The 72,089-nt window shown below is 35.6% G+C and overlaps 1 protein-coding gene and 1 pseudogene across 1 annotated transcript; one reads left to right on the forward strand and one right to left on the reverse strand.

Moving 5' to 3' along the window:
* Positions 1-9,242: 9,242 nt before the first annotated feature.
* LOC120248715 lies at positions 9,243-14,798 on the reverse strand (annotated as a pseudogene).
* A 30,329-nt stretch (positions 14,799-45,127) lies between these two features.
* On the forward strand, positions 45,128-52,746 carry SYT4 (synaptotagmin 4). Its single transcript, XM_039257172.1, has 4 exons — positions 45,128-45,271; positions 48,221-49,035; positions 50,668-50,788; positions 52,024-52,746. The coding sequence occupies exons 1-4, from the start codon at positions 45,238-45,240 to the stop codon at positions 52,329-52,331; spliced, it is 1,278 nt and encodes a 425-aa protein (XP_039113103.1). The 5' UTR covers positions 45,128-45,237; the 3' UTR covers positions 52,332-52,746.
* The last annotated feature ends 19,343 nt before the right edge of the window (positions 52,747-72,089 follow it).

Consider the following 72,089-nt stretch of genomic DNA (forward strand, 5'->3'; position numbering starts at 1 on the left):
TTCATTCCTTTTTTCCCTAAGATTTTTTTAACACTTTTAATTTTTTTCTGCTATGTGATAACATATGATAATTTCTCACTTACTGTTTCCCATATTCTTGATAATTAATACAGTGTATGAGTATCTTTTAGGTAAGTTCAGAATGGCAAGGATAATACATGGCAATGGTGAAGAAGTGCCACAGTAACAAAAGTATGTAGAGAGTGGCAGAATATGCCAACCCAAAATATGCCATTTGGCCAGAAAGATTATTTTGAACTAAAGGTACTTGAAAAACAGCAGGTACAACAAGGATATCTATGAGTATTCCCCTTTCTTTCCCTTTTCTTCCTGATAGGAGATAAAAACTCCAGTATGAAAGATGCCTTCCTCGTACCAGGGGAAAAAATAACAGTTTTTGATGAAGAGTAATAGGTGAGAGACTTCTGCACAAACAGACATTGTTAAAATAATTCTTATCTTCTTTTAACTTCCCCATATAATTTGGTTACTTTTCCACAATTGCTTCTCTTGGTTCAACCTAATAAAAAAGACTAAGATTTTGACATGTCTTTGAATCTTTGTTTCCTTATGAGGACACTTAGGTCACATAAGCCTTATATAAATTGGTATGCTTTCCTCCTGTGAATCTGCCCACACCTGTTTAATTATCAGGTCTACTCAAGAAACCCTAAGTTTTGCCTCCCATACATGTGTGAAGCGAAAAGCATTATTCCTCCTATACACTTCCTGGAGAATACCATGTTACATACAGTAAAGCCAATGTTTTTTTTTTCCTTTTTACTTCTACTTCAACACTTTTGTTATTCTTCCTAAAATAAGTTCTTGCTGAGATGGGGCTAGTTGTAGCCTATAGTTTGTGTCTTCCAACTCCAGGAAAATGTTATGAAGCTAATCCCACTCCTAAATATTCTGTGTGTTTGTGGCAGTGGGGAAGGGTATTACTCAGTAGCTCATGGACCTGCACTATCAGCATTATTGTTGCCCACTGTAGATCTGCAGAATTTAAATCTCTTGTATGGGGCCCTGCAGTCCTTGTTTTAACAGTCTCTCCAGGTGATGCTCATGCACAGTGAAGTTAGAGACGTTCTGCTTTGATTGTACTTTGTATCATTGACTCCTTTGGGAAATATTTATTGAGCACATTTCACATCAAGGAGCTAGTCTAAGTGGATCAGATAGGAACCCTCTCCTGAGAGACTACACACCATCTAGAAGATATGACAACTAGTGTAAATAAATGTTTGAATTGGATATTGTCATAAGAGATTCAAAGTACTATGAACAATTACATAAAATAAAGATTTGTTCCAACTAGATGCTTTGAATAAAATATTATAGAGGGATGGAATGCAGCAAGACTTTGATAGATAAATGGATATGAAGCTACAGATGCTGGAAAAAGGAAAGGCAGTGGTATGGAAGACAAAAAACACAAAAGTACAAGGTGGGACCATAAACAAGAGCAGAGAATAGCAAGTGGTTGAATCTGAATGAAGCATAAAGCTTGTAAATGCTAATGGTTGGAAACAAATTTAAAGAGTATGGCTATTTCAGAGAGGGTTTTGAAAGAAAGTCTAATACATGTATATTCTAAGTTATTTTTCTATGTTTCCCGTCTAATCTCAGGAAAAAACATAATCTCAACACACAATGAAAATTCCTTAAAGGTTTAACGTCTTTGTATCTACAGATCCTGGCATGGTTCCTAACACACTTTAAAGCTTGATATAGGGGCGCCTGGGTGGCTTAGTCGGTTAGGCGTCCGACTTTCGCTTAGGTCATTATCTGGCGTTTCGTGGGTTCGAGCCCCGCGTCGGGCTCTGTGCTGACTGCCAGCTCAGAGCCTGGAGCCTGTTTCAGTCTGTGACTCCCTCTCTCTCTGACCCTCCCCTGCTCACGCTGTCTCTCTCTCTCTCTCCTAGAAATAAATAAAAACCTTAAAATAAATTAAAAAAATAAATAAAGGCTTGATATATATTGTTATGTAAATAAGCAAATCTTTATTTGGAAAGTTAAACATTTAACTGAAGACAAATAGCAATTTTAACTCTGTATACAGTTTCACGCATCTGGTTAAAAAATTAAAAGTCCCAAGGGAAATATGTCTAGATAATAGACATGCAAAATAATGGAGTTTGTCTAAGTAATCACTTTTATGATTTATAAAAGTATAGCTACAATGAAATGCTTTTTGAGGAATTAGAAAAATGTCAGCATATGCTTTACGTTTTCTCACAAGTCTAATATTTGATTCTACTCCACCTCTTACAGGCAATAGGCAACTATAACATTGACAAAATTCTAAAACTTTGGGCAAAAAGAGAAAGTTATGAGTTTTTCTAGGACAGATATCACATTTACTCAACAATACCATGTAGTGTCTTGCACATAACAAGTGAAATACTTGGGACAGCCAGATTTTAGAAGGTTTTAATGACATTACAAAATTATCATGGTTTTGACAAAGATAAAAATTTCTGGATTAAAAAGGATGCATTTGCAATGGTAGGTGGAGGTGGGGATTTTATTGCTATGCGGGGAAAATATGTTGTCAGCTGCGCTGGGAAGTCAGAGGGTCAGCAGAATGACCCATGCACATCTATAATCAGAATTTTATTGTTGCCCTGGGATTTGGAAAGCAAATAGAGATAGTTATGAAGCCTTATTTTGTGAACACAGTATGTCCCCCTTAAATGAGCCAATATAAGTGTAGTAATGTTCCCTATCTTCCCAGGAAGGGATCATGTTACACTTAGGGCTCCAAGATAGAAGCTAAAACTATAATGGGGCAGGTCTTTTTTTTTTTTTTTTCCTCTTTCTTTTACAACTGTGGCTCAGCAGTATTGCAAAGTTTGTTGCTTAATTACTCCTGTATGAGTCTCCAGGGTAGGTTTCTTTTCACAGAGCTTTCAGAAGAAATGGAAATAGAAGTAATGACTGTCTCACTCACTTTTTGGTTGTGAAAAATAAGAAATGAGCAGTCACCTCAGCCTGTAAAGTAACTAACAGGCAAATCTGTTTCATACAACAGGGCTAGAATTTTATAGTCTTGTTAAGAAAATAATAGTTTCAGGGCAAAATGAACAAGTTCTTTCATCCACTTTTTTTTCTCTTCTTCCAGAAATGATTGACAGCTCTATTAAATATCTCCTTGGCTAACCAGGAAGACAAATGGTTTGTCACAGAGATCACTTATCCCAGAAGACATTAAACCTTTGTCTACCAGCCTGGATATGCTGTCAGTGGGGGTGAGGAAGGTAACTTGTTAGGATCTGAGTCCTTTCCTCCTTTCTGTACACAGATAGAGAATCCCATTTCCTATGGTGGGGATAGCTAACTCCAGATGCTCAGATCTTTTCTTGGGGACTTTGAAGTAAGCATGAAGGGTAAAAACTGTCATTCTGAATTATTTGTAGGCTATGATTTAAAGCAATGTGTCCTTTTAATGATTTGAAAACCACTTGCAATGTAGTGCCATGTAAGAACACTTTGAACTTCCTCAAATTGAAACACTCTTTCTCCCAATAATGTTTCATATTACAATTTCAAAATATAAAACCCCATCTAAGTCACTATTATATGCTAAGGACAATCTTAATAAGTTATGTAGCTTCTTCTCTCTCTCTCTCTCTCTCTCTCTCTCTCTCATTAACTATTGCCCCTCTACCACCCCACTCCCCAACCAACTACCACCACCCAGAATATAAATTCCAAGAGATTAGGGTTGTTTTGTCTGATTTGTCAATACCTGCTTCCTCTGCTTAAAACTGAGCCCAACACTTAATAAGTGAAAATATTTTTGAATAAATTATTCCCATACAGTTAATAAGGAGCATGTGGGTTGTATCTTACTCAAAGTCATAGAGCCATTTGGAACTGAATTCCATTCTCAGCCTGGCACAGAAAAAGAAAGGTGTTCCTTTTGTGATACTCACAAAACCACCCCAGATGCTGGCAGCCCTTGTGCTAGAGACTCCCTGAGCTGGAGTGATCAGCTCCGTTTTCTTGCTTTAACAAACTGTGGAGCCAGGAGGCGAAACAACTCCTGTATGATGCTAGCCATGCTTTCTCTGCTATGTCAAAGGAGAAGTGTTTACTTTTTGGTTAGTGCTCTATGCCCACTTCAGAGGTATAAGGTGGTGAGGAGGTACCAGTTCTCTTTGGAAAACTAGTCAAAGCTCTAAACTCTCTCCAGACACACACACACACACACACACACACATTTCTACACAATTTGTTTAAGTTCACAAAAGGACCTGAAGCAAAGATTAAGAATGCTTGACTTAGGGAGAGAAGGACAAATACCATATGTTTGCACGTATAGGAGGATTAGGAGGAACTTGATGGAGGAACAAGGGGGAGAAGAAGGGAGGAAATGGTGAGGGAAAGGGAGAGAAACAAACCATGAGAGACTCTTGAATGCTGACAAAAACTGAGGACTGATGGATGTGGGGGGGAGGAGGGATGGGCATGGAGGAAGGCACTTGTGGGGATGAGCACTGAGTGTTATGTGGAAACTAATTTGACAATAAACTATTTGTAAAAAAAAAAAAACAAAAAAAGAATGCTTGACTTAGACATTACTCTTGTATAATTATCACTCTTGCCTATTGTGAGCCAGTTTGGAAATTGTACTAGAATATCTCCTTTTTCTAACAAGCACCTATACTTGATTTTTATTTATTTATTTTTACATGTTTTATATATTCATGAGAGAGAGAGAGAGAGAGAGGCAGAGCATGCGCAGGGGAGGAACAGAGTGAGAGGGACACAGAATCTGAAGCAGGCTCCAGGCTCCAAGATGTCAACACAGAGCCCAAAGCAGGGCTCCAACTCACAAGTCATGAGATCATGACCTAAGCTGAAGTCAGATGCTCAACAGACTGAGCCATCCAGCTGCCCCTATACTTGATTTTTAATGCAGAATCTGAAAATATGTTTAAAGTTTCTCACTAGCTCTGGAAGCCTAATGGATCAGTGTTCAGGTGGTCTATCACTCTCTTGTCCCTTGGTCAGCTCCTGGTACTCTACCCTCCCACAGTAAGCACTGAGAAGTATACTTTTCAAGGACAGATTTTATTCATCAGAGCACTGCTAGTTTTGAAATGTTCTTTTTTGTCTGAAACAGTGTAGCGATGATGTCAGGAATGTAACAGTTAGTTCTAAACATAGGTAACACAGGGAAATTCATTAATAACAAAATGGAAGATATGTACCTAATTTTAATATGTAAATTTAGCTTTAAAATCTCAGTAGAGATTTTTAGTATTTGAGAATAAAATCTATTCATGAATGTATTATCTCTTTGGATTGAACATTCTGCTTTTGTTCTTAGGAATCTAAATTAATAAAATAACAATCTTTTAAAAATTAGAAAACATTTATGAGCTGGACTTATGTTCTTAAGACCTGATTTACTGACCTAATAGTTGGTCAGAAGGACATCTAGCCAAGGAGGCTACTTCTGATCTAAAATGAAAATAAGGATATTTGCTACAGAACTTCATGGTTGCCATTGAGAAAATTTCCCAAGTGGTAAAGGATATCACTAAGAAAATCCTTACTAACAACCCACTGGAATTTTGTCTAATGCCTTTTTAGAACTAGTTGTTATTTACAAAGAGAATTATGGAATGATCTTCTTGCTAAGCAAACTTTTGTTTGATTCAAGATAAATGATTACTTTCATCATGGCATTTCCTGGTAGCTTCATATATCCAGGTGTAAAGACCATTTCCTGGACAATAGTTACTTCATTTGCTTATATCTTAAATGGCTGATGAATTTTTCACCTCTTATTTAAATCTCTTAAATGCAAGTTGTAACACAGCACATAAATGAAATGAGAATAAGGTCTTTAGCAAAGTATTTTCTACTAACAAGTGTAATGATCATGTATTTTTGTTTATTTGTTATCTAAATCCTGATTGCATTTCTACCCTGAATCTTGACACAGTAATTTGTATCTCAGTGCATTCCTAATTTAAGCATTAAAAATAAAGTAAATCTGTTTTTGGTTTTTGAATAAAAAACACCATAGCACCATAATTGTAATTAGCAACAAACACTGCAGTAGTTTTCTTATTATAGTGATAGATAAATACTATAACTGCATTGTTGTCTCCTAAATAAAGTATAATAAGCTCTGTCAGCACAAGATAGTTCTCTTTTAGATATGAATACATTTTGCCCCATAAAACAAAAAAATCCATTTTGCTGCTATTAATTCCTTAATTATTTATTATATGGGAAGACATTTAAATCATATTCTATGAGATAGCTTCATATTGTCCTGCATCCTTTGGGCCCAGAGAATTTTCTCCCTTCCCATCAATGCATAATAACTGGGATAACAGAAATCTAGTCTATTTGAGTATTAAAAACAAGCATAGAAGTTCATTGATTGGAAATGGCTGGTGGTTCTATGCTTGAGATGATCTAACATTATCTTTTTCTTTGTTAATGTACTAATTGTTCATTGCCTGATTTGTAGAGTAGAGTGGTAACTTGCCTACACAGAGATGAAATAATGACAAGAACAGTCTCTTCTGGCTATAGTATAATTTGTCACTAATTTAAAAGTCATATCCAAACAGGTGATTCAATCACTGGTGTGTGGAGACTTGACCTCAAGCTGTTATGCATTCCTTGATTCTGGGTTGAGACATCTTTTCTTCTACCAGGCCCTTGGGAATATCATGGGGTCATTAATTTCCAGTTTGCTTTTACAGCAAGATTTCTCATGCTCACAAAAAGGGAATTGAACTCTGTGCCCCTTAGTAATTTGGTTCTTTGTGTTTGGGATTGAGGACAGGGGAATGGATTGGAATGCATTTACATCCAATCAATATTTATTGCTAATACAATATGGTATGGTAAGGTAAAACCTGAATGCAATTAAGCCACAGGGTGTTAGAATCTTCCCAAATTCTGTTATACGAGCAACTTTAGGAAAAATGAATAAAGGTCCAATCCCACACCTTAGAGTTTCTATACAGAGATCAAATGGAAGCTCGTAGAAAACACCTGGGGTACCGTTGCCTCTTCTTCCTTCTGTATTCTTTCCATCTTCTGTAACCACACACATGTAGGCACAGCTTTCTGGACAATATGTAGCACATACATCATCCCAGATAGCACACAACTTCAGCAAGAAAAAAATATATATATGCCTGAGGGAGTACATTTTGAACTCTCCTGCAACTGAAAAGCATTAGCTTTTTCATAGCATTAGCTGACTTGAGCAGGGGAGATTTAAGTTGTATTCATTCTTCTTGTTTGCATGCCAGGAAGGCAGAGGCCACCCAGAGCCTCCCAGCCCACAGCGGTTTCAGAGAACTACTTTTCTGCTTCCGAGTGCAGAGGTGGTACCATCTGCACTGCTTGAGGTTTTCTTGTGGGCACATTCTGTCCTCTTCTACAGGCTTTTTAATTAACTGAAAGCTAGCTAAAGGGATGTTCATCTATTGAGGCTGGAGAGTAGGAAAAACAAAATCACAGAAGATGAAGAAAATGAACATTTTTTTATTATTGGAAGACTAATATTTTGCAACAGTACCTTGGATGCAGGCCCAATGTTTTGAACCAGCCACCAGGGAACAAGATCAATTGCATAAGGACAAAAACATTTATGCTGTATTAAGAAGGGGAGCAAATCATCATAGTTATGCAAAGCAGGCTGAGCATTATGCTATAGGGCTCTATCCATAAAACATGTCTTTGATAATTATCATAAAGGTAAAATGCATTCGCTAAAATAGAGTGCCTTGGAAAGTAGCATGCACCACACAGTTTAACTTTTGATTTTGCTGGAGGTGTTTTCTAAATAGCTCAATTAAAATAATTTTCTCTACTTATGAGTTAAACTCAACATAAGTACAAATCTGTGCATATAATGGCATAATTCAAACCTACATCCATATCTAAGTACCATAGGAAAAAAAATCATAATTCTTTCTTATTGTTTCTGCCAACTCCCTGCCCTGGAGTCCTCCTTCACAATATTCCCTCCCAGCTCCCGATCCCACAGACTTTCCTCTCCCTGCTTTTCTGGGATTTTTGCTGCAGTCTTATAGAAGGTTTTCTTTAAGCAGTAACAGAAGTTATTCAAAGGTCAATTTTGATGGAATTCTAACAAACTCTTACTTATTGCTATTAATACTCTGTGTACTACTCATCACATTTACTCTTTTTTTCAGACCACCACCATGAGTGACTCTGAAAAAAATCTCTGTGCCTGGTCTGATACAGCTCTGAGGCAACCAAGTTGCATTTTCCTTTTGATTTAAAAAAAAAAGAGGAAAACAATTGGACCACTGCAGTCAGATTTAGTCTGTGTAAATAATCCTCAGTGTTTATAAGAAAAGATTTCATAAAAATACATGATTTATTTGTCCAACAATTTGAATCAGTAGTCTTCACCACTGTATTCCTGGAATAAACCAGTATTGGTTGAACATATTGAATCAAATGAATTATTACTTCTTCATGGGTTTTCATCTTGAATCCCAATTTCAACTCTGGGTTTCAACCCAACCTTTCTAAAGGCTTGTTCGATATTTCTGTTTGCAGTTAGTTAGCATTGCTCTCTCACTTAGCAACACCTTCACCACTAAACCTACTTCCCTTTCTGACTACTCTTCATCCAATTTCCATCACTAATGGGTTGAATGTACCAGCAACCAACATTCACAAGTTTTGTGATTTTTTCCATCTTCCTCTGTTTGTGTCTTATTTGGGTTACTGTCAGCCAGGGTCCTTGAGAGAATGCAGTGAGCACTTATCTGCTCACCCTTGTGAGATAGGTAGTGTGAATAAAATATGAGTTTTTGTTTTTTTAAGCTTTGAACATTTTCTAGTTCTTTGTTATCACAGAATAATCTAGCCTATTCTGACTAATATAATCATATTGAAGTACTACATAAACAATTTATCTCTCAAGAATAAAAGCAATTTAATCTCTTCCTTTTAAATAACCATATTCTATAGGGTTTTCTTGTCATAGAGCACTAGCTAAAATTTGCACTATATTATTGAATGAATGAGGATATAGTGCACACTCTTGTTTTCTTCCTAATTATAAAGAAAATATCGTTTACCATGAGGTTTACCTTGAGCAATTTTGTCAATACTTTTTATCAGATGAAAACAATTTTATTTTCCATTCCTAGTCTGCTAAAAAAGAGTTTAAAAGAAAACTTTCTATTACTTTTATGTACAGAAAATTCAACAGCATCCACTTAGCCCGGTTTGGTGGCCAGCTCTTTAGCCTTTACCTTTTCCAACTTGACAATACAAGCATCAGCTTTGAACCCAGAACGCTGCCTCCCCAATAAAGATGGAATCTCATCATATCTGTCATTGTCATTGGTCCCAATAGTTTCCACCAGCTTATCCAGAACTCCTTTGTCTTCTGAGTTAACCTATCTGAAGGCAACAGTGGTGTAGGTATTCATAAACATGTGGACCAGATGCCCCAGCCTGGCTTTCCCATTGATAATGCAGTAGGGAACCCCATATTATGACACAGCAGGCAGGAAGACAATCAGTTCAATGGGATCCACATCATGTGCAATCACTACCAGCTGATCCTTCTTGTTTTCCACCAAGGTTGTGACAGTATTAATCCCAGCTCAAAGTACACGTGGCCTCTTAGTGGGGACATCCTTTGCTGGCAGATTTCTTCTCATCCCGGGCGCCAACAATATCTCCTTCTCTTGCTTTGTCTCTGGTCTGTGTTTGCCGGCCAGCTTAAGCAGTTGAGTAGCTGTTTGGTGGTCCAAAGCCTGGGTGAACTGGTTAATTGTGGGAGGCACTTTTAGACATTTATAGAGAATAGTCCTTTGCTACTGCAGCCAGATGTAGTGGGGTCATTTGACAAAGCGGGTAAGGTCCCTTTTGTGCTGGATGTCCTGTCTGTCACCAGAATTCTTGGGCCTTTTCTCAAACAGAAGAGTTACCAGCTTCTTGGCCTCCTGCTTCTTCACAACAGCAGGAACCAGGGCCACCTTCTTCCCCTGAGCCTTCTTTCCTTTTTTGCATATTGGATGGCTAGAGGAGAGAGCTAGACTTTTTTTAAATCATCAGTGGGTTGTCAGATTTTATCAAATGATTTTCCTACATCTGTTGACGTGCATATATAGTTTTTCCTCTTTTAAGTTTTTAATGTGGTGATTTTATTACTTGATTTTTCTAATATTAAACCAAACTTACATTTCTAGGTTTAATATAACTATACTATCCTTTAAACTGTATTTCTGGATTCAGTTCATCAACACTCTTTTAAAAATTTTGTCGTTTATACTCTTGATCAAGATTGGTCTATAGTTTTCCTTTCTCCTTTTTTCCTTGAGAAGTTTAGGAGTCAAGATTACAAAATAAGTTGGAAAGTATTCTCTGTTTATCTAAACTTTGGAGAAGTATATATAAGATAGAATATTCTGTACCATGTGTGTATAATTCATAAATGAATAAATATTCACATAGTGGGGTTGTACTAAACTTTTTTAATGATGAAGGAATGTTTAAACTGTTTGGTGAACAGTAATATACATAAAAGGTATAGATACCTTAGTTTGGCATTTGAGGTGCTCTACAGTCTAGCTCTAGGCTCTTTAATCCAATCTTAAGACTTAGTGGAAAATATTATTCTTGATTTCCATTAGCTATATTCTTTTTCTTATTATAAATTTATAGAACTGATATTTTAAATCCATAAGAGAGCTTGTCTGGTCTCTTGAAAACTCTTATCCTTTTTCAGATGGATTTATCTGAGCTCAAGAAAGTTGAGTTAGATCCCCAAAGTCATTATGACTAAAGTGTCACCCTCTAAGTTCTAACCTCCTTTGTGAGGCTGTCTCTTGTTTTTCCAGACACTTCCTGCAAGGATGTCTCACCATTGCAGTTATAACACAGGATACCAAAGTCAACCCCCTCACAATACATGAACTCCTCAGAAGACTTATAGTACTTATGACAGTCCATTATTTATGTGGGTAGAAAATGCATGGTATGCTATAGACACGCAATAAATACTTGTGGATTGGACGCTCTGTTGAATAAACTGTGTTCCATTACACTGTAAACTTCCTGAAGACAAATTCAGTGCACAGAAGGTGCTCAAAACATGTACATTAAGTAAAGAAATGCATGGAATAAACCATATGGTATGGAATAAACCATGAATAAACATATGAAATAAACCATAAAGTGCTAGCACCAACCCAGTGATTTTTTTTTCTACTCTAGTTTGCTACTCTGTAGACAAAGGGCATAAATTCACAAACCGTACATATTTGAAACACCTTACTTTATTTTCTGAAAGAGAACTGATTATTCAGAAGGAGTTAACACAAGAAGGGATTCCCTGAGGAGATTTTTTCTAAAAACAGCCTGTTTTGAAAGGTTGCCTCAGGGATTGTTGCGCTAAATGCTCCCAGCAAAATGCAGAATAACAGGCATCCATGTGCTCTTCATGTAATCAAAAGGACTGTGCTATTCACATGTGTGAGCGTGTATGTGGAACAAAGAAGAATTTATAAATATTTATAAAATATAATCAAAAGTGGTATGTGCTTCCAGAGTTAGAAACCATGATTTGTGCAAAAAGATTAAAAGTGTGGTATTTTCTTTAATTAAGCATTTATAAATTAATGACACAACCTAACATGTTCTATTTAAAGCTCAGATTTTAAATAACTGAGGTTTATAATGTACTTTTTATTTTTTATTTACCTGTGCATTTCCAGAGTACCTATCAGTTATTGAAAATGAAAATGTAACTGAAACACCACCCTGAAGTTGAGTCATTAATGTGTTTTTTTTTTTAAGTTTATTTGAGAGAGAGAGAGAGAAAGCACAAGCAGAGGAGGGTCAAAGACAAAGAGAGACAGAATCCCAAGTAGGTTCTGCAGTATTAGCACAGAGCCCAATGTGGGGACTGAACTCACGAACTGTAACATCATGACTGAGCTGAGATCAAGAGTCAGACACTTAACTGACTGAGCCAACCAGGCACCCTGAGTCATTAATGTTTGATAGAGGACACAAATGCAGACAAATTTCATGTATTTGGTCGTGATCCCCATTATCACCAGGTTGTGAATCAACTCATGTAAAGATTATCTAAGGTCACAAGAATAGCATTACCGAGGCCCAGTCAGAGCCTTTGGAAAGCTGGAGAGAAAATATGATGCAGAAGCATTCAAACTTTGCTTATGTTCCAAGGTGACAAGTCTGGATGGTATTCCAGAAATTACAAAGTGGCAGGAATTATATTGTTTATATTATTTTCAGTATAGTACATGATATGAAAAACAGTGTTTGGTAATGATAAGATGATGGACTCTGAAGTCAGATTATATGGGTACATACCCAGTTCCACTTCTTTTAAACTGCATGACTTTAGGAAATTTCACAGCTTCTCATTTTCTTCATCTAAAAATGAAGACAACAATTGTTATAACCTCCTTGGTTGGTTTGAAGGATTGATGAATTAATAAATGTAAAGCACTTAAGACAATGCTAAGCATGTTGAAGCAGCATAGATGCTAAGTTGACGATGACGATGACAATGATGATTATGATGATACAGTATTAAAATAGAATTAATAGTGAGGTCACTAATTGAAAGTGAGGAAAGTATGTAGAGAAGTAGAATTTCACCTTAAAGAGAATGATTTTGAATAATGACCAGGTATGTTATTATATTTACTCCTTGTCTTTTCTCTTCTGGTCAAACTGGGATCAGACATAACTCTTGTTAAACAAAGGTGTTGAGATGAAATGTGACTGGAATATAAAATCTGGAATTTAGATAACTGATATTTGGAATGGACAAGAAAATGTGACATTATGGTAGCAACTTCTCCTAAGAAGCTCTTTTTATTTTCCCCTATCAAATAGATGTAGGGATTATAATATATGCTAACAGGAGAATGACATTGAAGGGTGATGATTTGGAAAATTAACATGAAGAAATCTTTATGAAAATCTCTCTTTCTGTCAGCTTCCATCTTAATTAACTCCATTGGAATGGCTGGCAACACAGTTCTTCAAATCTTCAAATAGTCCCTAAACACTTTGTGTTAAGCATTATGGTACATATGACTGCAAGTGGTGGGGTGCTGAGAGATAGATAGTCCTAAATGTTTAAGCAACTGGATCCCTGGATCTGGCACAGTGTGAAACATGGTCCTAACTTGGAAAGCACTGGGATTAAGTAGTCCAGATGTATATTCAATAGTCCAAGGCTAGAAATTGTGAAGTTATGGACCATGTCAGTAGAGAAGGAGAAGTATTTTAGGATAGTGTTCTGGGTTTGTTGACAGCATGTAAGAATGAGAGAAGTTCATTGGGTAGATGTTGAGAGTGTTAATTTTCCTTAGGAGCACAGAAGTTGAGGGTGTTGTTTGGGTAAGATAATTAGATAAGAGACATGTTAAGTTTGTGTTGTCTGAATCTGGTTCTATTTATGATCGATTGAAAATAAATTAGAGTTTCTGAAAAGCAAGGCACGTGGGTGGTTCAGTCAGTTAAGCATTCGACTCTTGATTTTGGCTTAGGTCGTGATCTCATGGTTCATGGAATCCTTGGCCCACCCCCACCCCGGCAATTCAGACTCCTCCAAGGAGCCCATCATTTGACCATATTAAGTCAGAAAACTCCTTTTATCCCCCCTCTTTTAGTGAAGGGCACTATCATTCACCTCCAAGTCTAAACAAAGCTCTGGATCATTCTATGGTACTTTCCCTTCCACATTTTCCACATTTAAGTTTATTGCGTTCCAACAATACCATTTAAAGCTAATTCACTCGTTCCTCTTATTAACCAAGCAACTCCCTTTTAAGTTAGGCTTTCACATTTTATTAATTTGGTTGCTGTGCAGTTTCTTAGTTCTGTGTTCTACCACCTCATCTCCTTCTGTACTTGCCCTGTGACTGTTTATGTCGTTTCTTGCATTAAACATAGTATTGATTTCCCATGGGTAAAATTCAAATTCCTTGAAATTGGATATAGTGATACTTTGGGCCTTGGCTATTAAGCTTCATCTTTCACAAATTCCTAAGTATGAAACCCCTAATACATCTACCATGCTGGCTTGAATTTTAGAATAATCTGATATAACTAACCATGTATATGTATTTGATTGCTTGAAATGTCTAAATCATTGGTCATCAATTACGGCCTGTGGGCCACATCTAGGCTGACATCTGCTTTTATAAGTAAAGTTTTATTGGAATATATCCATGCCTCTTCACTTACATGTTATCTATAGATTCTCTCACACTATGGGGCAGAGTTGAATAATTGTGATAGACGTTATCTGCCCACCCCCCCCCCAAACCTATAGTGCTTACTCTTTGGCCCTGCACAGAAAAAGCTTCCCAAACTTGAGTCTAAAGTGATGTTATAAATACTTAGTAAATTTGATCCAAAATAGGATTTCAGAAGTCAAGGAATGTTCTTGCAGGGAACTATGCATCAACTTCATATAAGTACATAAGTTTAAAACAATAACAACAACAACAACTCTGTCTCTCATGTATTATAGGTAGAGCTTATATCTATTGTGTCCTCTTTATACATAAGAACTGATATTGTCATGTCATCTTCCAATTTTCCACCCCACTCTGACCACATTACTGTCTACTTTGACAAATCCCCTCATGAATGGCCAGAAATCTGAAATCAAACCCTGCAAAGCTTGTGGCAGCTATGGGAAAGGGCTTCACAGACCTCCAGTCACAGGCAACATAGTTGACTGAGGGCCGAAGGCACTGAGCTCTGATATCCATGGCTGCTTTTACACTGAGGCCATACCTCACCAAGGCTGTTGCCAGCTGATGAGTTCAGTACTGATTCTGAGGCAGACCTGTTCCTAGAAAATATGTGTTCCTCTGATGCTGGAGTTGGCCTGAGGATTTCTTGAAGGACTTGTCAAACATTCCTTCACTTGCATGGAGTCTAGGATGCTTGTACCCAATCTTCCTCTTTCCTTCACTCAGAGACAGACTTGCAACACTACCTGACAGTTCTGACAGCCTTCTGTGGCTCCCTTTCCATTTTTCTTTTGTGGGCATTTTCCTGCTAAATACTTGCATCTTAGCTCTCTCTTGGTATCTTCTGCTCAAAGGACTTAGTTTTGTTCCCCTTCTCTACAGAGAAGGTCTTGTATTTTAACTTTCCCTCCTCTTTTCCTCATTCCTCATTTCTTCCCCCCTCCCCCACTACTTCTAAAAAGAAAATCACCTTTTTTTTGTCAAGATGGTTAAAAGTCTATAGTGGAACATTCTCAGTGAAACAATATAATGGAGACATTCTAGACCTTATTACCTCCTTAAAAGCATGAGCGTCTGCAGAATCTGAGTGAGGTGAACATTATTTTCTGTGACCTACCCACACAGCTTCAGAAATAGTAGGCAAATAGGACACATGCATTTCTATTTTCATCTGGGACTTTTCTACTCTGATTAAAGAAATGGAGAGAACTAATCTGGGTTATTCTCACATGGTGCCTAGTCATTGATTTATTAAACAAATATTTATTGACTACTGGCTATATGAAAGTCAGGCACTGCTCTAGGTCTGTGAATCAGGCCCTTCATTCCCAGCCTTTGAGAAGTTAGTGCCAAATATATCAGGTTAGCTCTGCCTCTTGAGAAGAGCTTTAATGGGTCAGAGATTAGTCAAGAAATTATAAAGTACCCTTTGCCAACATCTACTAGCCTATATAGTCTACAAATTAGACTTTAATTTGTGTCTTATTTTTAAATTGCAAATATATGGGCGCCTGGGTGGTTCAGTTAGTTTAGCGTCCTACTTAAGCTCAGGTCATGATCCCACAGTTCATGGGTTGGAGCCCCGCATTGAGCTCTGTGTTGACAGCTCAGAGCCAGAAGCCTGCCCTGGATTTTGTGTCTCCTTCTCTCTCTGCCCTTCTCTTATTCATACTTTGTCTCTCTCTTTGTCTTTCAAATATAAATAAACATCAAACTTTTTAAAAATAAATTGCAAATATATCTTTGAAGAGTTAAGACTAAAATTGGATCACAACCTGGAATGTTTTGATTTGACCAAATAATTATATCAGCTAGTGATTTGGGAAATCTGCCAGTGTGAAGTTTAGCAATGTATAATAAACTCAAGAAATCATACAAGAATTAAATATACATAAAAACTATAAAAATATTTTTTTATAAAGGAAAGATGACATACATCTGAGGAATGAATTAGCAAACCAGAAGAAATAGAAAGAATAAAGAAGCAGATAGAAAAAAATATAGCTATGATATACAGAATATAGAAGTAAGTGTGATGGCTTGCAGCAAGTCCAAGAAAGGATGAAAACTAAAATTAAGAAGAAGAAACACTTGAGAAAATAATGGAAATGGATTTTTAAAATAAATTTTAAAAAGATGACAGATCTCAGATGAAAAGAAGATGTGTGTGTGTGTGTGTGTGTGTGTGTGTGTGTGTATACAGTGGAATACCAATTGGTGATGAAAAATAATGAAATCTTGCCATTGCCACATGTGGATGGAACTGGAGGGTATTATGTTAAGTGAAATAAGTCATTCAGAAAAAGAGAGATATCATATGTTTTTATTCATATGTGGAATTTGAGAAACTTAACAGAAGACCATAGGGAAAGGGAAGGAAAAATAAGTTACAGAGAGGAAGGCAAACAATATAGAGACCGTTAAATACAGAGAACAAACTGAAGATTGATGGGGGTGGGGGATTGGGGGAAAGGACAAATGGAAGATGGGCATTGAGACGTGTGCTTGTTGGGATGAGCACTTATATGTAAGTGATGAATCATGGGAATCTACTCTCAAAGACAAGACTATACTGTATACACTGCATGTTAGCTAACTTGACAATAAATTATTAAAATTTTTAAAAATGAACATAATGTTAAGATTATAGACTTTTCAAAAGACCTATAAAAATTTAGATATAACTCCATTAATTTTGTTAGACATCATGATCTTATTTTCCTCTTTATTTAATGAGAAAGGATACAAAACTAAAAATTAATCATGTCAGCAACCTGTATGTTTTATGTCTTCTTAATTAAAAGTAGAATATTAAACATTTTATAAGATGAAATAAAAAGTAAGAAAAGTTTACCAATGTCAAGAGGATGTAGAACTACATGATTCATTATACACTGTTGGTAAGAATGAAAATTTTTGCAACCATTTGGACAATGGTTTGTATATACCTTTTACATTTGACCATTTTTACATCCACTGAGCCAACGATTTCATGTCTAAGTAAATATCTAATAGAAAAATGCCTACATGTACAACAGGAGATGTGTACAAGATTGTTCTCAGAATCGCTGTTCACAGTGGCAATAGCATGGACACAACATAAGCACCTTTCAGTGGGAGAGTAGAAGAATAAGCAATGGTATATTCACTCCATTGAATAGTATATCGATTAGTTTCCCATTGCTGATATAAGAAATTACCAGCAACTTTGACTTAAAACATAAATGTTTTATCTTACTGTTCTGGAGATCAGAAGTCTGAAATAGTCTTACTGAGCCAAAATCAAGGTGTCAGCAGGGTTGTTTCTTTCTGAGGAAAAATCCATTTTCTTCTCTTTTCTTTTCCAGCTTCTAGAGTTTTCCTACATTCCTGGACTCTTTGGCCCCTTCCCTCTTAAAGCCATCAATACCTGGTAGTGTCCCTCTCACATGATGTAATTCTGATATGCTTTCTCTAGCCTTTTTCTTCCACTCATAAGAATACTTGTGATTACATTGGGTCCATCCTAATGATCCAGAATAATCTCTACATCTCAAGGCCCTTAACAATGCTATTTTCACCTACAATCATAATTCTCCTCTGCCATGTAATTTAACATATTCCCAGGTTCTGGGTTTGGGACATCAACATCTTTGGTTGCCACTATTCTACCTACCACAGTATATAACCATCAAAACAAATAAAGTACAGTGATATAATATCATAAGATTAACCCAGAAATATAATATTAAGTGGAAACAATCACTCTCAAAAGATTATATATAACAATATGTCCTTTTAATAAAGTAAATGATTAGTTTTAAAATGTATATGTTGAAAAGCATTGCTAAAAGAGATGGACTGGAATGAGACAAGTGAAATTTTAGGATATCTACTACGATGCCTCAGGTATAGCTTAGTTTGTCTTACTCCACCAGGTAATTTTTAACAGTGTGTTTTAATTCTTATTATTTGTGATAGGAAACATTTTATATAACCTACAGAAAATTTAAATCAATAATGCTGCTCTTTAGGTAAAAAAAGAACATATATATATATATATATTCAATTTTACATATACAACTCTATATATGCAATTATAATGAAAGAAATGGAAAAGCAGATTTGTGAATTTGAAAGCACTGCTCTGGGTTTCCAGAGTCAGGCCATCAGCATCATCTTACTGAGTCTTCATATCACACATTGGTATTTTTCTCATTTGCATGTTTACTACAGTAAAATTAATCTTATTTAGGCCTGACTGAAGTTATAGATTAGATTATGATTGACTTTACTTTTTAATTTAGTGTTTTTCCTTTGAATGAGCATACACAGAGGAGTATCTCCAGCTGTGGTTGTGAGAGGCAGGGATATATGGAACTATGTGCTAACTCTCTTTTCAGAACATCATGATGCTTCATCTATACTAATTAGAATTTCAGAAGCTGAGAAGGAAATCATTTATATGTAGAAGAAGCAAGATCAGTTGGTCACAGAGTAGATGTATTAACTCAATTTATTGGTTACTTAAGAGACCTGGACACCCCAAATTGTTTTATAATTCCCTGTACACATATCATATGTTATGCTTTTCAGTGTTCTCTCTGATCCATTATCTTATTAGGGCTCTCCTGTGATCCTGTAGGATGAGTTGAAAAAGCATAATTAGTGCCATTCTACAGATGGACATGCCAAAATATGGCAAGAGTAAATAGCTCATCTGAGTTTAAATCTCATCACCATCTGATAATAGAGTTCATACCAGAATTCCAGTCTTCAAGAGTCTAGCTATATTAATTGTTATTTGTTTCAACAAATACTAAAATGCACAATAACTAATATAAGATAGAAGTTTCTCATTCAGGTAAAGTCCAAAGAAGGTGCTCCTAATCAGTAGGCAATTTCTTCAAAGTGTGAATAAAGGACACGGGCTTCGCCAGTAGCTTCCAAAGTCACTGTCCCTATCTGCATCAAGCTAGTATAAGAGGAAAAAATATGGAAGATTTATACAGGCCAGGCCCCAAAGTGGCATGCTTTACTTCTACTCATAATACATTGGTAAAACTGCATTTAATATCAAGAAAAGCTAGGAAATGTTGTTTCCTGGAAGAAGAAACTGTTCATAAGTATGGTGAACCCATAATTTCTTTCTGACATACTAACCAAGCACTCTTCTTTTCTTTCCGTTTTTTATGTTTATTTATTTATTTTGAGAGAGGGAGAGAAAGAGAAGGAGAGCAAGAGAGAGCACATGCATGCTAGCTAGAGAGAGGGCAGAGAGAGGGAGAAAGAGGGTCGCAAGGAGGCTCTGTGCTATCAATGCAGAGCCTCATGCAAGGCTCAATTTTATGAACCTTGAGATCATGACCTGAGCTGAAATTTAGAGTTGCACGCTTAACTTACTAAGCCATCCAGGTGCCCCCAAGCATCCTTTTCATTGTATCAAAATTACTGCAAAGGTTAATGTACACCAATTTCCCCACCTCCCATCAACAAGTCACAAAACACTGAAGAATGATGTTATTCCCTGTCTGAATCAGTAACAGATTAAGCTAACTAATATGTTCAATGGATGTTATGAATGTGTTTGTTGACACAGTTCCAAAAAGAGTTCTCTAATAAGGAGATACAGGGTTTTCATAGCTAAAGTTGCAATAGACACTTGAATTAAGACATAGATAGCAAATTGACCTATTTCTACCTATAACACCTCTGACAAAAATTGGTGTAGAATTTTTTTCCACACTAAACAATTATGCAACTCTCTGGACACCAACTGGGTGACCTACAATTTAATTCAATTCTGATACTAACTACCCAGAATAAGAGATACATACAGCAAGGTATAGAGGAAGAGGTATAATCCTCCATGCCCTTTCTAGGCTTGTTACTTTCCAGAACCTAGATATGTTCACCACTCCAGAAGCCATCTGAACCCTTTGTTCAGGGTTCTGATAGAGGTTCCATTACATAGACATGATAGACTAAATCATTGGTCATTTTAAGAGATATAGTTGTGCAAATTCTAATGCATATGGGGCCACAGTTTTAATAATTTATCTAATTTAAGCATATTTTTCTATACACTCTTAACACCTTTTTCCTAAAATTTTTAAATGTTTATTCATTTTTGAAAGATAGAAAGAAACAGAGTGTGAGCAGGGGAGGGGCAGAGAGAAAGGGAGTCAGAAGCAGGCTCCAGGCTCTAAACTGTCAGCACAGCCCAATGGGCTTGAACCCACAAACCATAAGATCATGACCTAATCCAAAGCTGGATGCTTAACTGACTGAGCCACCCAGGTACCCCACGCTCTTAACACTTTTAACTAGATTCCATTATGACCTATTTGTTTTGTAATATTTCTTTACTTTCCACTATAATGTAAAAACATTACATTTAAACTCTTTTACTAAGATTCTTTTTAAAAAAATATACCAGAAATTTCTCTGGATTTTGCTGTTATCATTTAGTGAAAGCCGTAGATCTAATTTTGTGCAGACTATAGTTTGCTTTTGATTCATATCACATACCTCTGGTGACCCTCTGGTGGGTCAATAATAATGGTCAGGAATTGTAAATATTTAGTCGGCCTTTTCAGGAACTCAGTTTGACCTCAGCCTTCAAATGTAGGGGTTCTGAAATTCTTCACCAGAAATGATATTTTTTAAATTATCATTCCTTTTATTTCCAGTTTTATTGAGAAATAATTGACATACATAACTATATGAGTTTCGTGCATAGAGCATGATGGTTTGATTTACATATATTGTGGAATGATTGCCACAAATAGGTTCAGCTGACATCTATCTTCTCACATCGATACAATAAAAAAGAAAAAAAAGAAAATATTTTCTCTTTGTGATGGGAATTCTTAAGATTTACCCTTTTCTTAATTAAAAAAATTAACATTCATTTTTGAAAGACAGAGTGTGAGTCAGGGAGGGGCAGAGAGAGAGACACACACAGAATCTGAAGCAGGCTCTGGGCTCTGAGCTGTCAGCACAGAACCCAACAGAGAGCTCGAACCCATGAACCACAAGACCAAGACCATGAGTCAGACACTTAACTGACTGAGCCACCCAGGTGCCCCAATATTTACTCTTTTAACATTTTTCTATATATTATAAAGCAGTGCTAGCTGTAGTCATCACGTTGTACATCACATCCTTAGTACTTATTTATTCTTCTAACTGCAAGTTTGTACCTTTGAATATCTTCCTCCAGTCACCACTTCTCCCAACTCCACATCTGGTAACTACAAGTCTGGTCTCTTTTTCTGAGTTTTTTTGTTTGTGTGTTTGGTTTTGGATTCTACATATAATGAGATCATATGCGATCATCTTTCTCTGTCTGACTTATTTCACTTAGCAGAATGCCTTCAAGTTTCATCCATGTTGTCACAAATGGTAGGATTTTCTCATTTTTATGGCTGAGTAATATCACATTGTGTTTGAATATACAATACTATACTATACTATAAGAATGTTATGGTATATATTGCATGTGCGTGTGTGTGTGTGTGTGTGTGTGTGTGTGTGTGTGAAGTATGTATCACAACTTCTCTATCCATTCATCTGTAGATGGACACAGGTTGTTTCCCTGCTTTGGCTATTATAAATAACGTTTCTATATGAACCAGTGATTTTATTTCCTTTGAGTATATTCTCAGAAAGGGAGTTGCTGGACCATATGGTAGTTCTATTTTTAATTTTTTAAGTATCCTCCATACTGTTTTCCATAGTGACTATACTAATTTACAATCTCACCAACTATACACAAGGGCTCCCTTTTCTCTACATGTATGTCAGCATATGTTATGTCTTGCCTTTTAGTTGATAGCTATTCTAACAGGCATGGGTAACATCTTCTTGTGATATTAATCTATTGGTAGAATCTTTGAGCTCTTGAGGATGGGAATGGGATGTGCCTCTGGCTGTAATCCACAATGCAGGGGAGGACTGATTGTACCTTCTTGGGTTCTCTTTCCCCACTAGAAGAACTGAAGGCTCAGGAAATACCTCTCTGTGTGGTGCTGTACTAACTGGAGAAGGGGCAGTGTGGTGGTGCAGTAGGGTGTTTCAGCCTTACCCTTGTGTTCTAGAACTCTCTCTGTGAGGTCTTTTCATTGGATAGTTGTAAGTTGGATAGTTGTAACAACCTGCGTTGCCATCTTGGTGACATCGCTTACCAAAATCCACTTACAGTACTCCCAAAAGTGTACCATTCAGGAAAGAGAAAAGGTTGCTGTGTACACTTGTGGTGCCAGCCACCCCCAATTCCATAAGGCAGGCCAACAGTCTAGAAACTCACACAAGTTTTTACATTACAGTCTTGAGATAGAACTCTTCTCTCAATAATTTCTAACTTTAATTGCTCATATGAATTACCATACTTCTAATTGGATAAACCACCCTTTTCCTTCCCAACAACCTGCTTATGAACCTCCCTCCCTGAGGCAATTAGATTTTCACAGGGATCTTCTTGAGTCAGGGAGGAAAAGGGCAGGAATTGAATGAGAAACTTGATACAATCTCAAAATAATATGTCCTGGACATTGAAACAAATCCTCCAAATCCCCATTCCTATTACAGTAGGAATTTGTGCAAATTATTTTGGTAAGAGGGGGTTCCGCCATGAAATGCAAAGGTTACAAAAAAAGACTTGTTTTTACAATATAAGAATGCATCCATTTTTTGGCATCTTTTTGGAAAAATATAATTAGAATTTCTTCCTAGCAGCAAGGATCTGGCTCAACTTGTTATTTTCCTATGATAAAAATTACTATCTCTTTAGATCCTCTGCCAGGATATTTTTGGGGGATACTATGTGAGTGACCTTTTGAACATATTTGCCCCATTGCAAATATGTCATTAGTCTTGACTTTTCTTAAGCCTTGTTTGAATAAATGAATATTTCATGAACAGCTGCAGCTACAATTATCTATAGTTCAGGGACGATGTATAAAGGAAATAGTACAGTGATCTGTGATGCTTTTAACCTCTTCATGGAAATTGAATTAAGTCAGTAGATTGGATGAAGAACCCATGTACCTTTCCTTGTAGAATCAGAGTCAGATCAGACTCCTGTATATGACCTCTGCCAGTTGCAGAGGTCATATACAGGAGTCTGTTCTCCAGCCGTAGTCCCTGGGAACACAGCAGACAGCAGCCATGTACCCAACCCACTTGTTATTCTTTACTGCCTCTAAGAGTGTTTGTCTCAGCAGCCCCTGCCCATTCTCTTGCTCTTCTCTTTTTTACACAGTCATCTCTGCAGAGGCTACCTCAGTTCCTGAACCTGTCACAAGAGCAGCAAAAGCCCATGGGTCACCATCCATCTTTGGAGGTGAGTCATGCTGCTCACCTGAACAGGATCCAGCCTGGCTTCTAAGATGCCACATTCCCATCACCTTTGTGGACTAGCCAAGTATTTTTAGAGGATTTTTAATTATTGAGACTTTTCTTCAAGTGAAATCTTTCATGGAGGTCTACTATCCTATGTCAAATAGATGAAAGGTACCTACTATACAGAATAGATAAAGTAGATAATGACTAAGTTGGGGGGGGGGCAGATTTTCCTTGCTTAACTATGCCTTTACCCTTAAGGGGCCCCTGGGACATTAGTATAGGTCCCCATGACTTTGTGGCCTAAATCTGCCAGAATAGGCCAGAAGAAACCTAATTGGGCCTTGATTTCCTCTCACTTTCTGGAAATTCTCAAGCACTCTTCCTGCTGTGCCAGGCCTCCTATCAGACTAGTGTATTATACTGATCCCTTAATAACTTGGGTGGGGCTTTTGGAACTCCTGCATGCTCTTCTTCCCCTGAGACCAGGGCCCCATTGTGAATGGACAAATTGCTGAAACTGTAATACAGCTTGAAACCTCCTGCTTCCATACTCTACTCCACTTAATTAGACCTTGCAGGTGACTCTTGTTTGCTTTTATTGATTTGCTCCTCCAGTTTGGACTCCACCTAAGGATTTGTCAGCTTCAGATGGCTAAAAGTAGCCAATGAATGTATGTGAAGACAGAGAGATCCAAATTAAGTATAGTCAGAGATTTAAGATCTCCATCTGGGATTCCTCCCAAGTCTTTATCCTCTATGCCACTTGTACTTTGACCTGAGTGTAGTGCTTTTTACATCTGGTCCACAAGTTCTTCCAGCAGTTCCTTAGCCTCCCTTCCCATGAAAGACTATTAAACATTTTGTCACTTTGTCCCTGACTGATGAAATATGTGTTTCTGTCATGGCACCTCCTCCTGGCTGTATTCTCTTCAGGGAGATGGAATAGCAAGTCTGATTTTACTCAGTAGCCTGTTATAGTGGAGACCTTGTAGTGAACCATTAAACCTTGGTCTGAGGAGTCCTAGATGAGGCTACCTAATGCTAGAGGTGCTACCCAGGAGATTGGGCTGCTTTATGTTGAGCATGGCTTCCCTGAGGGCTGACAGGATTAAGATCTTCATACACATATAGCTCAGTTCTTCCCAGTGTGGATTGCAGGTTACTCATGTTGGGTTAAACAGTAAGAGACAGAAAGAAAAAGCAGTCAGATCTGGGGCTCTGGTGGCACAGTCCTCTATGAGATCTAAGTAGTTGGGCTGAAATATCAAATGGTATAAAGGTAAGATGACAATGGTGGATCCCTTTAAGAACAGTCATGGTAGTGTCCTCTACCCTTATTTTAGATACTTTCTCAAATTTCATTAGATAGAAGTCTGTCTACATAAGCCATATAGCCACATACACAGGCTCACATATATGTGTATACATATACACCTGTTCTTGTCTGAGTAAAACACACGCCTAATTAGTTAATTTAGTATTTGCTAAGGTTTTGTGTTGAGCATTGCTTTTTGTTCTGAATATTTGACCTTAAGTTTCACCCACTTTAATATAACTCTCATTATTATTCATGAGATACACACAGAATGAGGAATTCTTACTGAAATTTTTCACTGAGGTCTGATTATAACAATCAAACCCAGTTGGCCATTCCCATAGTTTTGATAATTTTTTCTGAGGTCAGAGAACAATGGCTATTTATACCAGGGGATCTAAAGGACAGAAATTCCAGTAGTTGGCGTATAGAAAGAAAACCAATTTTCTCATGTAAGGGAACACAATCAGTGATGCATTACTTTAAAACCAAGAGTGAAAGGGGTACAGCCATAGAACCATTTCTACCACCAGATGGTGTTTGTCTGCTTCTGTGTACTAATTGCTATCAATAATTAAACACAGGTCTCTGATTCATATGCACAGAGGCAGTGATTCTTAAATTAAACATTTTAGAATCATTATAGTACATTTTATAGGTTCAGCTAAACACAGCACTCTTGCTGATTATGATTAAACATGCTGATACTAAATTACATATTGATCCATAAATATCAATGCACATGGAGAAGCAATGAGAATAATGCTTGTTACAAGAAGGAGCACTTTAATTTTAGATGATAATGGGGACAGCTTTTAATGGGACATCATGCAGAGGTTTGGGTTCTTCCAGTTGACTTTCATCATGTAGGAAATATATTTTATTTTTCCTTTTGTAATATTAAACATTAATTATAGACTATACCTAATTTTCTGAAGTACATATCCAGCAAAAGTAGATTCAAATATCTTAAAAAATGAAGAGAAGAAATAATTTGTGGGTTTTTTCCCAGCATTTTCTTAGAACTTTAAACAGAGTAACCTAACTTAAAATTATTTCAACTTCCTTGAATGTTTATCAATAAAATAGACAGATGAACTCTATTGAATTTATTAAACACAGAAACTGAAAAAGTAATTTTGAAAGGAGATAACATTGTTTGGTTAAAAAAAAGAAAAAGAGTGTGGTTCAAACTGGATAGTACACTGCGTGTGGCCTTGTACCAAAACTCTTTATGACCCTGGGTGTTTGTGTCTTCACCAAGATTTTACATAAGAGGGTACAAAGATCTCTGAAGTCTCCTTCAGCTCTAAAATTATATGAATCTATTATCTTATTAAAATCCACAGCTATTTGAGAGGAAGCTGCATTAATGCAAATGGGAACTGAAGTTGCTCATAAAAGCCAGAAGTTTCACTTGATGATTCACTCATTTCCAGTCATTTCTTCTGCAGATCTATTGACTAATGCAGATACTTTACACATTTTGCATCATCATCCTCAATCAAAGCCATCAGATGATGCACATGTATAAAGAACTATCTCTCAATTATGAGTCATGTGTTCAACTCACTTGAGGAGACAATAAATAATAAAAAAATTTATATTAGAAGTGGAAGGACACTGTTCTTTATAAAAATAGATAAATGAAGCAACATTCTTATGGCTAACTTGTTCACTGCTCTGAAAAATATTGTGTGCCAGTGCTACTCAACTGATTAGAAACTGTGGGAAATTATAGTGTATGAGGTACGTAAAGAACAGATAATCCTTTCTTAGAACCTTGGATACTCTCATAAAGTTTTTATCTTTGAGGGGTTCCAAACACTTTGCAGTAAAATTTTAATGCCATAATTGGTTTATTTTCCTTTCTTCTTCATCACTTTGGTTGGCTACCAAAGCTCCTATGCCAGGTTGGAGAGGAGACTAACAATATAGCAACAAGGCACATTGTCTCAACAAGGTCAAAAGATTAACAAAAATGTATGCAGTGTAAACAAAGTCAAATTTACCCATTTTTATCAGTTTTTTTCCAATGTGGCTTTGTGGGCTTATCAGTTCTATCAACATCTGTGGGATGCATTTTTAGGGGTGTATTTATAAAGGTAAGGTAAACTACAAAAGTGAAATCCCCTATAGTTTCCATGCTGTGCCTCAATATTTTCATCTATAAAATAGATCTACTGATATTCTTGTAAAAATGTTAAATATATTTAATAGTAAGGTTTATCAAAAAATGGAATCATATAAACTCCATGTAGTAACCCACCCTAACCATTGTATCCCCCTTTGATTCATTTAGAGGTAAATATTGTGCCCATTGTCCTCTGTAGCCTTTCAAACTCTTCCTACCAAACAGTTATAATGAAAATGCTTGGGTTTTGTTTTTGGAAATTTTCACTAATATTCATAAAATGATATTAATGATGTTGCTATTTTAGGTTGATACAATCATCACAAATAAGCATATGAGGTTTCAACATAAATGTCGGATCATTTTAGATTACTTGCCCAGGGTTTTGAAGAAGCCAAGACAATTGACAGTGTAAAATTTTTAACATATTGATCTGTATTGTATGAGTTATAAAAAGACACATTGCCTAATAAAACAAAAAAAAATAACAAAAATAGGCAAGAAAAACAATATATTGTACATGTTACAGAAGAGGTCAAGTATGGCATGGAAGTGCCATCTATGCCAAGTTTGGTGATGTAGAAAAATAAGAGAACATATTTTTATTTTTCTAATACTGTGCTTCAGAGTGAAACCTCAATAAATACTGACACAAAGCAGACTAAAGCAAACCTCACAATATCACAAGGGACCAAAAGAAAGATTGGATGATTGTAACTAAATCTACAGAGACCTGAGAAGAGAAAATGCAGCTTGTGGTACACGCGCAAACACAAAGAGCCACATTATACATGTAAGCTGCTGCCCAGGCAGATAAGGAAACATTATTTATTATCGGTTATCTGTTCTCAGGTTTTAGTTTTGACTCCAGAGTTATTGAAGATATTGCAAAAGTAACAAAGGAAAATTACTTTCATCCCTGTCTTTTTGAATAAACCCTTGTGTTCAAGATTCATCTGAGTTTTCTCAAGCCGCTCAATGACTTCAAAATGTCATGACAGAAAGAAAATGTATATCTTCTCCTCTGATCACAGAGCAAAGTCAGCTGAAAGAGAGCTGCAGAGAATTATCAAGACAGGGACAATCCTTATAGCAAAGAGTCGCCAGTGTGATTTTGTATATAGTGTCCCCACCATAGCATTCAAAATTTTTTTCATCTTTTCCTTACAAGACTCATGTTGCTTACCTCTTTAGATGGTTTTCCAAGTATAGTAGCTACTAAATTATAAATAAAACATAAGGGGAATAATTACATAAAGCCATTATGACTCAATTCTGAATTTAATCTAATCAATCAGATAAGTCCTAGCAAGGGTGGGGAAAAGCCCAGAAAGTTAAAATAAAGATGAGAAAAGTGAAGGGGAAGCCAAGTTTGGGTTTTAGGTAAATTCTTTACTCAGTATGGGTGCCATGCAATAAATTCTGAGAGCTTCAAATGCTTGGAAGATGAAGAAGAAAAAAGAGGATTGTAGAAAGTGAACAGGAAAATGATGAACACAGATTTTTTTTTCTTCATTTTTATACCAAAGACCACTCTTAAGCAATCATTGTCTTACTCTGATTACCTAGCATAGGGATATTGCTGCAAAAACAGGTTTCACAGTTAGAAATACCCTCAATACCTTTTCACTTTGCCGTTCATGTAATTGTATGTTTCTATGTACAAATGATGAAAAATTGGAAAACAAGACTTAAAAACACAGTATCACTTACATAGCTTCCAAAAGTGAAATAATTAGGCATTAATCTAACAAAACATGTACAGGAGCTGTATTCTGAACACTATGCAATGTTGATAAAAGAAATCAGAGTGACTTAAATAAATGGAGAGAGTTACCAAGATCATGGTTTGGAAGACTGAACATAGTAACCATGTTAGTTCTTCTCAAAGTTATCGATGGATCTTATACAATACCAAACCAAATCCTAGCTGGAGTTTTATAGATGTAGACAAGCCAATTCTAAAATTTATATGACAGGAGGGCTCAGTTGGTTAAGCAATCGACTCTACTCTTGATTTCTGCTCAATTCATGATCTCATGGTTTGTGAGTTTGAGCCCCGCATCGGGCTTTGCACCGACAGCATGGAGCCTGCTTGGGATTCTCTCCCTCTCTCTCTCCTCCCCTCTTCTCAAAATAAATAAACTTACAAAAAATAAATAAAATGTATATGAGAGGATAAAGGAACTAGAACAGCTAAAGCAATTTGGAAAAAAGGATAATGTTTGTAAACAAAAGTGAAGCTTAACCTATACCTCATACCTTATTAAAAATTAACTACAAGTGGATTATAAATTGAAATGAAAGCAAACTATTAAGAAAAAAATTTAAGGTAGGGGAATGTGAAAAATGGGTGAAAGGGATACAGGATTCCAGTTATGGAAAGAATAGGTCACAGGAGTAAAAGGCATTTCATAGGAAATATAGTCAATGGTGTTGTAATAGCTTGTAATAGCTTGTCTGGTGACAGATGCTACACTTGTGGTGAGCAGAACATAATTTATATAGTGATTAGACATAGTGATTAGACATAGTGATTAGACAATATGAAACTAATGTAACATTGTGTCTCTATATTAAAAAAAATAACTATATTAAAAAAACTTAAAAAAATGTTCCTGACTAGAGTTAGATCAAGAGTTCTTAGAAATGACAGCAATACTGTAATTCATTAAAGAATAAAATGATATTTTATACTTTTCAAAATTAAAAAATTTTGCTTTGTCAAAGGCACTGTCAAAGTATGCATAGGGGCACCTGGGTGGTTCAGTTAGTGTAGCCAAAGCTGGGTGGCTCAGGTCACAATCACACAATTCATGAGTTCAAACCCCAGGCTCTCTGCTGTCAGTGTGGAGCCCACTTCAGATCCTCTGTCCCATACTTCTCTCTCTCTCTGCCCATCCCCCACTCACTCTCTCTCTCTTTCTCTTTTCTCAAAAACAAATAAACATTTTTAAAAAAAGAAGTAGGGGTGCCTGGGTGGCTCAGTTGGTTGAGCATTGGACTCTTAATTTTGGCTCAGGTTATGATCTTATGGTTCCTGAGTTTAAGCCCTGTGTCAAGCTTTGTGCTGATAGCATGGAGCCTGTTTGGGATTCTCTGTCTCTCTCTCTCTCTCTTCTCCTCCCCACATTCTCTCTCTCAAAATAAAAGAATAAAAATAAAATAAACATAAAAAAAGAAGAATGCATGGACAAGTTTCAGATTCATGGAACATATATGTAAATCACACAGGAGATTTTATATATGTATATATAATATAAATTATAATAATTTATATTGTATATATTATAAATAACAAATATTTTGCCAAAATATACAAAGAAATATCAAAACTCAACAATAACAAAACTGAAAATCCAATTTTAAAAAATAATTAAGTGGGGCGCCGGGTTGGCTCAGTTGGTTAAGTGTCCAACTTCAGTTCAGGTCTTGATCTCCTGATTTGTGGGTCTGAGCCCCACCTCAGGCTCTGTGCTGACAGCTCAGAACTTGGAGCATGCTTCAGATTCTATGTCTCCTCTCTCTCTGCCTCTTCTGCTCTTTCTCTATCTCAAAAATAGATAAACATTAAAAATTCTTTAAAAAATAATTAAGTATTTGAACAGTGTTACAGTAATTAACCAAAAGAGGCCAGTTGACTGGGGAATCTCTCCTGTCTTTGTAGCCTTTGTAGCAAACGGAAACCTAAGCCAGAGTCAATACATCCAAGAAAGTGAAACTTAAGAACATCCAATCACAAACAGCCAATTTGGCTTCCCCACATTAAGCAATCACTTAAACTCTAGCCAATTAAATAATTGCTTTGCTTCTAAGTCTTCTCTATACAAAATTTGCCCTTAGCTCCTGTTGGTAGACCATTCTTAACCACTTTTTGTTTGCTTCTGCCCAATATTAAATGATGTATGCTCAAATAAACCCTTGATAATTTGAATGTATCTCAGTTTATCTTTTAACAACAGACACTCCTTCAAAAATGATGTAAGCACATGAAAAGATGCTCAATATAATTAACAACTCCAGAAATGCAAATTGAAACCAAAATGCAATATCTCTACACTCCTCACACACTTAATAGAAAGATTAAAATGAAAAATGCTAATAATACCAATTGTTGGTGAGGATATAGAGAAACCGGAATACATGTATTCCTGATAGAAATGCAAAAATGAACATTAAACTTTGGAAAATGGTTTGGCTGTTTCTTATCAAATGAAATGGACTTACCACAAGACCCATCTATCCAACTCCTGGGTGTTTACTCTAAAGAAATAAAAATATTTACACAAAATTCTGAACATGACTGTTTCTATTAGTGTTCTTCATAGTAGACAAAAACTATAAACAACCCAAATGTCTTTATTGGGTTACTGACGGACTATGGCTCATCCATAAAATTTAATACCACTTTGCAATAAAAAAGATCAAACTATTAATACATGCCAAAGCTTGGATAATTCTCAAAAGATGCTATGCTGAGTGAAAGAAGACCATCATACATATTATTTGATCATTTATGTGCAATTCTCAAAAAGGTAAAACTATAATGATGGAGAACATATTAATGGTTGCCAAACTTTGGCAACTTTGTAGGGGGATATAACAATAAGGATATAGAACAAGGAAGTTTTGTGGGGTAATGGAACTGTATCTTAATTATGGTAGTGGCTATATGAATCAATATGCATGTTAAAATTCATAGAAATGTAAACAAAAAGAAAACAGTTAATTTTGCTGTATGAGAATATAAAAAGTTTAACAATAAGCCCAGGATTAAAAACAAAAAAAAGACAGGAGACAAAAAGAGAAGACTGAGGAAACAGAGCATAATAATAAAATAACAGGAGTCAAAAAGAAGCATACTTCTGTGACTGCTAACCAGCCATTTGCTGTGGACTAGGAAATTAAATATAATTTCTCTACTCAAAAGAAAATTCTTTCTTCTTTTCCTCCCTTCTCCTCTCTTCCGTCATTCATTCCTCACTTAACTCTCTGCCTAACTTTCTTTCTCCTGTACTCTTGCTATCTTTTCTCCCATTTTTCCAACCCTTTGCTGTTTTCTCTGTGTTGTGGTTTTTTTTTTTTTTTTTTTCTTTTTCTTCCTTTCTCTATTTGCTTCTTGGCCCATGCTGCATTCTAGACATTAACAACAGTTTAACCTTACATGTTTTGATGATATTTTATGATTTTCTAGAGCTTCAGTAGGAGTCAAAAATTCTGGGAGCCATAACTAGACTTCAAGTGGGCTAAATGCATTTGATGCCAAAAGTTAATTAATAGATTATATATCAATTACAAAAAAATTGAGAGGGGGACAGGAAAATGTACAAACTAGACTAAATTAATTTTAGCAATTTCTAACTGTGTCACTGTGCTTGGTCTTCTAGAAATATAACATTTTAATAGTTATGATTTGACTTGTGATATAATGGGCAGTAGCTGGTTGCCAAGAAGACCAATCATGTGATTAGAGGATTGAAACTGTGGGGAGGGAACAATCAGCCATTGGGCAATAGCTTAGTCAATCATGACTGTGCAATGAAGCCACCATAAAAACCCAGAAGCACTGGGCTTGGAAAGCTGGGTGGGTAAACATGTGGAGTCCTCAGAGAGTATGTGGAAGCTCCTTGTCCTTTCTCTATAACTTACCCTACATATCTCTTTATTTGCCTATTTATTTGTCTATGAAGAAATGAGTCCAGGAACCCTAAAAGACTTAATCAAAATATCATTGGATACCATATTCTTTGGATATCATATTCTTTCTCCAGATTATGGATACCTTGTAGAGTGTCAAATGATTTTCTAAGTTAAAGGTTTAAATTTCTTTTCTTTTTTTCTTCCTTCCCACTTGACTCAGTACCTTTAAAAATTGATCTTGATTTTCCCAATATTGCTCAAATATGTTTTCTGCTTTCTAAGAATAGATACTTTGAAGAGAGATAAAGTAGCATAATCACATTGATTTTATAGGATTACATTGAATTACATGATTTTAGAGGCTCAGGTAGGAAGACAGATGATTTTTCACTCCTTTATTAATTTCCTGGGGCAGAGAAGCATCTTTGGTTATATTCACAGACATAAGTATTTAAAATACCTATCTCCTCAAGAGAAGTCACAAAAGGATTTTATTTCAAAGTAATGCTGTGAGCAGTAGTTATTAGTTTTTCACCTGAGAGAAGACATGCGTTTGTGAAGGGAAAAGGGATAAGCAGATGAATACTAACTTGGTAAAGAAGTAACTCTATAAGGTAAAGAAAGTTTGCATAAAGCAAGGATGTTGGTGTCAAAGCTATATTTCACCTTCATTCTTTTATTCTGGACATGTTCTTTGCTGTATCTGGACTTATATTCAGTGCAGAATGGGTTCAGTTATGACCGTATTGGAGCTGTTTCTTCTGGGGCAGTGGATTGTTTCTTAGCATTGAATAATTGGAAGGAAGTTTAAGGTCATAGAATTCTAAACCGTCCCATTCCTATGCCTCCAATCTAATGCTAGATAATGATTCCAGCACCCTGAACTTTCCCCCTCACCGAATGATATACATAATCCAACTCCTCAGATGTTTTGGGGTTTTTAGGATTGCCAGGTGAAATGTGTGCCTTTTATCTTCTTCATTTCTTTTGATAATGCCGAGACCATGGGAGGAACATTTAAAATGCATACTCATTTTATGTAGAAGTTCAAGAAGTTCACATTTCATATACATTTTCTTTGCATAGTGTTTATATGCAGAGCTGATTCCTAGTCAGTCCTCATACCATCTATTTTTATAACATCTGTACCTGGGTAAGGAAAGAGCTTCGACCTGACATGTTACTGTAAATCAATAGGGGAAATGGAGATCTTTGTGAAATAGGATTCAAACTGAGTAGATACTTGGAAAATTAAGGTTCAGAATACTCAATTTTGGGGAAAAAGATGATATTTGCATAATATATTATGCACAGTCCATCTCTAATTTATTTTTCTGCTTTACATCCAATTATCAGTGATACTTTCCTTTCTTACATGCATTTAATGTGTTTGTATCTGTCCTTGAAAATATATTTACTCTTGTAAAATATGTAGCAAACTGAAATGTAGAAATACACAGAGACATACAACATAGTACACAAAGTATTACTGAACAACTCAATGAATTTTTTTTAAAAAATCTGAAAAACTTAGTAACTACTGTTCAGATCAAGATCGGGAATATTAACACCACAGAAATCTGTACCGTGCTCCATCTCAGTTTTTACCTCCTACAGAGATATTTGCCATATGAATTCTATTAACATTGATTTGTTTTTCTTTTTTTTTTCTTCTTTTTTTGAAATTTAAAATTAGTTGGATCTTACTGTGTTTAATTTTTCTTATCTGGTTTCTTTCATTCAACATTGTAGTTAGGTTCACCTATGTTATATACAACAGCATTTTGGTTTTTTTAATTTCTGAATAGTGTTCTAGCATATAAATTTTATTTATAGATAAATATATATATTACTAAATATATATATAAATTTTTAACAAATGTAATAAATTTTTAATAAAATGTAAATTTTATTAAATCTAGTTGTTTGAATTTTTGGCTACTGAGAATAATGCTGCTAGAAACATTCTTGTACTTGGATGTAGTCATTTCAGTTTAAAAGTGGTTGGAATTGCAGGGCCATTGCTTAGGTCTATGTTCTGCTTTAGCAGATACTGTCAAACAGTTTTTCAAAATGTTTGTACCAATATAAAGACCAAAAGCAGTGCTTAAGACTTCGTGTTGACCCACATTCTTATCAACATTAGATATTGTCAAAAAATTTTTGGTTTTGTCTCCTTTGCCCCTTTTAAGCCTTTCAGTGGTTGTGTTGAACTGTCCTGTGGGTGGTTTTAATTTGCATTTTGTAAAGACTGCTGCTGCCAAGCTCCTTTCATATGATCATTAGCCACTAGGATATTATATCTTTCTTAGTAATGTGTCTCTGCGATCCTTTTGTCCATTTTAAATTGGAATATGTCTTTTAAAAATTGATATTTTTCTTCACATATTTCTGGATACAATTCCTGTGTCAGAAATAAGCATTGCAACTATATTCTCTAACAATGACTCTGTCTTGCCTTTTTTTTACTTTCTTGTGTCATTTGTGATTTGTACTTTTCTCTCCCATTTTTTGTCTTGTCAGTGTAGTCAGAAATTATCAGTAACACAATCCTATCAAATAAATTATTTTAGATTTGTTGGGCTTTTCTTTTCTTACTGCAGTGTTTTTTCTTTACGTTAACTTAATTTTCTGTCATTTTTTTTCTTCTCCACATTCTTTAGGTTGAATTTCTTTTTTATTTTCTAACATTCTGCAATAAATAGTGAGATAACTTTTCCCCATTCTTTTCTATTCTAGTATGTGCATAGAGGTCCATCTATTCTCTAAGCACATTTTAAGCTGCATAATAAATTATGCACAGTCCATTTCATAAATTTTAGCTCTGTTTTATAATGTTATCATTTTCATTCAGTTCACACTTTTTTCTTAATTTCTATTGAGATTTCTTCTGTGACCCATGGGCTCTTTCTGTGGGTTTGCTTATTTTTCAAAGTAGAGCTTTTAAAGATAGTATTTCCACCTATTTCTTGCTTTATGCCTTTATGGGTAGAGAACAAACTGAATTATTTCTGTCCTTTGAAGTATTTTGAAACTTCTTTTATGGCCACCTTACAGTCAATTTTACTAAATGTTTTATATTCACTTGAAAGAATACGAGGCATGGCATTTGATAACTAGCGCAGATTCATTAATTCATTTAGATTTTGTGTTTCTGTATTGATTTTTGTCTACTTCTATCAGATATGAGAAAGCCTTGAAAAAAGTTCCTTTGATGATGTGACTTTCTCTATTTCTCATCTAACTCTGTCTATTTAGGTATTATGTAACTTGAAGCTATATTAATGAGCACATACAAATTTAGAAATTTATCTTCCCGATATAATTACTAAGTTATCATTTTAAAATACCCTTTATTGTCTTCCCTGATGCCTTTTTATCTGACTTAAAAATCTACTTATCTAATATATGTTTATCAGAAAAATAAATATTATAGCCCTCTTTTGGAAGGTATATAGGAGGTGTATTTACTATTCTTTGATGCTTTCTGTCTTTTAAAATTTAATCTCTTGTAAGTGCCATAGAGTTGGTGCATTGGGTTTATATCTTTTTCTACAGTCTGACAATCTTTTACAACCCTTTTTAATAGCAGAATTTAGTTTATTTTAGTTAATGTAATTACTGATATCTTTGGGTTAATATCCTCTAAATTATCATTTGTATTTTATTGGACCACCTGTTTCTTTTTTCTTTCTTTTTTCTTTTAGCTTTTATTAGCTTTTTCATATTCGCTAACTTCTTAGATACACATTTTTTTCTACTCTTTGTTCAGAGTTTCCCTGGATAACAAATTATTCCTTTTATCATTTCTCAGATTTTAAAACATTGGAACTCAACTTATTTCCTCTTACCCTCTGAATTAATGTTAGCTCTACATCCAGTTATACAATTTTTTAGATAACACAGTCCATTTTTACTGTTTTAAGCAGTTAATGTTATTCATTTATACTTAGACATATATTGACCCCTTTCCATGTTCTTTGTTTTGATTGACATTTCTGTTTTGGTCGGTGATCATTTTATCTCATTTAGTTAACATTTGCTGTCAGTGAATTCTCTCAACTTCTACTTTTCTAGAAATTTCTTTCATTCACCTTGAGTTGCTGATTAAAAATTCTAGATTGACAACTATTCCCTTTTATCAGTTGAGTTATTGTCTTTAGACCTGTCATCTCTAATGAGATATCAGATGAGTCTTATTGCTGCTTTTCGGAGGTAATACATTGTATTTTCTGATTGCTTGCAAATTTTCTCTTTGTCTTTTGTTTTTGGTCATTTCACTGTAATGTATTATGTGATTTTCTTTATATTCCCTTTGCTTGGAGTCCTCAATGCTTTTTAAATATATGAGTTGATATTTTTCTTTGGGTTGGGAAATTCCATTATTGTCTCTTCAAATATTACTTCTACCTAAGTTGCCAGATTACAATTATGTTATTACCTTTATCATCTCTGAAAGTGTTTTCTGTATTTTCCACACTTTAGTGCTCTGTTCTCTAGTATGGATATTACCTATAGATTGTTCTTCTGGGTAATTAATCCTCTATACTACTTTACTTAGCCTTCTCTTCATTCTATCCATTCATTTTGTAATATCAAAAACTATATTTTTCCATTTTAGAATGTTATTCTGAGTCTTATAAATTCTAGTTCTCTAGTACGTATTTTATCATCTCTTTTATCAAAATATTAATTACCATTATCTATATCACTAATCTATGGGCCTTTGTTTAATTGTACATTTTCTCCTTGGTTTGGTTTCTCATTAGGGTTGATATTTTTTATTAAATGATGGACATTGTATATGAAAAGTTGTAGTAGCTCTACATGATATTATCTTCTTCAGCTTGGGTCTGGTCGGCTACCTTTGTGGGGAAATGCATCACATTAATCCATTTAGGAATTAAGTTAAATGGAGCCTGGGTTCTAGTTCTATAGGGATTATTCTTCTGCTGATTTATTATCCTCTCTTCTTGATGTAGTTCTTCAATGCTTCCAACTGAAACCTGTGATGATTACTAAGGATCTTTCACATTGATGAATAGTAAGGTATAATTTTTGTTTCCTCAGACCAATGAGTCAACTGAAACCATAATTTTGTTTTTCAGTGCTTTTTTGCTTAGCTTCTAAGACTCCTGCATGCAGAGTTGAAGAACTGAGCATGTGTCTTGGGTGTAAAATCACTAAGTGCAGGAGATATCTCTGTACCTCCTTCCTTTCCAGGATCCCAGCCACTTCTCTCCTCAATGTCTAGGATTTCCCTAACTCCAATTATTGTCTCTCCAGTCCTGTGAGGTTGCCAAATGAATCTGTTTTTCTGTTTTGTACCTCAGCTTTTTACCGATTTTTAGAATCAGCCAATTTTCCTGAGAGGAAAAGTGACTTGCAGAATATCAGCTCATCTCTCTGCTGTTTCACCTATATCTTGGCCCTTGAAGATTTAGTTGTTTCATCAATTCGTAAATGCTTTAAAACAAACTTTTAAAACAGATTTTATGTGGATTTTCTAATTATTCTTGGCAGGTCTACCACAAATGAATCCACTAGAACCTCAGTAAAATCTGTGTATGTTTTCTTATTTTTGAAAATGTATAGTGATATCTTTTGTGTGTATGTGTTTATTTTGCATAAATGATATTTTATGTAACTGTTTATTCAATATTTTATAAGATGTATATGTATATGTATGTGTAGTTTGTATAGTGTGTATGTGTGTATGTATATATCTTTGCGTGTGTATAAGTTAGTATAGTTTGTTGCTTTTAACTCCAGGATAATATCCACATAATTTGATTTCAACACAAATTATGTATTCATCTACATTGTGCTGGACATTCACATGTTGCCTTCAACTCCCTACTACCAGGGACCATTTTATTGTCTATAATAATATACATTTCACCTCATGGTCCTGTGTGATAATTTCTTTGTGATGTATATGTGATGAGGGAATACATATACACATATAATTCATTTCTTTAAATGGTGTTCTAGTATATATCATCTTTGAAAGTTATTTTGTGTTGATGTTTAAGTCCATATCTATAAATAAAATATTATATAAATTTTAATATCATCTCACTTTTTGAAAAATTCTTAGTAATCCTGCATTACATATTTGAGAAATTTTCCCTGCTTTCCAAGAATTTGCGTGCTTTAAAAATTACTTATTTATGGTTTAAAAAGACACTGTTAGTAAAACTGCCCCACTCTAGATAAGTGGTCTAAACCTGGAATTATGATGATCTGTAAGTTGTTGAAAGAAATGATTATAATGTCTATTAAAAAGTAATGTTTCTGGGGGCGCCTGGGTGGCTTAGTCGGTTAAGCGTCCGACTTTCGCTTAGGTCATGATCTCGCGGTTCGTGGGTTCGAGCCCCGCGTCGGGCTCTGTGCTGACTGCCAGCTCAGAAGCCTGGAGCCTGTTTCAGATTCTGTGTCTCCCTCTCTCTCTGACCCTCCCCTGCTCATGCTGTCTCTCTCTCTCCTAGAAATAAATAAAACCTTTAAAAAAAAAAAAAAAAAAGTAATGTTTCTGTTTATTTTTCTTTACCACTTATCACGGTTTTGCTTTATGTGTTTGATGATAAGTTATTTGGAGCATAAGCCTTAAAAACTGTTGCTTCTTTTGTCAGTATATACTATTATCAATATAAATTGCACATTTTCTTCCTTTTGATATTTTTTACTTTTTAACTTTAATATTTCATCTGCATATTTTTAATAAATCATGATATATCCTATTATTTTAATTTTGTAGTCATTGGTATTTTTACTGTAAGCAGTATATTGTTAACCTTTATTTTTTAATATATTATAAAACCATATATCTTGGAGTTTGTAAATCTTTTAGGCTTACTTAGGTAATTACATATTTATTGTCTTTTCAATATTGTTTATATATAATTCATATTGTTTATGATCATTTTAGCTAATTTTGTTTTTGCTGCTTCTGTGTTATAGCTATTTTATGATATCTATAAATAAGCCCAATGATTTATTAGACATTAATCCTTGTCCATATTACTGGTGTTTACTTTTATATTTTGAAAAACAACATTAAATAGTGATAAAATATTTGTTAAATCTCCATTATTTCAGTTGAAAATTTTAGTATAATTTTGCTGATCCCAGACTTCCCAAAAAACATAAAGTATCCCAATTTTTACTGTTATTGGAAGGCTAAGAGAAGTCTCGCTTAAGAATAGATTGGAAGACTGAAGATAGGGGCGCCTGGGTGGCTTAGTCGGTTGAGCGTCCGACTTTCGCTTAGGTCATGATCTCGCGGTTCGTGGGTTCGAGCCCCGCATCGGGCCCTGTGCTGACTGCCAGCTCAGAGCCTGGAGCCTGTTTCAGTCTGTGACTCCCTCTCTCTCTGACCCTCCCCTGCTCACTCTCTCTCTCTAGAAATAAATAAAAAAAAAAAAAAAAGGAAGACTGAAGATAGATATATTGTAAGGAGCTAACAAGAAATAGCTTCAAGGTAAACTGAAACAGGACAAGCTTCTAAAATGGCTGCAGGTTGGAGTGCCTGGGTTGCTCAGTTGGTTAATCTTCTGACTTTGGTAAAGGTCATGATTTCATGGTTTGTGCTCTCCACACAGAGTTGACTTCAGATCCTCTGCCTCCCTCTCTGTCTCTGCCCCTCCCCCACCTTGCCCCCCCCTCTCAAAATAAAAAAATATTAAAATAAAATGACTGTAGGTCAAATTCTTATTAGAGGAGTTAGAGATGTAATTTCAAAGACCATAACTTAAAAACAAACCTGGAATGTAAAAATAAAATGAGGTCATAAGGCATGAAAAAATTGATGTAAAGAAGATCATGTACACATGGGAACCTTGTGGATAATTTGGAGTGAGCATTGGTGGAGGTCTTTGATTTATCTTTATGGGAATTGTTGGTATATAGCCAATAATATGTCAGGTTGACTTAAAGGATTTCAGTAGAGATAGTGTTACACGAATTTAAATCAGAATGAATTCTTGAGTAACTGGAAAGTCAGAAACTTCGTAGTATAAATGAAACTTTAACTGACTCTTAAAGGAGAGAGAAGATGTGCACAAACATAGAAAATGGAAGAATGCAATCTCACTGTAACAACAATAATTAATCTACAATTGTGAAGAGAAGGGTCAGTAAGGACAGACTGAATATCTGTGCAATATTGTGCCCATTCTTTTTTTTAAGCTTTTATTTTAATTCCAGTTAGTTAATATACAGTGTTATATTAGTTCCAGATATAGATATAATGATTCAACAATTCCATACTCACTCGGTGCTCATCATGAGAGTGCACTCCTTAATCCCTATCACCTATTTAACCCATTCCCCCCACCCACCTCCCCAATGGTAACCATCAGTTTGTTCTCTGTGGAAAATAATTTGTTTTCTTGGTTTCTCTTTCTTTTTCTCTTTTTCCCTTTGCGCATTTCCTTTGTTTCCTAAATTCCATATGAGTGAAACCATAGATAATTTGCCTTTCTATGATTGATTTATTTCATTTACCATTATACTCTCTAACTCCATCCATGGCATTGCTAATGGCTATATTTCATTCTTTTCCATGGCTGAGTAATATTGAATTGTATGTATACATATATATATACATATATATACAACATATATATATATAACATATATATATATATATAAAACACATCTTCTCTATCCATTCATCAATCAATGGACACTTGGGCTGCTTCTTATCTTAGCTATCATAAATAATACTGCTATAAACATGGTGTGTGTATCCCTTTGGATTAGTAGTTTTGTATTCTTTGGGTAAATACCAGTAGTGTAATTGCTGGATCGTAGGGTAGTGCTATTTTTAACTTTTTAAGGAACTCTGTATTGTTTTCCACAGTGGCTGCACCAATTTGCATTCCCAGCAAGAGTGCAAGAGGATTCCTTTTTCTCCATATCTTCACCGACACCTGTTGTTTCTTCTGTTTTGATTTTAGCCATTCTGACAGGTATGAGGTAATGCTTCATTGTAGTTTTGATTTGCATTTCCCTGATGGTAAGCATCTTTTCATGTGTCTGTTGGCCATCTTTATGTCTTTGTAGAAATGTCTGTTCATGTCTTCTGCCCATGTTTAATTGGATTATTTGGTTTGGGGTGTTGAGTTTCATGAGTTATTTTGGATTTATTTTTGTGTATGGTGAAAGAAAGTGGTGCTGCTGACCAGTCTTGTAGGGGAAGTACTAGCCAAATGAAATATAAACATAATTATCATCTATGTTTCCCAGTTCTAGAGGAAAATCTGCCCATTTCTCCTGTAGTCTGTAAGCTCCATTAGGGCAAAGATTGTTTTTATCATCTTGACTAATATAAACCCCCTACTTACCAAAACCCTAAGAGTTAGTACATGTTGAATAATTGTGTGTTGAACAAAAGAAGAAAGGAAGATGATAAGCTTTTTTTGTGTTTTGGGTGGGCTAATGAGTTTTGCACTCATTAGCCATCACAGCCTAATTTAGGTTGTCACAGAGCAAATGCTGAATATGTTGAAGAAAATCAAATATAGAAATGGTGCATAGTGAAAGGATTTTTTCCCAACTGGGAAAGCATTTATCTTGCAGGAGTTTGAGTTGGTGTGTTTGTAATATAAATTTTTTCCATTAACATCAGAGCCAGCATTCTTAATAGAATGATATGGAACATTACAACAATTAACCATTATCAGATACTTCACTGTACTCCACCCACATACCAGTAAAATGTCTTTGTCTTACTAATCTGGGTATTACTAAAGATTACTGAAGATCACTGTAACATTTTCAAAACCTTTTGAATTTTTTCTTTTTGCCTAACAGAATATCCTAAACACATCCAACAATACTATTTTTAAGAGACCAGAGTAAATAAAAACTGTATAATTAATAAACTATATAAATAAACTTTATCAATCAAACTATGTGTTAAGGAAAAGATTATTAAATGAATAAAATGGATGGAAACAATCAGATAATGAATCATCAATAGTCTTCAACTGGATTTCTTAATACCAAACTGAACTCAAATGTTCTGTTTTTTCTCAAAGTATGTATAGATATTTGTAATCAAAATCTGAAATAAAGTAGGATAATACTGAACCATTTCAATAGTCAAAGAATTATTCTGAAGTAAACACTGCCACTTGTACAGAATGGTCTACGTTTCCCATGGCGGGAACTTGTTTGAGGATGTGTGTTTTGGGTGGCAAAAAGGTGGTTACCTAGCAACAACCCCTCCTCCCAAGTCTCTGCTGCTAGAATGGTATTGTTCACGTCAGCGAATTGATTACTTGTTTGCTGAATCAAAAGAGAACAATGTAATAATGTGGTAGGGTATGAATCTCAATCATAAAAAACTCCGGTTTTTCCTCTGTGCTGGATCAGTTTCTCACTCCTCATCTGGTGCTGATAGAAGCTGTCTAAAGAGATTGGATAATAAGTAACATGCTATTCATCAAGTGAAAATGATGGAGACCTCTGACATTTTAATTAATAACATTTATTTCAGTTTTCTTTTAAAGCAAGCAATGAAACAGTTACTATATCCAGGATAGCATTAGCTCTGGGCAAGAGGTAATTTTATCACAATGTGTCCTTAGAAATGAGACAGCCCAGGGTGGGATAGGGTTCTGTAGAAAAAGAATTTAAACAGTCTAGACAGGTTTTAGATGACAGCATCTTGCCACCTGAAGGTAAAATTAATGAGATACTAATTTATATAGAACATACAAATAAGGTACTTCTGTTTACAATAAATGAGTGTAACCATATGTTAGCAATAACTTAGCCAGCAAACACATTTTAGTGAACCTCACACTATATATTTCATTTACCTATGGTATGCATCACAAACACAAATGCCACTGTCTCTTTCATCTAATGAAAGTCTATTCCTAGGGCCAATCCCACAATCCCACAAGCATAACTGAGGAAGCAAGTAATTTGAATGAAGTGAAAAGATAAGGGCACAAAACACAGTTTCTGCCAATGGAAAAAATTAAATACAGTAAATTGGTTTGTGTGTTTTCATAGCATGACAATATAAGGTTTAAAAAAATCTGTTAGAAGAATGTTAAAATGCCAACTATGTGGGAGCAAGTAGAAAGGGAAAGAAAAGGACTTTGGTTCATAGAATTTTCCATGATGCAAAAGACTGAAGCTAATTTTTCCCAAGACAGAGTCCTGACGCTCAGAGCGACTGCTTGCCAATGTGCAGGAAACTGTCACTTGTATAGTAGCTTTCTGAGAGTCACCCAGTGCCCTTTCCTCCCCCATCCCAGTACACACTAAATGTCATTTGCTCACTGAGCTCCAGAGCAAAGAAATTATTTACGAAGCAATAATTGATAGTTGGAGTTACAGCCTGAGTTCTCTCCTTTGGAAAATTGCTAAACATTTTTAAAAGGCACACTCTTCTGATTAAAATTAATCAGAATCTGACATCATATATTTTCCAGTTCCTCAACCCCAAAAATATCATCAGTTCAGAAAAAAAATGTTTTCCTTTGAAAATTACCAATAATTATCAATATAATTCATTTTCAATTTCAGTCTGATTCTTGTAACTATTTTGCACAATCCTATTGGAAGTCAGGGCTTTTAACCAGAAATGTCATTCCAGGAGCAGTCTCATTATATGCAAAAGTCATAACAGAGAGTGAGTCTAAATACAGAAGGGATTATTCCCATCTGTTCCTAAGTACTTTAACTGGTCAAATGTCAGATATTAAAGGGAAGAGCGCTGACAGACAGATGGAGCAACAGCATCAGCAAAATGTTTGGACTATTTATTAGAAAATAAGTGATTATAGTGGGAAAACTGTTGTCTTATTTCAAACGGATCAATGTGAGGTGGATCTTTTCTAACGAAGGTAAGACATATCAAAGAAAAATTTAGAAAGCAAGAAAACATATTCTTGCATGTCACAGTGTTCATTTGATGCAGAGATTTCTCTCTTCTCACTCTTACCTGAAACCATCTCTGTAAATTGCATTATTCTGATAACTCACAGACACATTTTTACTGATTTAGATGATCAGAAGATTTTCTATTAGGAACTGACACGAATGAGTTTGGAGGCTCATTTCCATGTGCCTGTGAGCCCCCACAGAATAGCAAAGCTAATCTCCAGTAGTCCAACAGTTAAAATCATTGATGAGTATGTGTTGAATCCTCAGGAGAGATGGGAGGAAGAAAGAAGGAAAGGAAGAGGAGAGGCTTGGAGGGCGGAGGGGAGGGAGGCAGGTGCTGATTTCAACCCTGTAGCGTCAGGATTGCGTCAATTCGGGTTTCAGCCACGTCTAGAGTCTCAGAGACGAGCTTCTCAGAAGAGCCAAAACAGGAGCAGGGGTGGCAAATCACTGTGTGAGGGCGAGTGGACCCCCGCCCCCCTCTGCCTCCTCCCTGTTCCAGGCGCAGGTCCTCTGGGCTCTGCGCTGTTGTTTTCAGCACTCGGGAAAGCCGGCGCTTCAGATCCAGGCAAGTGAATCAAGCCAGGGAGTTTTCCGTTCAGCACCTCGGACAGAACACGCAGCAAAAAATGGCTCCGATCACTACCAGCGGGGAAGAATTTGGTAAGCAAGTTACTCAACTTACAACTGCGGTTGTTTCTTGAATACTCCAGGGTGGGCTGTGATGTTATTGTTGTTATTTTTATTTTTCCAGGGGATGTTGAATATAGATTTCCCAATTAGTTAATCTGAAAAGAAAATGAAAACTGTAAAGGGGCAATCGTGGCTTATCTGTTGTTTCTTCCTTCCTCCCTATCTTTCTCCTTACAATTGCCTTCTGCTAGGGAGATTTTACATCCAAGAAGTTGCTAAACATTCAGGTAGCTCTGTAAATTGCAGCACGCGCTAAGTAAAGGAAAGGGGGTCTGTTGTTTGCAGTTGGTTTCATTAATTCTGTAGGTGATTTTGATTTGTAGGTAAATCTGTATTTAACTTACCAGGAGAAGCCAATGTTTCTGTGATTACATAAGGGTTTGATCTCGGTATAAAACAACTTGTATGTTCGTGGTTTGGGATGTATATTTTATTATAGTGTGTACCATAAGGTTGTTTTTCTCTGCTATGTTTTCCTTGTATTCTTGAAATATGTTCCTAGTGAAAAACACAGAATCCTATGATGCTAGGGGGATAAAGTGGTATTTGAAATGAACCAGCTTGGCCCATGGATTTCACAGGTGAGGTAACCAAAGCCCAGAGAGATAAGGGAAGTATTGCAAGTCAAACAGTTAACTAAAAGCTTTGGAAAGTAGAATTAGGACTCCTATTTTCCAGTTCAATTTCCCTTTTCCTATACCAAATTTTTGACACTATTTCTCTCCTTCTCTCTTTCAGTAAATAAAATCAGATTTACTTCAAATTAAAAAGTAGTATTGTTAGGTACCATTATATTCCAGAGACAAGAGGTAGAGTTTTACTTACTTTACAAGTATTCAAAATATCAAGAAATTTTATAGAGGTTTTGTGAATAAGGAATGATAACTATAAGTCCATCATAATTGTTATTTAACTGAGTGAAATGACTGAGGTTTTTGCTCTCAGAAGCTTAAAATCTCATTGGTAGAGAACATACAAGGAGTAGGTGAGTCTTTCCATGATATTATACAGTGAATATTTTGCCTTGTGACTTAAGTATTAAATAGAGACAATCTGTGACATTATATTCAGAAATGAGTTTCCTTTACAGGCTTCCATTCGGGTGATTGGGTTTATATTATTATGATATTTATTCTCAATTTCTGATTGGAAAATAAGAAATTTTCTAATACTGAGACATTTTCAGAGATTGTGCTAGTGAAAAATATGTTTCAGCTTGAGCCATTGGGCTGTTTAATAAAAACAAAAAGAATCATTTTCTATTGCTTTTATTGTTCGCCTAGAATTGCCTTAGTTCATGACTTTGGTTTTGCTCACTGGCCTTGGATTAGAGAGTCCAGTAGTGAATCCCCACTTCCCCAAAGACTTAAATAGAAGAAAAAACTGAAAAGCAGATGCTAAGTTTAGCTGCTTATCTTTAGCTCTTGCTTCATTCTTTTTCTGTAGCATTCACTGCTTTTTCTACTTGGGGAATTCAAAGGCTTATTTTTCATCTCTCCATGATTCAGTTTCTTGATATAATTAAACTATAAAATTTTTATTGTTGTTTTTTAATCTTCTTATATATGTCTGCTCTTATTTGCTATTGCTGATTCTTATATTCTTTGAGCTCAGTTTTGAAATTATGAAGTAGATAGGCAGAAGATTTGGAGGGTTGGGAAGGGGGGGTAACAAAAGATTGCTCTTTCAGGGGTTATTCAAACAAGCCTTAACCCTTTCCTGACTGGGACTTTTAACTTTGTTATTCACTATTTGGGATAAAAATAGATAAGAATGACTAAATGCAGATAATATTACATTAGTTATATTCACTATGACTACATTAAATATTGACTTGATGCACCGTGTCCAGATATAGCAATACTGCTTTTACTTACTCACTGTTACTAATCATTTGTTTGAGAAATATGCTTACATATGGGACATGATATGCTTCATGCATAATCAATATTACCTAATGTCAGTAATTTAATGTGCCCTATTCAAGGAAAGAATGCCAAATTCAATTTGATTACCATTTGCCATGTGGAAATATGCTAGAAAAAAAATCAGTTATGGATAAAATTGAACTCTAAATTATCTATACTCACTCTTCTCATTACATGTTAAGAAACGATGATTCATTCATAACCATTGTTTGGTTTTTATCCTACTTAGGTGTAATTAACTTGTTCTTTGGACAATTCAGTGTTTGAGAAATTTTGGGTCTGTGTACAATGAGTTTGTAGTGTTAAAAGTTATATAATATTAATATCCTATTGTTCATCTTTTTTGTTCTTTTTTTCCTAATATATGTAACATTTATCTTACCAGTGCTCCATAATTGGGATGGAAATTATTGATAAGTTTGTGATAATAGCAGATAATGTTCCTCCATTTCTTAAAATTACTGGAACCAGTTAGCCCCTAGATGTTTGCTGCTTGAATCCAGGATATATAAAGAACTACTAAGAATACAAAATTCTCAGTATTTCAAAAATATGCATTTAAAGCTCCATAGTCAGTAAAATTGATGCTTCTGGAAAGCTTCAAAATGTCAAGAAACCATAATGAAATTAGTACTGACCTACCATGCTGTAGTTGACTCATGGTATCTGAGAAAATAAAGGTAGGTCAGGGTCATTTAGCATCCTCCATCCAAACGTAGACCCAGTTTCATCTTCTCATTTTATTTATGAAAAAAATACCAAAATGAAGAAGTTTCTGTTACACTGCATTTTTTTTTTGCATGTTACACAGTGGATGTGTTTATTCCTGAAGGTGACATAAAATGTGTACATAGCTCATACCCAGAAAAGTCAGAAAGTAATCCAATCTGTGCAGCCTACAACATTTGCCAGCTCCAGTATGCTTTTCAAGTAGGCTCATGTCTCCAACTCTGCTCCTTTAATGTATGTTATTGGTCATTTGATTTTTCAGATGAAATCCCCACAGTGGTGGGGATCTTCAGTGCATTTGGCCTGGTCTTCACAGTCTCTCTGTTTGCATGGATCTGCTGTCAGAGAAAATCATCCAAGTCTAACAAGACTCCTCCATATAAGTTTGTGCATGTACTAAAAGGAGTTGATATTTATCCTGAAAACCTAAGTAGCAAGAAGAAGTTTGGAGCAGATGACAAAAATGAAGTAAAGAATAAGCCAGCTGTGCCAAAAAATTCATTACATCTAGACCTTGAGAAGAGAGATCTCAATGGCAATTTTCCCAAAACAAACCTCAAAGCTAGTAGCCCTTCTGATCTGGAGAATATGACCCCAAAGCTCTTTTCAGAAGGGGAGAAAGAAGCTGTTTCCCCTGATAGCTTAAAGTCCAGCACTTCCCTTACTTCAGAAGAGAAACAGGAGAAGCTTGGAACCCTCTTCTTCTCCTTAGAGTACAACTTTGAGAAAAAAGCATTTGTGGTAAATATCAAGGAAGCCCGTGGCTTGCCAGCCATGGATGAGCAGTCAATGACCTCTGACCCGTATATCAAAATGACGATTCTCCCAGAGAAGAAGCATAAAGTGAAAACCAGAGTTCTGAGAAAGACCTTGGACCCAGCTTTTGATGAGACCTTTACATTCTATGGAATCCTCTATACTCAGATCCAAGAGTTGGCCTTGCACTTCACAATCTTGAGTTTCGACAGGTTTTCAAGAGATGATGTCATTGGAGAAGTCCTTATTCCTCTTGCAGGAATTGAATTATCTGATGGAAAAATGTTAATGAACAGAGAGATTATCAAGAGAAATGTTAGGGTAATTCATTTTTAGTGTTTAAAGTATTTATAAACATTATTTTATTCAGCTTCTTTGTATCTAGGGGGCTTTCATTAAAATGATAAGTTTTATACATATCATCTTTACCATGTTTAATTATTATTAATCATAATCAAATGGGGAGAAAGGGAATAGAGGAGATGAAACAAAATTGAACCCGCAACTGAAATGTTTAAAGTATTTTAATTATATCAAATAAATAGACATCCTTTATGGATATTTAAATAACATGTATACAAATATTTTTGTTAATTTCTATCTTAAGTATTTTGACTAAGACTGCCACTTAAGCTAAAATGCAGGCAAGTATTTCTTATTCATAAGCAAGTTAACAAAGATGTTTCATAATTGAATTTGAAATTGAAATTGGAATATAAAATTAAATCAGTTTATCCTGAGGATTTGGAAGTTGTAGTGACTTTTCATGGAATTGCTTTTCAAGGAAATGACATCACATCATATTGAATTATAAATGTTCAATGTGTTGTATGACAAGACCTGAGTCATTCTGCCTTTGTGGCTATACTGCTTTGGTAGTTCTGAGGCTATTATGAGATATCAAATTAATCTTAATTACCCTTTAAATATAGAACTCAATTGATTTAAACTATAGTATTGCAGAAAGATTCTGTAGAATACTATAAAGCTCACCTTTCTTTGTTTGTTTAAATTAATGAAAAGTCAGAGTTTAGAAATATTAAGTAGCTTGTTTGAGACACTCAGATGTTTAGCGGTATAAGAGAAATAAAGGTCTACTCTTACTTGGACTGCTTATTCATATAATAACCCCATGTGTATATAGATTGAAGTGTTAGGAGCTCTGACCAGCCATCATTCTTAGTTATAATCCAGCCCTGAGTTTACATTTTGTTACTATCAGTTAAAACTTGTACTTTGAGTTCTTGGTCTTTTAGCTAATGGCTTTAGCATTCAAATGAAATCTAAGTAGCACACAAAGAAGGATCTTATGATACTTTCCAAAACCAAAGTATTAAAAATTGAATAAGTTCCCTCAGAAACTTAATTCATTTCTTGGATTAAATGAGGACTTTGAGTGGGGGCTGAGGACAGAGAATTTTAATTCCATCAGCCCTGTGAGGCAGGAGAGTGGTGGCAGTCAGAATAAATTTCAATTAGTCTGAATTCAAATTCCATTAACGTCACTGTTTAAAAAAAAAAATAGAAATCAAATCAAACTTAACATGAATCCTTTTGCCCTATACAGATCCTTTCAAATGATTAGACAATTTTTATTCCTAATAATAACTTCAAAAAGTAATTATTTAGTTAAAAAGCAAAAGTTAAAAAAAATCCTCTGTAGAGGCTATACTCTAGATATCTTTAAACATTTCTGGTAATGGGTGTGGCTAACTCATCACAAATTTTAACATCTTGTAGTACCTAAAAACACCACAAGATGGCAGCCAGTTGTTTTTAGAAAGTGGTAGTAGCTTGCAGTTACTCTTGGATTCCTTAGCATACTAAAATAAAAATAAGTAGGAAAACTACATATAAATATCAATACTTTATTGCTTTAAAATGTTACTATAAGTACAAATTTCAAACCTAAAAAATAATAATAGTATTTATTCCATATCTCTCTTTGTTTAGAAGTCTTCAGGACGGGGTGAGTTACTGATCTCTCTCTGCTATCAATCCACTACAAATACTCTCACTGTGGTTGTTTTAAAAGCTCGACACCTGCCTAAATCTGATGTGTCTGGACTTTCAGGTAAGAATGCTTCTGAAAAATTCAGTCTCAGTAATACATTGGTGAAATAGCAGCTTACCTGATTTTGATCTGCCTTTTACTGATAGTTTCAAGTGATGTGATTGTTTTTCCCTGTTTCTCATTATGGAATAACAATGTGAGATAATGCTGTTAGCGAGAAAAATAAAACTACATAGTTCTATGATCTAAGCCCTTGCTAATACATGGTAGATGTGGCAATTGTTTGAAAGAAGAGTTCTTAATTTTAGTGTTTTTAATGAGTCAACCTATACTTACACTTCTGTTGTTCTTTTTATCATTTTTCCTTTAATTCCTTATGTGTCTTCTTGAAGAATTAGCTCTTAGTTTTGTGACTAATTAAAAATAATTCCTTGTATCATATAGTGAAAAGATCTATGGTTAAAATGACCTGAATTCAAATCCTAACCCTTCCATTTTAGCATATAACCTTGGCTATGTTTCATAATCTCTACAGACACTAATAAGTAGTAATACTTGCCTTGAGAGAGATTGTAAGGACTAGAAAGATAGACTTCATTAAATATCATTTAGCTCTATTATTATTATTACTTTTAATAATGGCGTTTAGACACATGGTCTTAAATGTTTAGATTAGGAAGCTAAAATGAGTTCATATGCTTCCACCAGAAAGAGGAAAATATAATATAATTAAATTGTGAAAAAGTAGCATGATCCTAAAATCCACATATTAAAGGAAGATCAACTCTGGAAAACAGGAAGCAAACTCAGCAGGTGATTAAGGAAGCACAAAATTTAAAGCAAAAAAGGACATTGCCACTGTGAATTCTAAATACCCCTTCAATAGAAAGAGCAGAGAGGTAGAAAGGTTTATCCAAAGTCAAACAACTCAGAAAGGTTAGATCTTATCTAATGTTTTTTTTCTTCTATATTATTTTCTGGAATTAGTTATATGTAATCAGAATGTGCAATTGGAATATTCTCTTTTCTTCCCCTTTATATTATCTCATCTTCCTGCCCTACACTTAGGTTCCCATCCACTGGTTTAGAACAGTTTTCATATTGCACATTCTTACATATTGTCAATTTGTTGATAATAGAGAAGCCAAGCTTTATCTATGTTTTCACTTTGTTCTGACTCATTTTCATTGCAATCTCATTTTATTGGCACACAGTAACCTCCTATGGCACCATTATATTGAAATCAGCTCTCCAGCCAGGTTCTGCCAGTGTAACATCTGTTTTTACCATTGCAGATCCCTACGTGAAAGTGAACCTGTACCATGCCAAAAAGAGAATCTCCAAAAAGAAGACTCATGTGAAGAAATGCACCCCCAATGCAGTGTTCAATGAACTGTTTGTCTTTGATATTCCTTGTGAGGGTCTTGAAGAGATAAGTGTTGAATTTCTGGTTTTGGATTCTGAAAGGGGATCCAGAAATGAGGTGATTGGGCGGTTGGTCCTGGGAGCAGCAGCAGAAGGGACCGGTGGAGAGCACTGGAAAGAGATCTGTGACTATCCCAGGAGACAGATTGCCAAGTGGCATATGCTATGCGATGGGTAGCATCCTAGACATGATGAGTTGGAACTTAATGATTTTTACTAGGCAAGGAGCAATTTCCTTTCTTCTTTTTTTTCTGATACATGATTGCAAGCTTGTGACAACAAGCTGTTTTTTTTTGTTTTTGTTTTTTTGGGTTTTTTTGGTTAGAAATGGATTGAATTAGCAAACCAGAAAGTAACCGTCAATGTGTATCATGATCGTTTCCCCCAATATTAAAGAAGTTGGATAGATTTTCATGAGGTATTCAATCTCTCCTGCAGGTTACCAGAGTAGCCAAGCTTTTTATGAATATCTCAGTGCAATCCCAATGCACTGGTTTGGAAGGTGGTGGGCTCATGTCACTAGAAGGCAATGCAATTTAGGATTTAGAAATGAAAAGCATGCTTTCTCTTATGAAAATTCATCCATTTTTCTTCAGATGGGGAAATCACTTTTTCTTTAAATCCAAAGATATTAAGGAAATGTTCTCTAGTTTGTTTTTATCCATCATGTCATGTGCAGATGGTTGTCTTGCATATAAAAGTATATGTTCATTTCTTTTTAGTTTGTAATTATTTGATACAATTTTATTATATAAGGAGTAACTTGGTTTTGCTTCAAAAGGACAGTGAACAAGCTGAGAAATCATTTTATCAAAGGGCTGAGTTGAGAACACTGTGGCTGAAATATTATTTTCTCTCTCCTAAGGTTATATGTGAGTCAAAATGTTGTAAAATATAATCTCACATAAGAACTTGAATTATTCACTGGCTATCACAAACATCAGTGTGGTCTAAGCAAGCCCTGTTTACCTTTGTTAAGTTATGAAATTAGTTAGTGGTAAAGAAATAAAGTTCAGTTAGAAATCCAGTTGGAAATGCAGCTTCCTGAAAGGAAATATGTATAGTATGCAAGTGTACATTCAAGGCTATCCCTCGTACGCAGAAAGGGCATGGCTGACTAAGTCTTTGTTTAGCTTCTTCTCCCTCAGAAAGGATTAAACTAATATTTGGAAAGAAACAAACAAGACTTGAGTTTTATCCACTGCCAGCTAGAAAACATCATGTAAACCAACAAAGTAATGACTAAAAAATAGTTATACAGCAAGCCTAATATAATTTACACGTGTTCACACAAAATGTATTTAGGCTGTCAAATTAGCACAACAAAGTATGTTTCACTATCTTTTCTAGGCTAATGTGTCTTGAGCTATTGTCTGTGGAACAGTTTATAGATTTGTGTCTTGTATGGTTTTCCAGTGCCAGGGCTCTGAAATTCAATAAAAACCTGCTAGAGCAAAGTGGTGCCCTGTGATTACTTGAAAGAATGAACTTGAGATACTGTCACCATATTTCAGTTTTTAGAGAGTATGAGTGAAACTGGGTACAGTTGAATTATTAAATATGCAAGTTAGAAATGAAGTCTACTGAAAAATTTACATTTTGAGTCAGGTTTTGTGTCCGTACTTGAGCAGTTTTTGAGAATGTGTTTGATATCACAGTGTTTGTAAATTCTATGACAATGCATTTTCAAAACAACTTATACATGCTTTTTATGACTATGCCTAATGTAAAGAAAATGTTTTACATTCCGTATGTACAAAGATTGAAGTCAACCTCTTTTTTGTGCTTTAAGATGACTTTGGGATTAAAAAAATATTCCCCAATCATTGTCTTTATTCCACCAGAAAGTCATGTCACAGAATTTCTATGAAAGCAACATGGAATGAATTTTAGTTAGTGCGTGGTTTGGGGAAGTCAAATGGCCTTTTAATGTATGTATATGTGGTTCAATAGGCCATGGAATATAATATATTTTGGAGCTCTAAACAGTTGTGAGGAGTCAGCTCTAAGTATCCCTCACAGAAACCAGAAGTTAATGGTCATACAAAGTAAAGTATTGTTGTTGGAGGGAGATTTTTTTAAAGTAGAACAACAAAACCAACAACAAATACTTTTAAAATTACAATGACTAGTTTGTAAATAGTTTTTAGTTTTTAAAATTTAAAGTGTTTTTGAGTGTGAAAAGTTGAGTATAACTCTTTGTAACTGCTTTTAAGGAAAGAAAGAAGGAAAACTAGAAAGGAATTGAAACAGGCAGGGACATATGCGATCCCATCATCTCCTGGAAATTATACTGTTTTATAATGTATTACAATATCAGTGTGAATATCTTGAATTCTGTTACAAATCCTGCGCTGTATTAAACATGTAAATTAATTGTTTGTCTGATTAGCCAATCCAACCACCCTAACGGGGAGGTCTCCATGTCTGAAGAACTGTGTAACTCAGTAACTGACTTGTTCTGATGTTGTAACTCAATAGAAGTGATTTGGAAGGAAGCATGGTGTATGAGACAGTGTCTGTTCTTTCGTGCCAGCTCTGTATGATGTTTGTAAGACCATGTTTGTAAGACATGAATAAATTGCTGCTTTTGCCCAACCCATTTCACCTCAAACTTTCTGCCAATGGACTGTGTAATAAGACTTGTCTTATATCTGTCTCAGCTTTAAGGTTCCTGAATAGATACCCTGGCATAGAACAGGGATCATCAGTGATTCAGCACCAAGGTCTTTAATGTGTCTTATTTTATTTTGTTTAATCCTCATAACAACCATCTGAGACAATTATCATTTTCCCTATTATACGGAAGCAAAACCTGAGACTCAAGGAGCTTAGGTATTTGGCTCAAGTGCACATGGAAGGGAACTAAAAGGTTTTCATGACTTACCACACTCTTCCCTCTCTGCCACACCACACACTCCTCAAGGAGTCCTCATCAACCAGTTCTGCTAGAACCTTACGGAGGCATATGCCCAAATTCTTTGACTTTTCCTTTCTACATTATATTCACTTTTCCATATTTTCTTTACTTTTTTCAGTACTATCACCATTCTTTATTTTCTCTTCTTTGTTTCTCTTTTATGATCTTCTTTCCTTTTCTTTTTTTAAATTTATTTTATTTATTTCTAGGAGAGAGAGAGACAGCGTGAGCAGGGGAGGGTCAGAGAGAGTGGGAGATACAGACTCTGAAATAAGCTCCATGCTCTGAGCTGGCAGTTAGCACAGAGCCCGACGCGGGGCTCGAACCCACGAACCGCGAGATCATGACCTAAGCGAAAGTCGGACGCTTAACCAACTAAGCCACCCAGGCGCCCCTCTTCTTTCCTTTTCTTAATGTTTATTTATTTTGTGAAAGAAGGAGAACACGTGTACCTGTATGTGCGTGGGGGAGGGGTAGAGAGAGGGAGAGAGAATCCCAAGTTGGTTTTGTGCTGTCAGTGCAGAGCCTGACATGGGGGTCAAACTCACCAACCATGAAGTCATGACCTGAGTGGAAACCAAGAATGAGATACTTAACCCACTAAGCCACCCAGGTGCTCCATCTTATTTCTCACTTTAATCTTTTTCATTACCTATTTTATATTACTGCCTTTTGTTTTCTGTTTCATTTTTCCCATGTCCTTACACTGGATTCGTTTGGTTAGAAAAATGGTATGGAAATGGAAGACTTATTTCTTGTTAGAAAGGGGGAGGAAAAAAACCTCAGGATATCTGCAATGTTCCCATCAAATACCAGCTAAGGTGAATGGGAACTATGAGGTCTACCACTGGAGGATCAGCCATCGTTTATAGCATCAGTTTATCGAGAGGTGTTCTGTGTTAACACACGGAAAAATGGCCTTATAAATGGCATGCAACTAGAATTGGTTGTCATTTTATTTTTCTTGCAAACCATATTAACTGTGTCAGGAAGGTGCACAGGTATGTCAAAAGAGTTAGTTGGCCATGATATTTATGTGTTCAAATATATTTTAGTTGCCAAAAGCAACCAGAGACACTGAGGAGATTTTCTAAGGGAGTAAGTAAGTCATTAAGGAAATGCTAATTAAAACCACAGTGAGATATGACTGCACATCTATTACAATGGTTGAAATTTAAAATTTTGAACATGTCAGTGTTAGTGAAGATTTAGAGGAACTAGGTCATTCCTACACTGCTGGTGGGATACAAAATGCACAGCTAGTTTGGGGACCAAGTAGTTTCTTAAATCTTAAACATACATCTACCGTATAACCCAGTCATTCCACTTCTGAGTATTTAGTAAGAGAAATGAAAGAATATATTTACACAAAGATTTGTACACAAGTTTCCATAGCAGCTTTATTTGTCATAGATAATAATTATATTCAACCTAAGTGGTCATCAACAGGTGAATGCTTAATGAATTGTGTTACATCTGCACAATGAAACCTACTCAAGAATGAAAATAAATGAACTACTGATATATGCAATAACATATGTGAATCTTAACATTAATTATGTTCACTTAGGCCAGATAAACTCCTCTGGCTCTCCAAAAATATAGAGTACATAATGTAGATTTCATTTATAAGATATGTTAGAAAATCCAAACTAATCTGTAATGATAAAAAGCATATCAGTATTCACTTAGGATTTAAGGAGGAAGTATGGAGAGGTGTGAGAGAGAGAGGTTAAAAAGGAACAGGAGTAGACTTTTGGGATGATGGATATGTTCGTTTTCTTGTTTGTGATTATTGTTTCAAGGTTATATACATGTATCAAAATGTCAAATCCTACACTTGAAATGTGTGTAGCTTATTATACATAAAGATGTTATGAAAATAAATTTGTTAAGAAAAAAGCGTATAAGATACAAACCACTTATAATCAAAATTTTACAAAAAAAGGATAATAATACTAACATCACTATGAGCAATATGATTTCTGAACAGTAGTATTTAACATAGCTGGAGGGCTGTTCATTTTTCTTAATATATATCTGCCCAGGAATATATACTTCAATGACTGTTTTATAAGGTCTTTGAGATGATTTCTATGTAAGTATGCCACCAATTCATTAATTAAAGCAAAATTTTTTATTTGCTTTTATTCCTTTTTTATTCCATTTTCTTTTTTAAATTAAGAATCAATCAATTTTGAGAGAGAGAGAGAGAGCATGAGTGGGGGAGGGCAGAGAGAGAGGGAGAGAGAGAATCCTAATCAGGTTCCACTCTGTCAGTGCAGAGTCAGCTGAGGGGCTTGATCTCATGAGCCATGAGATCATGACCTGAGCCAAAATCAAGAGTCAGACACTTAATTGACTGAGGTACCCAGCTGCCCCTGTTTGCTTTCATTTCTATTTTTAAATTCAATTTTGTTTTATAGTTCTATGAACTATTTACATCTTTGATTTAATATTTACATTTTTCAGGGTGTCTGGGTGGCTCAGTCATTTAAGCATCCAACCCTTGATTTCAGCCCAGGTCAGGATCTCACAGATTGTGAGTTTGGGCTTGTGTCCAGCTCTGCTCTGACAGTGCAGAATCTGCTTGGGATTTTCTCTCTTTCACCTCTCTCTGTGTCTCTCTCTCAAAATAAATGAACTTAAAAAAATAAATATTTTCTTCTTTCTTTCTTTCTTTCCTTCCTTCCTTCCTTCCTTCCTTCCTTCCTTCCTTCCTTCCTTCCTTCCTTCCTTCCTTCTTACCTTCCTTCTTTCTTTCTTTCCTTTGAGTGCTCATGCGAGAGAGACAGACAGAGAGAGTGGGGAAGAGGCAGAGAGAGAGAGACAGAGAGAGAGAATCCCAAGTAGGCTCCACACTGTCAGTGCAGAGCTGGAAATGAGCCTGAACCCACAAACTGAGATCGTTCCTGAGCCAAAATCAAAGAGTCAGACACTTAGCCTGAGCCACTCAGGCACCCCTATATTTTTCTAAAGATATATTTACAAAACAAAGTACATTAACAGAAGCCCATTTTCTATGTCTAGAGTCAACCATTTCTCCTTTCTCATCTATAAGTTTTAAAAGTTATAGTTTAATCTTTCTAATTTTAATATAAACAAATATGTACCTATATTCATATTTCTCTGTTAGATGAACAAAACCATGCTCTACAATATATCATGGAGATTATTCTCTGGCTGTGTATACAGCTAGTCTTTATTCCTTTTAATGGCTGTATAGTACCCCTTCACAGTATCAATATTAAATAGCTATTTGGGAACATGTGTTTATTCTCTCATGTGTGTTTTATTGATCTTTACATATCTAAAGTAGCAAGGTTGCATATAGTAAACACAATGAATATTTATCTAATTAAAGTTTGAGCTACCATAGGTGTTTGATTTAAATCAAATTTTATTGACCATTATATGGGAAAAATTGTAAAAACACTATTGTTAAGGAATAATAGTAGAAAGAAGTTACTACAAGATATAAAAACATTTTTGTCCTTCTGATGTAATTTATTATGTATGGGAAGGAATATCCATACAGTGGACATCCCAGATTTTTTCAAATTAGTTTTGGGATGAAGTATGTTTTATTGTTTATTTCTTAGAATTAGATATACACTCCTAATTTCTAGTACTAAGCTAGTACTAAAGTGATTTTTTATTCCCTGATAGGACATCACCTGAGGTCAAGGAAACACAATTTAAAATCAAGCAAGATATGAATTTGACTTGAAGATTTACTATGGATGAAAAAACAGAAAAAAGAAAATTTACTGTCGATGAGTTGAAGACACAGGGCTTAATCCCACAATTGTGAGGTCATGATCTGAGTCCAAATCTAGAGTTGGATGCCTAACTGACTGAGTCACCCGGGCGCCCCTCAATAATTTTGAATAAAGTTTTCCTGGCTATGTTTAACAGACATCAGAATATTTTCTCTTTAACAGTGAAAGAAAATGAAACAATATATGTTTCCACTAAAAGTTTTCAAGAATTTCTGTCTACTGTGAACATTTGCTTTTCAAAGTTTGACACAGAGTTAACAACACAATATCATCCTGAATAATATTGGTATGTGGTCATGCCTATTTGGAAAACTGTGCTGAGGTGGATTATGAGGCCAAATCACGTGTTAACAGAAACTTGATGGGTTTAACTATCTATGTACTAGGAAGTGTTTCCCCTAGTTTAAAGGAAACATTTCAGGGGCTTCTGGGTGGCTCAGTCAGTTAAGTGTCTGACTTCAGCTCAGGTCATGATCTCACAGCTTTTGAGTTTGAGGCCCGTGTCAGGCTCTGTGCTGACAGCTCAGAACCTGAGCTTGCTTCAGATTCTTTCTCCATCTCTCTGTCCCTCTCCCGTTTGTGCTCCTTCTCTTTCAAATATAAATAAAAAAATTAAAAAATTTTGAAAAGGAAACATTTATATATTTAGTGTCTAATAAGTAAAATTTCATAGTTCCTGATTTTATGTTGGTAAAATATGAATTAAGTTGCTTTATTAATTCAACTTCTCTTTTATATAAAATATTTTCACCATCTCTTTGTCTTAATGATTAAAAAAACTACGAGTTCCATATTTAATTTCCCTTGGTCTGAATCTTGACTTCATTTATTAGCTGTGTGAAGACTGTTTATTATTAAACATTTCTGTGTCTCAGTTTCTTCCTCTCTAAAAAAGGGCTGATAATAATTCCATAACAAAATGTCCAGATTGCACAAAAAGATAGTCGTGAAAATGATTAATTCTGTGTGGAAATAGCCTTTAGAAAATGTGTATTGAATTTCTTTGGATCCAAAGAAACAAAAAAGAAAATCTAGTAAATTAAACTGCAAAGTCTTTTAAAAGAGGTATTGATATCTGTTAATAGTTCAACTGTTTCTAGAAGCTTACAGTTATATATTACATCATATTGTTATATCCATTTTAATAGTTAATCCTTACAATGAGTTCATGAAGATGGTAGGAAAGATATTGTTTTTCTATCATTTGTGAGTTTGGTGATTTATCAGAAGTTAACATTTGTATTTTACCAATGGAAGGAATTGGGGGAGGAGAAAAATCATCAGGCTGGAGGGACAGAAAATTTCAGAGAGGGTTTAGGTTTAAGGCAGGACAGAGAGAGTCAAAACACACAGAAAATAGAAAAAAAGCATTGTGATTTAGAAAAATTCCTAACCATCATGATGAGAACATGGCATGAATGATGACGAGATTATATGGGGTCAAGAGAACTGCATGAAAAATATTTTAAATTTTAAAAATAAAATTAGAAAAATGCTCTATTTCAGAGTAATTGAAACATCACATTGTTATTGGTTAAACTGCTCTATTGTTATATTAATGCAACTCTGCCTTTGTCCATGCATATTACTATATACTTACAGAGTCCTGAATGCTTTGTATCAAACATTTTACTAGGAGCAAAAGCAAAATATTTTACCATCTTTTGTTTCCAACACTGTAAAAGAAATAATACTAAGATAAATGTTTCTGGAGTATTTGTAAAGATGAGCATCATTAAGTATCATTCGTTTTATGTAATAATTTATTTAAATGATTATAATAGAGACAAACAAATTCAACTTAATTATACAGTGACAGTATATAGATTTGCACTCTGAGGAATGTAAAAAAGATAGGTGGTATATTAGTTTGCTAGAGCTGCTATAACAAATAGCACAAATTGTGTGACTTAAACAACAGCTATTTATTTTCTCTTAAGTATAAAGACTAGATCCAAGATTAAGGTGTCCATAAGGGCTGTTTTTTCAAAGGCCTCTCTTGGCTTGTAGATGGTCATCTTTTCCAGTGTCTTCACCTGGTCTGTGTATGTGTTCTCAGTCCTTCTCACCTCTTATAAGCAGACCAGGCATATTGAATTAGGGTTCATCCATATGAACTCATTTATCTTAATTACCTCTTTAAAGGGCCTATCTCCAAATGGTTGCATTCTGAGGTTCTGGGGGCTAGGAATTTAGCATATGAGGTTGGGGGGAAAGGCACAACTCAGCCATAATAGATGAAGAGAGAGGGAGAGGTATCTCCTTAAAAGCATATTGAAATTTTATTTCATATTCACTCTAGAACTTCTGGATACCACACTGTTATCAAGACTTTTCTTACTCAATTTGCTCCCCACCTTGCAGTATTGGGCAAAAAGGTCTGTTTCATTATTCCCAAAAGGCAGCGACAAGGACAGTCATGTTTATCCAGACAGAGATAGTGTAAACATTGTAACCTCTTTCTGTACATACATTTTGTAAGAGTAAACTAGTAAGAAGTATTTCAGGATTATTGATACTTGTAATACTTTTAGTAAGATACAAAAAAAGAAAGGCAGATAACATGTTGGTTGGCTTTTTTACTACCAAGAGAAAAACTAGTCATTCCATGAACTATAGACCAGATTTTTTGCTTAAAAACAATAATGAATTTGCTATAAAATATAAAAAAATATTTTATAATTTTATTTCATAATTTTATCATGTTAATTATAGAAATGTTTGTATTGAATAAAAGTTATGAAGAGGCAATATGAAACAATGCTGCACTGGAATAGGAGTGGCGGATTCAATAGCAACATTTTAATCTAATCTCTATTATTAGCATAGGGAATCAATTCCATTCTAATATTTTAAGGTCCTATAATTCCATATGACCCAAGATAACTTAGTTCTATTGTGATATCATAGAGTTCCTTAACAACCCTCGTCTATTCAATTTGTCTACATTTTCATGATGGACAATCCAGGAAAAAAAAAAAAAGACAACAGAGAAATGTCAAGCAACAATGTTGAAAACACTTAGATTTGGTCCATGTGGGCCCTTTATTCTTTCTGGAATGGTTTCTCCCCAGCTGCTTCTTCATCACCCTCACGCAGTCATGACAGATGAGATATAAAAGAATCAAGGGACTTCAGAGGCTGACTGGAGACCTTAGCTGCTGTCGTGTTCCCTCAGCATCTTCTGACAGACCGACTGAGATCTATTTTCTCTGCAGGTAAAACAGACGACTTCCCAAACAGCATGGTACAAAAAGTTAGAAAAGAGTGCCTTTCTTTAAATAGCTATCTAGCTAGAAATACTATGTTGCTGTTGTTGTTTTTACCCTGTTTATTCCTTAGAATTCAATGTTACCTCTCCCCGATGCTCACTGTGGAATATGCTGACATATTACTTGACTTAAGGTATGTAAGAAGCATAATACATAAGATGTTAAGAGCTGAGGTGAATGAATGTAAATCACTCAGGTTATGTGGTAAGAGGTCATGGGCTCCTATCTGTGAGAAAAAGGATGGCAAATGCAAAGGGAAAGAATGTGCAAAAGAATGGTAAACCTGATGCTCTTCAAAATTGTCCTCTGGGTTTGGCCATAGAGTTGTTACAAATCGTGTTATCCAAAGATATACCAATTGGAAAAATTTTAACAGAACAAAGTTTTGTATATTAAATTCTATTTAATACTGACTTGACTCCACAGAATTGTTTATAAGGGGACATAATTTTTAAAATATACTATATGTATTTGATAGATTTGGAGCAAGGAATTCTAAAACTAGGAGAAACAAACTGAGCACCTTGACTTTTCAGAAAGATTAACAAGCCCCTCTCTTGAAGTTTGTCTCTCAATAGACTTCAGATGGGGTTATGTAATAAGTTTTAAAAGTTTTTTTAAGGTTTATTCATTTTTCAGAGACAGAGATAGAGTGTGAGCAGGGAGAGGGGCAAAGAGAGAGGGAGACACAGAACCAGAAGCAGATTCCAGGCTCTGAGCTGTCAGCACAGAGCCAGAGGCCGGGCTTGAACTCATGAACCACGAGATCATGACATGAGCTGATATCCCACATTTAACTGAATGAGCCACCCAGACGCCCCAGTTATGTAATAAGCTTTAAAAGCAAACATACAAATAAACCTGACACCAAAACCAAATGGAACCTCAGCAGACAGTTTTTATTCTCAGCAACTCTTAAGCAATACTAATTTATAAAGTAACTTGATACACTTTTAGCTCATCAAATATTCAATAAAAAGCCCTGTAAATAATTGAGGATAGTTGTTTTTGAACCCATTTTACAGATGAAGGCACTAAGGCTCAGAGGAATTATTAACTTGTTCAAAGTAGAAGAAAAAGGGCTTTGAGATTAAGTCTTTAGTTTTTAAATTTCGTATTCACTATTCGAACACAATGTTATAGAGAATATTTTTAAAAGCATATTCTTTTGAGATATTAATAACTTCCTTCTCATTTTCTCAAGACTATAGATTTTTTTTCAGTTGGCATTACATTCTGTCTTCTATAGCAATTCTACCTGGTTGTTTAAATTTTGTATCTCAAATTTAGCACATCCAAAACAGAACTCACAATGAATCAGCTCCCTGTCAGCTGTAAACCTCTTACCATAGTCTTCTTCTTCTCAGTGAATGGCCTTTCCACTCTTCCAGTTACTCAATCCCAAATCATGTAGTCATTTAAATTTCTTTCCTTCTCTCATACCCACACATCCAGCCTATAAGCACACCTGTCCACTGAAAACAGCTCACCGTCTCCACCACTACCATGCTACTCCATGAGTTAGAAGCACTTTAAACACCTGCTCTCTCACAGCCTTTACAAGTTGTGCCCCCCCCCCCGCCAGATTTCAATGTGTTTTGTTCCTGCATTTCCTCCCAATATATACTCAGTGATCCTTCACCAGAGAAAATTTCTGTGAGCTCCATCTCTTGCCCCACCTCCACCTTTGCTATTTTCTCTATAGCTCTTATTTCCTCTTGAGAAAGTGTTTATTTGTTGATTTTCTGTCTCCAACCACCAGAGTGGAGACCCCATTAGAGTAATGACCTACTTATTCCTTATTCCCACATCTTATACATTCTGAGCACTTAGTCAACATTTGCTAAATAGATGTATACATGAAAGAAAGCAGGCCCACAGATGTTAAAGCAAATTTCTTAAAGGTGCACTTGATCTTTGTGAGTTGTGCCTTTTTACTCAAAATCCCTTTCTTTTGAGGCGGTCTTGGAAGCTATAGAGTACAGAGAAACCGATCTGGAGTGTAGGATTCCCTAAGATTCTTTACAAAGTGATTTGTATTTTCTGATGTCTGAAAGTGGATGAGAAGAGCCAGTCCTCTTATTGTTTGCTCAATATGCTACTTTATTCCCACCCTTCTTCTGGATGCATTTTACAAATGTAGTAAACAATTTGACAGTTAGACATCTTCAGAGCCTAAGTCCCTAATTAGTCACCATGGTGAGGATTGGGAAAGAGATGTAAGCAAATAGCTGAAAACAAAATTTGGACTCTTCAATTTTTACTTTTATCCAATTTCTTAACTTAGGAAAGTCCAAATAGAAAAAAAAGCATTTCAAAGGAAACTGTATGCAGGACCTTCTCTCCTGAATCTTAAGCACAAAATACTCTGAGAAATTGTGCCTGACCTTTGGAACACAACTGTCATCTGCTTTCAGTTGACAACTCCCGCTTTGCTATGAAGGTGAAAAGGCTCAATCTGTCATGGGCATGCTGAAAGCAAAGTGGGATGTAATGAAATTCCACCCAGGGAAGAGGAGACTGCCCCTTATGTTGGGTTGTGATTTGAAATAACTTTCAAGAGATGAAAATGTTACCAGTATCATGCCATGTTACATAAGACTTACAAATCAACAGAGGGAGGTTAGGGATGTGAGCTTAAACGTGGCTGGAGGCAGAGAGTTCCCCTCTCCTGTGCAAGAGGTACCATCCCGCAGCACGCTACTCCTTGGAATTTCCAGGAGTAGCAACAAATATGCAGGGCTCTCTTAGAAAATTTCAAGATTCAATCAGAATACAAGTGGTAAAAATTTAGAACTTGCAGACATGTTAGAGAGCTAAGTAACCTAGCATCCTCAATTAATAAGATAACAACACTTTGGGAAGGTGCTTGGTAAATAACAGTGTTACCAGTGAATCCTGCTGCCATCAGATGGGGGTACCATATACCACTTCACAGAGCTGGGTCTACACACTGGCAAGGCACAATTGGTTCCCAGTACTTCACTGCTCAGATATCTGAATAGCTTATGTATCACCCTTTGCATTATCACAGAGGAAGAACATGGCTTGGTAGATCATTTAGTCTGATGTGGAGTCAAAAGTGTGGAAATAAATGCATTACTGAGAATGGGAAGTCAGATTCCGTGACCAGATGAAGAGCAGCATAAGGGTGTTTGATCTTCTGTGAAAGTGAGGGTGGGAAATAAGAGCCTTAGAATATACTGCAGAAAGACTAGGAAATGAAATGTCAGCTTTCAGTCACTAGTATAAAAATTCATTTTGTTGGCCCAAGTTTCCTCATCTCTAAGATTTTTCTGGTCATCCCCAGTTAGGGGTACCAGTGAATATCATACTCACAGCCAGAAGCAGTAGTTGAGATTCTCCCTCAAATGCTCCTGGTTCCAACCTATCTCTCCATCCCAGTCCCACACAATTTTCTATTTGTGAGAGCTCTCAGAAGCATCACCCTTATGCACACAAGTGTGCTATTGATTTTCAACACCAGCCATTTGCTCCTGCTCACCAGACAGGTGTTCTTCCTGTGGTTAAGTTCTGGAAGCATCAGGGACTCCAGTGATTCTTCCCTAAAGTCATAGCAACCTTCCTCTTGCCACAGCCTCAGCTCTGCCAGCAGCACTCAGACTGTGAACAAAAATGCCTCCTGTTTGAAGCTGCTCCATTGGCCTAGACCAACATTACTTCCAGTGCAAGCAGTGTGGTCCTTCCCAGAGCCTGGAGGTCACAATCTAATCCTGTCTTCCACGGATATGCAGAGAATTCCCTGCCTCCGAATGTTGTCAAATTAGGTGAGTTCTATAGATTCTCCCTCTCTTATAGACAAATTAAGGAAGTCCTTTTGAGGGTCTTCCAGTTTTCATTTTGCTAGTTAGCCATGGCCAAACTTTGTATGTGCGATTGCCCGGGGATAGTCCCAAAGGAGCTGTGGTGGACATTAAGCTGAATGGGTTCACCTTGTGGTACTAACAATCTTCCTGCATGCCCCCTCTATCTGACACACCTTTGGATTTAATTTACACATCTGATTTTTTTTTTTTCTGTCTTTGGATTCTATGGTACCATGTAAAAAGAACACTAGCAGGAACCTTTTAATACCCCTACATGTTTTCCAACCATCCCTGAATCCCAGGGTAAACAGAGGCCAACTTTATGCTGGGTAGACTTCTGTTGCCTATAAATTGAGATAGTGGGTCAGATGACCTCTACTGTCCTCCCAGGACTAAGGTTCTATTCTCAAGTTAAGTTTTTGACAAAATTACCATGGTGATATTATGAGTCATCTAATTCTTCTCTCTGAGAAGCTAAACCAGGGCTCTGAGATTTTGAAATTGCTCAGTTACCTAGATCTAAATAGTCTGGTCTTTTAAAGATCCAGGAATGTTCCAAAAGTAGCAAATAATATTTTGTAGTGGCCTGGTACTTTGGAGGCAGGTGGTATACTGGACATGCAATGGGAATTTCTTTCAAATCAAGGAAAGCATTAGATACACAAATGCTTGTAGATTTGCAACTGATACGATTAAGAGATCAATGAAACATGGTTCTTGCCCTCAAGGCCTCCACAAAAAGAAAATAGACCTATGCACAAAACTTAAACTACAGGGCAGAATGTGTTCCATATTATCATAGTGATGTAAAGTAAGATGGGACTATAGAAAATGGACAGAGTAATTTAAAAAAAACTACTGGTATTACAGAAATAATTTTAAGCTAAAACTTTCAAAGTTTTGTATTAATAGGTATTTATACAAGAAAAAAATAAGGGTAAAACAAAAAGGAAGTGCATAAATTGTCAAAAATTATCAAAAGATCCATTGTGATCAGGGGTTAAGTGCTTTGGAGACAGAGTGACAATATAATGTTCTGACTAGACTTTGGAAGGCTATGAATGATTTGCTAAGGCATTTGAATATTATTCAGCATATATTAAATCAACTGAAAATTGTTTGATATTGTTTCCCTATGCCTTTGGGTTTGATCTTTCACCAAAAAATGAAGGAAACAGATGTAGAGTTTCAAATACCTGGAGGTTTTATTTGTTTGTTTGTTTGTTTCTTCCCAATAAAATATAACCTCAGTAGATGTCTGAAAAATTATCTTTCTCTTTAAAGAAAGATCTCCAATTCTAGGCAGATGGAAACAAAGGTTGAAACTGAAAGTTAAATTTCATATCATATATTTTTTCCAGGGTTGTTTATAAATTTGGAGTGACACAGTGATAGTACATCTTCATGAGTGGTTGCTATGAAATCATAGAATTCCCCACCTTCTGTCCTCTCTTTGCCAAGTGGACGACTCAGTTCTTTGTTTGCTGTCTGTATGAAGTATATTATTTCTTGGAACTGTATTGGACGTTAATCAAATGAGCCTGGTTCAACATCTCTAAGAGTTGCAAAGTGACTCTGTCTCTCACAGTTTCTTACATGATCAAGCATGATAATAATGCAAATGTATAAAACTTCCAGATATAAAATTATAATTATCATCATGATTACAAACACTATCAATAATAATAGTAAGAATTAATTTCAGGAATGGTCCTGCCTCATGGCTCTTTCCTCAAACTCCAGAATTTCAGGCTACTTTTTCATCACCCTCTATCACATTGAATCCCTGACACCTTAGCTCCCAGGGCTGGAACTTCCCTCCCCTTAATGAAAAGAGACTTTGTCCTTTCTTATTATGACTAGGATCTGGTTCTGGTGTGGTAGAAATAGGCATTTAGGAATAAACAGTGATCTAAATGATTCAATCGTTTTGGCTAGTTTGTGCTACCATCCTGGGGTTGAGAGGGATTAATTGAGTAAAAACCAACCTGTTTTCAGAAGGCTTCCAGGAGATAACTCTACTTTCTGTCAATGATAGTACCTGGTGCCAGAGATCCTTTTAAATGGGAAGGTAACCATGTACATTTCACACTACATCTTTGGTCTAAGGAGTGAGGTTTCCAGAACATGTTATAAGATAACTGATTACATGTTAAGCATTTTGCTTTTGTTTTCAGCTCAGGTCATGATCTCCCAGTTCGTGAGTCCAAGTCCCACATGGGGCTCTGTGCTGACAATGCAGAGCCTGCTTGAAATTCTCTTTCTCCCCATCGCTCTGCCCCTCCCCTACTCACCCTTGCTCTATCTCTTAAAATAAATAAACTTAAAATGAAAGATAACTGATAACTTTTCCCAACTTCTAAGCTCTCGCTCCTTTGCCAAAGTAAAAAGATTACACTTATCCCATATACTTGAAAATGGGTGAGGCATTATGATTTATTTGAGTCAATTAAATGTGTACAAAAGTTATAATGCCGTTTTATGTGGAATTTTGAAGAGGCAGGAATGCTCTGCCAGATTCCGTTTTCCTCCACCCTGGTTGGTATTCAGCAATATTTCAGATGGAGCTCTTGCTCTGTTGTCCTGGTTCCCAGGATGTGAAGTAGAGCTCAATGCTACTCTGCTATGGCTAAAGCCACTGAGATTTGGGAGTTGTGTGTTCCTGCTATTATTCCCCAAGTCTCAAAATGACTCATCTAAGAAGTAACATGAATCCCCCATGGTCAAACTAGTTTGGAGCAAAGTACTCTAGAATCTTACTACCAGTTTTGTGATTCTCCCACTATGCTCTCCCTCTAGACTTAAAGTTTAACCTTTCCTTTGCAACTCTGTTCATCTAGCCTGTCCTTCTGGAACCATCCTACCTTCAGTCTTTGTCAAGACTGATGACACTGCAGGACGACACTGCAGAAGTGCCTTCCTTTAATGCTACTAAATTTGCTCCCTTCGAGCCTAATTTTAACACACTGTAGATTTTTTGAAGAAGAGTACCTCATTCTAACACAAGTGGAGAACCCAAATACTATTTTTAAAACGTGAATTTAGGACAATTTGCTTATGCAAGATGAAAGGAAAACCTGGCAGTGTTGGAATCATATGTTAAAAGTACAACTGGCAACAGAACTCAGGTAGTCTCCTGCCAAGCCTATTTATTTTCAGATCAGATAGCATGCAATTCAAATTATGCATATTTTGTTGAAATTTATTCCAGAGAATAGAAATTTATTCCAGAGAATACTAAAGAATCTGGGAAAGAATGAATTAGTCAATCATTTCATTGTCCTGGGGGGAGAAATTTATGTTGCATTTATTGAAAGGTTCGTGCACATATTTCTAGTTACATTTGTTGAGAAGTTGCTGTTTTTTGGTATTTTAGAGCAATATTTTCATATTATTAATACTTTGTGTCATGCTTTGTCATCAGCATCATAGCTTTCTAAAGCTTTTTGTTATGTCTTATTATCTTTTGAGGGGGTTAATCTTTCTATGCTGGCAATCCTTGTATTACATGTAAGCATCTTGGCCGTTCTAAAGTTTTCATTTTCCTTTACTCCTATTCTCATCAACTTCAGATAGTGACCCTTGATCACTGAGCTAGGATTCTGAATGATCAAGAGGCAGCTTGGCATTGCTGGAAAGTGGTATTGACTATGCCAACTGGTCATGGTTTGAACCTTACCTTTCTCAATTACTGGCTCTTTAGCTTTAAGCAACTTATTCTGAGAATTTTTTTTCATCTGTAAAATGGTGCAGTGAATATTTACCTTGTAGGCCTTCAAAAGAAATGCATATAAAACACTTAACAAATTGTAGATGAGCAATGATTACAAGCAATTAAGATTGCAGCTTTACATCTGAATCTGCTCTCTGCTATGCCACAGTCATCAGGCCTGGCTGGACAGTACAGACTGCCTTGCAGAATATTCACACCTTTCATTTTCCTCAGATGCCAAGGATGCATAACACCAAGGTCAAGAATAGAAAAGACCTGGCTGGGGTCATTTTTGCCTAACATAATTAGGCTTTTATATGCACCTGTACATGTGAATCACCAGGAATCAGCAATATTCATATAAGTCTCCCTATCTTACTTCATTTCCCATAAGTTGATTGTTTCCTCTTCATATTTTGGACACAGACTTCTCACAAACTTTATAAATGGTATTTTTTTTAACCATAATTGCATTATGTTATGTTTTTCTTGGCTCAAAATCAGCATACCTACTCACACTTTTTATCTTCTTGTTTCTTCTACCTGGCCCTTCTCAGATACCAACAAAATCTCCAGGGTCCTATTTATTTTTACTGGTCCCAGTAGCAACCTTAAACTCTTACCTGGCTTTTGCCTACTGAATTCAAGTTAGCTTCATATACATTCTTGTATTTTTTACTACCTCTCCCCAGAAGTTCTTGTACACTATATCTCAGTCATAGAAGCAGGTCTAGTCCATCCTGTATTTGCTCCCTTACTGCTATTGATAACTTAGTGCTGATGCTGGGAAAGATGAAATGTGGGCTAAAAGTCACGGATGCTCAACTGTCAATTATAAGCACATAAGTATGTAAGCACAAGAAATGGACCAAGGGAATTAAATCATGACCTCATTTCCTTTTACTTTATATATTTAGAGACCAATGCTACAACATTCCCACTCCTCAAATGTTTATATCATTCAACATAATTTAGGTCTTATTTCTACTTAGAGACTGATCTAAATGGGACGTAGGTTCTGCAAGCTGAGCACGTCTGCCCACTTTTCCATCCAAGCTAAGCCCAGGGAATATTCACATAGAAGCTGAGTTGTGTTTCACTCAGCAGCCTCAGGATTGAGGATCTTTGAATAAGCAATTTTTCCAAGGTTGAGATTCTGACCCTAGAGGGCTCATCAATATCCATAATGCCAAAAAAGATACCACAGTTGTGCAATGGCTAGCATAGAGACAGTGGGTCTAATTTCTATTGAGACCTTGGTGAAAATTCTCTGGCTTTGTGTTCAATTTTCATTCATTGATTGCTTCTCTTTTAGTCAAATCCAACTACTGAATGTAAGTTATTTAAACCCATTAGATTCATTTCCATGTAAGCAGTGATTATGGTTAATGTGACATCAAACATTTGCAGGTAAATTTAATACAGAAGCCTAATTCTTGGATGTTTGAGAAGCATCCAGATGACTAGTACATACACTGTTTCTCTCCCAGCCTCCAGAGTCATGGGAGACTCCATGGAGGCTGTGGATCTCCAGTAATTATGAGGATCCTAGTGACTGTGGGGGGTGGGGGGTGGGGGATATGCACACATGTAAGCACACACAGGGAAATTAACAAATAATCATTAAATATATGGATCTGACTTACTGGTTTATAAGAGAAGTGGAAAGATAGGTCATAGCCATTCCATTGTACATGTATTTCCTATTTACCAGGATCTGATGTTCATGTTTCCTAGTGGTTTACTAGAACTAACTCAAGTCTTAAAATGAGAAGACATTAATTTCTAAGCTTAGCTTTGGAATTGTCTAATTGCAAGACTTTCAACAAAGCATTTACCTTCTCTGAGTTTCAGTCTTCTTATCTGTAAAATAGGGTAATAATATTCTTCCTTTCCAGTCTATTGAGAAATTCATTGCAGAATACGTTAAAGTGAGTTTTCAAGCAATTGTTGGGATTAAAAAAAATTCTGAAAAATTAGCAATTATCCTCACAATTTCCTTTTGCAGATAAATGAATCCCACATGCCATGACATTTGCTCATGCATAATATATCCTATTTGATTCTGTTCAGTTCACATCCATTTGCTGAGCAATAACTAAATGTTTGGTCGTGGGCTATTTGTGATGTATGGTCCCTATCTGAACCAGAGAAGTTAAGATATATAGAATTGACTAGGGTATAGTATACAAAGCTAACATCTTAGAACAATGCAATAAATAAATGTAAGTACATTTAAGAGTGAGCCATTATTTCCATCTGGATTATCCGAAGAACAGAGTAGATGATATCAAAGTCAGTGTTAAATTACTGGAGGGATTTTGATGACATAGGAAAGACACTTTAAGTGAAGGCTTCAAACTAAATATGTTCTAGTAAAAGCAAAATCAGATTGGCCTGAATACCAGGGCACATCTAGGGAG

The sequence above is a fragment of the Hyaena hyaena genome, unplaced genomic scaffold (assembly GCF_003009895.1).
Source record: "Hyaena hyaena isolate Hyena2069 unplaced genomic scaffold, ASM300989v1 scaffold_604, whole genome shotgun sequence".
NCBI classification, from domain to species: Eukaryota; Metazoa; Chordata; class Mammalia; order Carnivora; family Hyaenidae; genus Hyaena; species Hyaena hyaena.

Bases quoted from the DNA above. Each gene is read 5' to 3' on its own strand.
- SYT4 (XM_039257172.1), top strand. From the start codon at position 45,238: ATGGCTCCGATCACTACCAGCGGGGAAGAATTTG. The intron at 45,272-48,220 runs GTAAGCAAGTTA...TTGATTTTTCAG, and splicing joins TACCAGCGGGGAAGAATTTG to ATGAAATCCCCACAGTGGTG. The intron at 50,789-52,023 runs GTAAGAATGCTT...TTACCATTGCAG, and splicing joins TGATGTGTCTGGACTTTCAG to ATCCCTACGTGAAAGTGAAC.